General features: G+C 38.7%; 1 protein-coding gene across 1 annotated transcript; it reads left to right on the top strand.

The window, feature by feature from the left end:
• Nucleotides 1–27,364: 27,364 nt before the first annotated feature.
• On the top strand, nt 27,365–42,989 carry creld2 (cysteine-rich with EGF-like domains 2). The gene is made up of 11 exons (XM_042722372.1): nt 27,365–27,730; nt 28,176–28,258; nt 28,452–28,562; nt 29,016–29,107; nt 29,762–29,938; nt 31,103–31,201; nt 38,624–38,707; nt 39,270–39,365; nt 40,225–40,308; nt 40,523–40,618; nt 42,623–42,989. The coding sequence occupies exons 1-11, from the start codon at nt 27,602–27,604 to the stop codon at nt 42,700–42,702; spliced, it is 1,131 nt and encodes a 376-aa protein (XP_042578306.1). The 5' UTR covers nt 27,365–27,601; the 3' UTR covers nt 42,703–42,989.
• Nucleotides 42,990–72,089: the final 29,100 nt, after the last annotated feature.

Raw genomic sequence — 72,089 nt, 5'->3', positions numbered from 1 at the left:
GACAGGTTCACCATTTACATAAAAATAAAGCTCAAATAGTTACAGTTATATAACTACATTCAGCCTATAGGCTACATGTTAGAGTAGCATGATCGTTAACAGTCTATGAGTGTCTTTTTTCCGATTAACGATATACTCACAACCTCCAAAAAAGGCCACCAGTCTTTCCACCATTGTCACGCCAAAAATCTGTCCTGAACTGCAGATCAGGAAGGTACTTGGTCTGCGACAGACTTAACAAAATCTTCAGCTTCCGACAACGATCCAAAGATTTTCTTTTTATTGCCTTGGGTGACAATAAGCCGCGCAGGGAAAAGCATTCCGAAACGGATACCGGCCTCCTTTAACTTCTTTTTCACTCCGTCAAACGCCCTACGCTGTGATAGCACCTCTGCCGTGAAATCTGGGAAGATGGAGACGTGCGCTTCCTCGTATTTTAAAGGCGAATGAAGCCGCGAGAGCTTTAGTATCATCTCTTTGACCGGATAATGATGTATCCTCGCGATCATGATCCGCAGATGCCCTCCTTTTAATGACAAAGGGCCGATACAATGTGCGCGATCAACTTTAATCCCTCCAGGAAAGTTCTTGGTTCCCAGAAGGTTCTGGATGAGTTTTTTTTCACAAAACTCAGTTGGGTGGCCAGCTTCCACGTTCTCAGGTAGGCCGACAATTTTTGATATTCTGTCGTCTAGAACGTCCCTCGAGATCATCCAGTTTAGCACGCAGGGCCTTATTAGTTGCTAGAATTTCCTGAAGAGAGCCTTCGAGATCAGAAATGCGGCTTTCGTGGTCAGCACTTACACCCCTCGAGGTCAGTAATACGAGAAGTGATTTCAGAAAGTGCTGATTGCAGCTGGGTTAGAGTCGCTTCCAGGGAGTTAAATCTGTCATCATACTGTTATTCATAGTTTGTTTGCCGACAGAATGGCAGTTGAATCTGGAGCCGTGCGGACATCATCGTCAGCCTCGCAATCATTAGACGACGATTTCTCGGTCATTTGTTCACCTGCGCTGGTTGGTGAATCACCTTTTTTGGACTTAGCCTTCTTAATTTCACTGGTAGGTATTGGCGAGCAAACTTTCGCAATGGAAATAGTAAGAAATATATAAATTTAAAGAGGCTTTGAAGGAGCTCTCTAAACTTACGTCCACACTATATGGTGCTCTCTAGCGCCCCCCAAGGACGCTATTTATTTTATAGTATTCGTACTCTATTAAACATAATTTATTCGGCCCAAACAACAGATTTACCTGAGCTTGTAATATCATTAGATGCTGAGAACGCTTTTGACAGGGTAGAGTGGGGATATTTATTCGCCGTAGTAAAAAAAATTGGCCTTGGAGATAAATTTATAAATTGGGTGAGATTATTATATACATCACCACAAGCTTGTGTTCAAAACAATGACATCCGCTCTGAATATTTTCCATTAGAACGAGGGACGCGTCAGGTTGTCCCCTGTCACCATCTTTGTTTGCCTTGGCTATTGAACCGCTCTCCATTATGTTACGATCCTCTACCTGTTTTAAAGGTGTTTTTCGCAATGACATTGAACATCGTTTATCTTTATATGCAGACGATTTATTGTTATATTTCTACCAGAAAGACTCAGGAGGTAGAGATAAGACTGAAGTATTTATTTACAAAAACACAAAAAATAGAATTATTTTGGCGTAGGCCCCATCCGTAGCGTGGATCTGAAGTTTGTAGATACCAGCAAATCCTGCCGAAGACGAAGGCAGGGTGGAGCCTACCCCCCGCATGGACAGGGCCAACCTGGTGGTGGTGGGGAGGATGGAGGGAAATGACAGCAGCGGTATCTGCAAACACAATAGGATGTGAGTAGTGCGCTTTTATATCCATTGTGTTGAGAGCCGATTGGCTAGACCTTAATTGTAATGTGACGTGACATTTAGTCTTCCTAGTAGAACTTACGCTTACGCTTCCATGTATCCGACCCAGTATCCTGTCTTCCTACCATTTTGTCCACTCTTAAAGCGTTTAGTTCTTTCTCTGGATATAAAATAAATTTACAAAAGAGCGAATGTTACCCTATTAATACAGTGGGTTTATTACTTCAACAAACTGACTTGCCCTTTAATATCATTCACTCTGGCTTCAAATATCTCTGTATTAATCTGACTCTGACATTTTCCGGTCTTCTGTCTGCTAACTTTTCCCCGCTTTTGGCCAAAATTAAATCTTATCTCCAGAGATGGAATAATCTACCTCTTTCACTTATTGGGAAGATCAATGTTATTAAAATGAATGTTTTACCTAAATTTCTTTTTTTGTTTCAATCAATTCCTTTATTTTTACCTAAATATTTCTTTGACTCCTTAGACAAAATGATAAGTTCCTTTATATGGTGCACGAAGCCGGTTCGGCACTTTGTTTCAAAAAGTTTTTCTAATTTTCCCTTCTTACCTCCTCAACAACCATGGGATAGATTGCTTGACTTTAAGCCACAACAAAGAGGGATTGTCTCAGAAATTTACAATTGTATTCTGGATCGTTGTAACTACTCAAACTCAAAAACAAAGACAGCTTGGGAGGAGGAACTGGGACAACAATTCAGTGAGGACTGGTGGCAAGAGGTCATTGATAGACTGAGTACTGTATCATCTTGTGCACGTCTTGTACTGATTCATTTCAAGGTTTTACACAGGGTCCATTTCTCCAAAGCAAGATTATCTACAATTTTCCCTGGAGTAGAAGATAAATGTGAACGATGTCTTAAACCATGTTGTCATTTGAGCCACATGTTTTTTCTTTGTCCACGGTTACACGATTTTTGGTCTGGGTTTCTTCAACATAATTTCAATTATAATAGGAATACACCTTCAACCTTGCCCCTTAATTGCTATTTTTGGGACCCCAGACAAATCAGATCAATTTAATTGGGCACAGAAAGAAATTCTCAAATTCACATCTTTATTGGCCAGACGTTGAATTCTCTTACAGTGGAAATCTCCAAATCCTCCATCAGTTTCACAGTGGCTTACTGATGCTATGCAGTTCTTAAAACTTGAGAAAATCAAGTACGCAATGAAAGGAAACACTGACAAGTTTTTTTAAATCTGGCAGCCTTTTCTATCATATTTTGCAGACTTGCAAGTCTTACCAGACTAAATCCTTTATATTTGTATATGATTTTAAGTAAGCCGGGGTGAGGTAGGGTGGGGTGGTTTGGTTATGTCTTTTTCTTTTCTTGTTTTCTGTTATTTTGTTTAAAATCTAAATTGTAAAAGTTGTCAATTCTATGTAACTCGATTCAGTTTTCAATAAAAAAAATATGTTGCAAAAAAAAGAAACTGGTATGGCTTGCAACATTTTAGCAGAAAATAACACTCCATCAATATGTGTTTTCATGGTGGTCAGGGGGACAAATAGGCTATTTGTGGTCACATAGGTGATCAAGGGGACAGACAGTCTGCTTGTGGTCACAGTCTTTCAGATTACTGGTGGACAGATAGGCTGTTCGTGGTCACATAGGTGATCAAGGGGTCAGACAGTGTGCTTGTGGTCACATACTTTAGATTACCTGTGGACAGACAGTCTGCTTGTGGTCACATAGGCTGTGGGTGGGATAGATAGGAACGTGACCGCCGCTCAAGCCCCTCTCACATAGGCCTCTATGTAAGACAGAGAGATGCATGGAGAACCAAAAAAAATATTTTTCGGCATCCCCCGACCTAGCCCCCTCGGTATGTCGTAGAGGACCTAGTGACGCAACTCCCTGTGAGATCTGAGGGCCCTCGGGCCCCCGGGGCCCGAACGGGAGCCGCCGACACGTGCAACTTATCCCATTGATTTTCACAGGTGCTTGGTGAACAGCCCGCAGAACGGCCCCAAAAGTTTAGAACGACACCGATTCGAATTATGTGGACCCTCGGGGGCCCCTTAGACGGCGTGCAACGTTTGGGGTCCGTAGGGCCACGTTAACCCTCTGGAGTCTAACGGTATTTTTGGGGCCTGGAGAAGTTTTGTTATGCCCTGACATTTGTGCTTTTTTCTGTTTCTTATAAATATCTAAATGGCCAAAGTCTAATCTCAGTGTAATCAGCACAAACTAGGCTATAATAATATGTGAGCAGCATGTATGTACAGCTTGTGTTTTTGACAAAAAAAAATGTTATGCATGGTTAGTGAAAAACTAAATTTGTTAATCACTTAATAAGGCAATAAAACACATAGAGAAAATGCTGGTTCCCGGGACTTTTGAGAACTGGAGCTTGTAGCCTAGAATTTTTTTTTTCTAAATTATGTGAAAATCATCTTGTTTACTCACTTACAGAAAACAATATAATGATTTAAAGTTTCTAAGACACTTTTTGTTGGTTTGGTAAAAGTCATATGCGAGTAGGCGTCAACTATCATGAATTCACACCTGAGAAGACAAATTCCCTGCATAATGAGCTGCATAATGAGCCATTCAGTCAGCTGTGTCACTGAGAGGGATGAGTTACAAGAAAGAAGTGTGAGGACAAAATAAATGTATATAATTTTATGTTTGTGTTTATTTAGAATATATTTATTATCCCACAACATAAGGTATATTTACTTGTGAGTGCAGTTAACCAGTTTATTAGGAACAATCAAAGCTGACTGAACAGTCAAACTGAATTTTTTGCCCGATTACTCCAGTCACACAACACCGTCAGAAAATCCTTTTAACAATCTTATTTTCTACAAAAAAAAAAAAAAAACCTTTATTGTTATTGCTTCTATCATTATTTATTATATTATTATTATTAATGTTGAAAAGAGCTGAGAATATTTTTTTTCAGGTTTTTTCCAGGGGGGATAATTGAAAGAAATCAGCATGTTTGTTACATTTGTTACAGTTCACATTTTAGGATGTTACATTTGGTATTATTTACATCAAGCTTTTGAATGGTATAGTAGTGTATATTGTGGTATTGAAACTTCATAATATTTGCTACTTGATTATACATTTAGTCAGGAATTATAGTTTGGGAAAAAGGTCTAACTAGTAAAATGTTTACACGTTATGTAAAAAATAGTACAAGTATATAAATAAATAAAAAGAGACTTACTCATGTTTATGATCTCTGCTGAATAAAGTGCTTCATTCTTTTTTCTGAGGAAACCCAAATCTCAAATCCTCAACCGCATCACATCTTTTTTGGGGTGAATTATGTCTTATTCCTCTCATCGCGAAGCAAACAGTAAAATAAAAAAAAACTTGAAGAACTAATCTCTCTGCGTTGTCTTCTGTTGTTGTGGGCGTATTCAAAAGCCGCGCACTTCAGTGAAACATTTGAATCTCAATAGCGCGCTCGTCGGCGCGGGGGCCGTGGTTGCATTAGAAGATAATGAAGGGAGACGTGAAAAACGGACATCTTTTTGTTTTCATATGGATTACTTTATCACAGAATATTTGTTTTCAGCAGCACTTGTTTAGTTTAAAAGTAGACATGTCAGGCTTTCTATAGATATCTCTCTCATGTCTCTGTGTTGAGTATTCACTGAGTTACAGTTCATTTTAATGACGCGTTTTCTGTTGTTTTGTTTTTATTATGTCTGTATACAAAAAAAAGTAGACCCTTTACAGATTCGATTGATGTATTGCTCTTATCTGTACGATACGCAGGCGTTCCGTGGACAATGCATTTTTACGCAAACTAAGCCATTTCGTGAGCTCTAACGTACATCAAATCGATGGGTGGTGCTCCCCGAGCACTGTACTGTAGGTATTACTCAATAAAAGCATCGTACTTATGAAATATGACCCTTTACTGTATCGTACACGGAACGCCTGCATAGGTCCCGTCAAATAGGTTGCACGTGGGCGCTTCCTGTGATTCTGCCGAGTCATGCAGGAAGTGCCCACGTGCAACTTTTTTGACGGGACCTACGCAGGTGTTCTGTGGACAATGATTTTTATGCAGACTAAGCCATTTTGTGAGCTCCAACGTACATGAAATCACTGGGTGGAGTACCCTGTGTACTGTACTGTAGGCTTTACTCAATAAAATCATCGTATTTATGAAATATGACCAGTTACTGTATCGTCCACGGAAAGCCTGCATAGGTCCCGTCAAATAAGTTACAGATGGTCAAGTGACACGTGCAACTTATGTGATGGGCCCTATGCAGGCGTTCCGTGGACAATGCATTTTTATGCAGACTAAGTCATTTCATGAGCTCTAATGTACATCAAACTGCTGGGTGGTGTTCCCTGTATACTGTACTGTTGGCATTACTCAATAAAATCATTGCAGTTATGAAATATGACCTGTTACTGTATCGTCCACGAAAAGCCTGCATAGGTCCCATCAAATAAGTTACAGGAGGTCAAGTGACACGTGCAACTTATGTGACGGGACCAATACAGGTAAGTAAGTTACAGGTGGTCAAGTGACATGTGCAACTTACGTGACAAGAACCAGTACAGGTAAGTAAGTTACAGGTGGTCAAGTGACACGTGCAACTTATGTGACGGGACCAATACAGGTAAGTAAGTTACAAGTGGTCAAGTGACACGTACAACTTATGTGATGGGACCAATACAGTTAAGTAAATTACAGGTGGTCAAGTGACATGTGCAACTTATTTGATGGGACCTACGCAGGCGTTCCGTGTACAATGATTTTATGCAGATTAAGCCATTTTGTGAGCGCCAATGTACATCAAACTACTGGGTGGTGTTCCCTGTGTGCTGTACTGTTGGTATTACTCAATAAAATCATTGCAGTTATGAAATATGACCCCTTTGAGATTTTTTTGGTAAAATTTTCAAGTTTCTCCAATCTTCTTGAAATTCACCACAGGGGTATGGCGTGTCCAGACTACCACATCAACTCATGTTTCAGACTTACACATCTTTTGAAACCTAAGATCTGGACGTCCCACATACAATCTATCCCATTGTAAAAAAAAAAAAAACAGCCTAAACTCCCATCAAATAAGTTACAGATGGTCAAGTGACACGTGCAACTTATGTGACGGGACCAATGCAGGTAAGTAAGTTGCTAGGGCAGTTTCAAGGGTACCCAGGGTGGTTACTAGGGTAATTGGAGTGTTGCTAGGGTACTTGGTGTGGTTGCTAGGTTACATGGTATGGTTGCTAGGGCCGTAGCTATGGTACTTATGCTGGTTGCTATGGTGTTGCTATGAGGTTGCTTGGGTCCTCGGGTGTTTGCTCTGGTACATGGGATGGTTGCCCGGGCCGTTGCTAGGGTCCCCAGGATGGTTGCTAGGGTACTTTGAGTGGTTGCTATGGTACATGGGATGGTTTCTAGGGCCGTTGCTAGGGTACCTAGGGTGGTTGCTAGGGTAATCGGGGGTGTTTGCTAGAGTGTTGCTATGTGGTTTCTAGGGTACTCATGGTGGTTGCTATGCGGTTGCTAAGGTCCTCGAATGGTTGCTAGGGAGGTTGCTAGGATCCCCATGATGGTTGCTAGGGCCGTTGCTAGGGAAATCGGGGTGGTTGCTAGGGTGGTGCTATGTGGTTGCTATGGTACTCGTGGTGGTTGCTAGGGTGGTTGCTAAGGTACCAGGATGGTTGCTAGGGCAGTTGATATGGTACCCAGGGTGGTTACTAGGGTAATCGGAGTGTTGCTAGGGTACTTGGTGTGGTTGCTGGGTTACATGGTATGGTTGCTAGGGCCATTGCTATGGTACTACTATTGGTACTCCAATCTTCTTGAAATTCACCACAGGAGTATGACGTATCCAGACTAGCACAGGAATGCAGGTTTCAGCTTGATATCTCTTCTGAAAGCTGAGATCTGGACGTCCCACGTACAATCTATCCCATTGTAAAAAAAAAAAACAGCCTAAACTCCCATCAAATAAATTACAGATGGTCAAGTGACACGTGCAACTTATGTGACGCGACCAAGAAAATGAAGAAAATGTGAGTGTTGCTCGCAGTGTCAAAACTCGGCCCTCGGTTGCTAAGGTGCTTCTAGGTGGTTGGTCGGGCCGTTGCTAGGGTCCCCAGGATGGTTGCTAGGATATTTTGGGTGGTTGCTAGGGCCGTTGCCAGGGTACCTAGGGTGGTTACTAGGGTAATCAGGGTGTTTGCTAGAGTGTTGCTATGTGGTTGCTAGGGTACTCATGGTGGTTGCTATGCGGTTGCTTGTGTCCTCGGATGGTTGCTAGGATCCCCAGGATGGTTGCTAGGGCCGTTGCTAGGGTCTCCAGGATGGTTGCTAGGGTACCCAGGGTGGTTACTAGGGTAATCGGAGTGTTGCTAGGGTACTTGGTGTGGTTGCTGAGATACATGGTATGGTTGCTAGGGCCGTTGCTATGGTACTTCTGGTGGTTGCTATCGTGTTGCTATGAGGTTGCTTGGGTCCTAGGGTGGTTGCTAGGATCCCCAGGATGGTTGCTAGGGCCATTGCTAGGGTCTCCAGGATGGTTGCTAGGGTACTTTGAGTGGTTGCTATGGTACATGGGATGGTTGCTAGGGTCGTTGCTAGGGTACCTAGGGTGGTTGCTAGGGTAATCGGGGTGTTAGCTAGGGTGTTGCTATGTGGTTGCTATGGTACTCGTGGTGGTTGGTAGGGTGGTTGCTAGGGTACCAGGATGGTTGCTAGGGCAGTTGCTAGGGTACCCAGGGTGGTTACTAGGGTAATTGGAGTGTTGCTAGGGTACTTGGTGTGGTTGCTAGGTTACATGGTATAGTTGCTAGGGCTGTTGCTATGGTACTTATGCTGGTTGCTATGGTGTTGCTATGAGGTTGCTTGGGTCCTCGTGTGTTTGCTATGGTACATGGGATGGTTGCACGGGCCGTTGTTAGGGTCCCCAGGATGGTTGCTAGGCTACTTTGAGTGGTTGCTATGGTACATGGGATGGTTGCTAGGGCCGTTGCTAGGGTACCTAGGGTGGTTGCTAGGGTAATCGGGGGTGTTTGCTAGAGTGTTGCTATGTGGTTGCTAGGGTACTCATGGTGGTTGCTATGCGGTTGCTTGTGTCCTCGGATGGTTGCTAGGATCCCCAGGATGGTTGCTAGGGCCGTTGCTAGGGTCTCCAGGATTGTTGCTAGGGAACCCCGGGTGGTTACTAGGGTAATCTGAGTGTTGCTAGGGTTCTTGGTGTGTTTGCTGGGATACATGGTATGGTTGCTAGGGCCGTTGCTATGGTACTTCTGGTGGTTGCTATCGTGTTGCTATGAGGTTGCTTGGGTCCTCGGGTGGTTGCTAGGATCCCCAGGATGGTTGCTAGGGCCTTTGCTAAGGTCCCCAGGATGGTTACTAGGGTACTTGGGGTGGTTGCTATGGTACATGGGATGGTTGCTAAGGGCAGTTGCTAGGGTAATCAGGATTTTGCTAGGGTGTTGCTATGTGGTTGCTAGGGTACTCATGGTGGTTGCTATGCGGTTTCTAGGATCCCCAGGATGGTTGCTAGGATCCCCAGGATGGTTGCTAGGGCCATTGCTAGGGTCTCCAGGATGGTTGCTAGGGTACTTTGTGTGGTTGCTATGTTACATGGGATGGTTGCTAGGGCCGTTGCTATGGTATTTAGGGTGGATGCTAGGGTGTTGTTATGAGGTTGCTAGGGCATGTTGGGTAGTTGCTATGGTGGATGCTAGGGTACCTGTGGTGTTTGCTATGCAGCTACTAGTTGTCACAGATAATTACTGTATGGTTTTATAGAGTTCTTAGCCTGTTTTAGCACTTAGCGAATCACTACAACTTATACCCCACTGCTGGGTATGTTCTCGCACAGCTTAATAGCCTCTTCAAATGTGGTGATTCACATGTTTCTGTGTAACTCTCTCTCGGAGTTACAACACGTCAAAGTTGGCCGCTATGCATTGTCTGTTGGATTTTTCGGCCGATATTTCGCCCGATGAATGAACTTCGTACACCCGATCGCTTATAAAAGTGATAGAACACCATTCCTCAATAGATCTCCGTGAAGTTGGCACCCCATAAAAAGGAATAATCACCAAAACTATGCCATTCGTTTGTGCTACGTTTGTGCTGATTTGTGGCTCAAAAATGAACGTTTGTGCTGGTTTGGTGTTTGAGATATTAAACATTCTTTTTTTGACCGTGTGACGTCACTCTCCACCCCATGTTGCCTAAATCGCTCCAAACCATCGCAGTTTGTTTGTGCTCGATTTGTGCCCTTTTGTGCCGTTAAATCGAACACTGTATCTATTTTCCTTCCATAGATATAACCAAAATATTTTCAGAGGCCGTGACGTCACTCTCCACCCCAGTTCGTCTAAATCACACAAAACTGGTGTCATTCGTTTGTGCTCGATTTGTGCCGGTTTGTGCTGTTGAAATGAACATCAAAAATATTTCTCCTTCTTAGAAATAACAAAAACAATTCTGGGCAGTGACATCACTCTCCACCCCATGGCGTCCAAATCTCTCCAAACCGGTGCCATTCGTTTGTGCTCGATTTGTGCTGGTTTGTGCCGTTAAAAGAAACCCTGTAAATATGACCCCTTCTTTTAAGAAAGGCTTTGCCATGGATTATTGAGACTATTTACTAACAGTGACGTCACTCTCCACCCCATGCAATCTAAATGCTTCCAAACCGGTGCCATTCGTTTGTGCTCGATTTGTGCTGGTTTGTGCCATTCAAATTTGCATTGTATTTATTTCCCGTCCTCAAAAATAACAAATACAAAACGGGCCAGTGACGTCCCTCCAAACCGGTGCAGTTCGTTTGTGACCTCCGTGAAGTTGGCCCCCCACCCAACGCAAAACGTCAGCAAAATAGTCTCAGTCGTTTGTGCTGGTTTGTGTTGTAAAAATTTTCGTTTGTGCCGCTTTGGTTTTTTAGATTAAAATAATATTTATAGGTCAATCTGAGGTCACTCAGCCCCCCACATACTCCAAATTCACCCAAAACAGGTTCAATCGTTTGTGCTTCGTTTGTGCTGGTTTGTGCCGGTAAAAGTTCCGTTTGTGCTGCCTTGGTTTTTAAAATATTAGACATTGAATTATGGTGCGATGACGTCACTCAGCCCCCCATATACTCCAAATTCACCCAAAACAGGTTCAGTCGTTTGTGCTTCGTTTGTGCTGATTTGTGCCTGTAATATTTTCGTTTGTGCTGTTTCAGTTTTTTAGATATTAAAATAATATTTACAGGTCATTCTGAGGTCACTCAGCCCCCCCACATACTCCAAATTCACCCCAAATAGACTCGTTTGTTTGTGCTTCGTTTGTGCTGGTTTGTGCCGGTAAAAGTTTTGTTTGTGCTGCTTCGGTTTTTAAAATATTACACATTGAATTATAGGCGATGATGTCACTCAGCCCCCCATATACTCCAAATTCACCCAAAACAGGTTCAATCGTTTGTGCTTCGTTTGTGCTGGTTTGTGCCAGTAATATTCTCGTTTGTGCTGCTTCAGTTTTTTAGATATTAATAATAATTATATAATAAAAAAAAATATTCATAGGTCATTCTGAGGTCACGCTCCAAATTTACCCCAAATAATCTTGTTTGTTTGTGCATTGTTTGTGCTGGAAATATTTTCGTTTTTGCTACTGTGTTTTTTTAAAGATTGTTTTTCCCTAGTCAACTAGTCCCATGTTTATATTAAATTGATTAATAATAACCTATTAAACCATCCTTTTAATATAAAGGCATTTATAGCCTATTCCACGCTCAAGCGCGCATAAAGCACTGGAAAGTATTGATTTAATGCATAGGGGGAAAAGAAGACATTGTAATTATTTATTACTTATTTATTACTTCTAATATTATTATTAATATTAGAAGTATATCTCTGTGCTAGATTATTGATGGGGAGCTGGGCAATTACTAGTGAATATGACCAAAATAGGGTGTTATTATTATTTTTATATGAATAATAAAAGCGCTATATAGGTGCATTTCATGTGTTTATGAGGAGTGTGGTAGTATTATCGCGGCTACTGTATGAAATGGAGGCGCCCGCATAATCCCTCGCATTTTTATTTTCTTTTCTTTTTTCTGTGGAAATAATTTTTTTTGGATGTGCTTTCTGTCGTCTAATGCAGTCTCCCTGAATGGAGCACGTCACAACAATGAACCGGCTCACAGACAAGAAATAAATCTAAATCTTAAATGTTAGTTGGGGACACTTCATTTACAGCGATATCGTTGACTTGATTGCAAATTATTGCACAGATACCATTTAAACTGAACTGAGCTGCATGATGACATCACTGAATTCAATGATGAACTGCCTTTAACTGTCATTTTGCATTATTGACACTTTTCCTAATTAATGTTGTTCAGTTGCTTTGACGCAATCTTTTTTGTTTAAAGCGCTATATAAATAAAGAAATGGAATAGGCTATAAATGCCGATATATTAAAGGATGGTTTAATAGATTCTTATATTAATCAATTTAATATAAACATGGGACTAGTTGACTAGGGAAAAAAATCTTTTAAAAAACATTAGCAAACCCGAAAATATTTCTAGCACAAACGAAGCACAAACAAACAAGTTTATTTGGGGTAAATTTGGAGCATGTGGGGGGCTGAGTGACCTCAGAATGATCACTAAATATTATTTTAATATCTAAAAGACCGACAGAGCACAAAAATAAATAAATAAATAAATAAAAATACAGCACAGACAAAGAAGATTATTTGGGGTAAATTTGGAGCGTGACCTCAGAATGATCACTAAAAATATAAAAAAAAAACCGAAGCATCACAAACGAACATTTTGACGGCACAAATTAAACATAAAGAAGATTATTTTGGGTGGATTTCGAGCATGTGGGGGGATGAGTGACGTCATCGTCTATAATTCATTATCTAATATTTTAAAAACCAAAGCAGCACAAATGAAACTTTTACCGGCACAAACCAGCACAAACGAAGCAGAAACAAACAAGTCTAGTTGGGGTTAATTTGGAGTATGTGGGGGGGCTGAGTGACCTCAGAATGACCTATAAATATTATTTTAATATCTAAAAAACTGAAACAGCACAAACGAAAATATTACCGGCACAAACCAGCACAAACGAAGCACAAACGATTGAACCTGTTTTGGGTGAATTTGGAGTATGTGGGGGGCTGAGTGACCTCAGATTGACCTATAAATATTATTTTAATCTAAAAAACCAAAGCGGCACAAACGAAAATTTTTACAGCACAAGCAGCACAAACGACTGAGACGATTTTGCTGACGTTTTGCGTTGAGTGGGGGGCCAACTTCACGGAAGTCAAATACCTCACAAACGAACGGCACCGGTTTGGAGGGACGTCACTGGCCCGTTTTGTATTTGTTATTTATGAGCATGGGAAATAGATACAACGTAAATTTGAATGGCACAAATCAAGCACAAACGAATGGCACCGGTTTGGAAGCATTTAGATTGCATGGGGTGGAGAGTGACGTCACTGTTAGTAAATTTATTTATTTTTTTTATATAAAAGAAGCGGTCATAGTTACAGGGTTTCTTTTAACGGCACAAACCAGCACAAATCGAGCACAAACGAATGGCACCGGTTTGGAGAGATTTGGACGCCATGGGGTGGAGAGTGACGTCACTGCCCAGAATTGTTTTTGTTATTTCTAAGAAGGAGAAATATATTTGATTAAATCGAGTACAAACGAATGACACCAGTTTTGTGTGATTTAGACGAACTGGGGTGGAGAGTGACGTCACGGCCTCCGAAAATATTTTGGTTATATCTATGGAAGGAAAATAGATACAGTGTTTGATTTAACGGCACAAACCGAGCACAAACGAACTGCGATGGTTTGGAGCGATTTAGGCAACATGGGGTGGAGAGTGACGTCACACGGTCAAAAAAAGAATGTTTCATATCTCAAACACCAAACCAGCACAAACGTTCATTTTTGTGGCACAAATCAGCACAAACGTAGCACAAACGAATGCCATAGTTTTGATGATCATTCCTTTTTATGGGGTGCCAACTTCACGGAGATGCTTGTAACACTCCAAAGAGAAAGGAAAAATTTAAATCACATAATATGACCCCTTTAAAAGTGTCCCGCACTGTATAACTGATATAGGCTTATGTTTTATTTGTTTTATTTTATTTTATTTTTTATTCAAAACATTTCCTAATGTGTTAACTAAGTCAGGAAATATCTCAATTCTCAAATGTCAAAAGTCTGCTTTATTGTAAATTCTTCCACATGTACAGCACATACATACAGAGAACTGAAATTGCGTTACTCTCAGACCCTTGGTGCATACAGATAACACTAACAGTAGAACGTAAAAATACAGATAAATACAGATTAAATGTATATAAAATACAACAATACAAATATACAAATAAGGACACTTAAAAAAGATAAATAACGCAGCACAAGACACATGACAGATATAGTGCAAACCAATGAAATAAACAAATATATAATGCAGATAGTGCAGATATAATGACTGTAGTGCAAAAGAGCTTATTCAGTCTGATTAAAGTGACAAAAAGCTCAGAGTGCAGTTCTTTATTTAAACTGTTAGAAGAGGTAGTTGAATGAGGTCAGTCCAATGCTGAATTAGGTAGTGAGCAGACCAATGCTGCACAAAGTGACTGGTGCAGGTCACAGTGTGTTAGTGGGAGGAGGGAGTGGAAGGACCTGGGGATGTTGGAGCTGGGGGGGGGGCATCTGAAGGTCAGAGTTCAGTGGTGCATGGGGCAAAAGAGGGGAGGGCGGGCAAGGTTGGGAGGGAGTTCAGCTTCCTGACAGCCTGATAAACGAACCTGTCCTTTAGTCTGCTGGTCCTGGCCTGGAGACTCAGCAGTCTCCTCCCTGATGGCAGCAGCCTGTAGAAACTGTGTGTCGGGTGGGTGGGATCACCTGCAATGCAGAGGGCTTTGCGAGTGAGATGGGTTCCATAAATGTCCTGGAGGGAGGGGAGAGAGACACCAACGATCTTCTCAGCTGCTCTCACTATGCGTTGAAGGTGCCTCTGTAGAAGATGCACATGACGGGGGCCAGGAATCTGGCTCTTCTCAGTTTGTGGAGGAAGTAGAGAAGCTGCTATGCTTTCTTGGCCAGTGCTGTGGTGTTGTAAGTCCAAGAGAGGTCCTCTGTGATGTGCACACCCAGGAACTTGGTGCTGCTCACTCTCCACAGTCACACCATTGATGGTCAGAGGAGCATGCTGAGTGCGCACTCTCCTGAAGTTAACAACAATCTCCTTTGTCTCCACATTCAGTGAGAGATTGTTGTCACTGCACCGACCGGCCAGGCGGCTCACCTCGCTCCTGTAGTTTGTCTCATGTCTGTTGCTAATGAGATCCACCACAGTCGTGTCATCCACAAACTTAATGAAGAAGTTGGAGTTGTATGATGGTGTACAGTAGTGGGTCAGCAGAGTGAAGAGGAGGGGGCTCAGCACACATCCTTGGGGGGCCCCAGTGTTCAGTGTAATGGTGCTGGATGTGTTACTGCTGACACATACTGCCTGAGTCATTGAAGCAGGATGGAGACGGGTTCTTCGGGACTGGAATGATGGTAGTAGCTTTGAAGCATGTGGGGACAATAGCCTGACTTAGCTGTAAAGACATAAGTGAGTTCCACTGCACAGTCTCTCAGTGTACACCCAGGAATGTTGTCAGGACCTGGAGCTTTACGTGCATTGATCCTGCTGAGTGATCTCTTCATGCTGTCCAGGGACAGCATCATCACCTGGTCAATGGGAGGAGGTGGAGTCTTCTGTGCAGTGGTGCTGTTTTGTGCCTCAAAGTGAGCGAAGAAGGCATTCACCTCATTCTGCAGAGAGCTAGTGCTGTCACAGGTCTGCAGTGGGGGCTTCTAGTCCGTAATGGTCTGTATCCCATGCCACAGGCTCCAAGTAACGATAGGCTATCCTCCTGGAGTACTGTCTCTTAGTCTTTCTAATTTTAATCTAATTTTATCATTTAAACATGTGACTTTTCATGAAAATTCTATAATCCAAGAAGGCCGCCACCATATGACGTCATAATATGCAAATTAGATGGGAAAATGTAATCCCTACATAAACTTTGGGTCATCCTTAATATTTCTATAATTTACAGAAAGTTTCTATCTTTTATCACTTTTAAGATATAGCCATTTGAAATTAAGATATCAAAATCGAACGTTTTAGGAAAAAACCTCTGGTGCCTAAAGGGTTAAATCTGCATGGTTGAAATCCCCAGCTAAAATGACTGAAGCTCACTGACGTGCTGGTACAGTTCTGGTACAGTAAAGTTTAGTGCCTCTCTCTTGTTGCTGTCATTGGAGCTGGTAGGGATGTATACAGCAACGAGCAGTATATTAAATGTGTAAGTAAATGTGTTTTGCACCTTTATAGATTGTTATTTATTTGATCAATACATGATGATGGGCAATGTAGACTTATAGCATAATCTATTTATTTCTATGCATAATTTTTTTTAAAATAAAATAAATCTTTTTACTTCAGTACCAGATATGGGTGCCATGGCATAAAATATTTTTAATATGACTGACTTTGTATTTAATGTGAATTAAATAACAATATTGTACAGTAAGTTACTAATTATAACACTTTCATTTTACAGAGAGCAAAGAACATTTACATTATCAAAGAACATTTTCATTCAGTCTAGCCAGAGTTCAGTCACTCTCAAAAACTCCCATTAAAATCACTGAAGCTGTTTACACCGTGAAATGAATATCTTAACTTACATCATATGCACAACTGCATTTTTCATTATTCAGTGGAAATCAGTTCAGTGTTGAAAAGTGTTAGCTTTGCTCATGTTTTACAGGGACATCATTAAAGTTAAAGCTGATGTCATCTGATGATTCCCTAGCAGTTAAAAAAGTGAAAAGCTGTCAAAAATCTGAATCAAACTTGGAAAATAAATAAATAAAACAAAATAAATAAATAAATAGCGCACAGTAAATGTATTGTTTTCTGGTATGGCAGCATCACTTGTGCTCATCATTGGCCTACTTCCAGATCAATACAACATTTCTCATCTGGAGGCAAGTACAAGCTCAAACTGGTGTGCACCGTTTTGCTATGGTTTCCGGTTTGAATGACATGTTTCCTGGAAATGGCAACTGGGTTTGAGATATGTTTTCTCTTGTTTTCACGTTTATTTACATTAAAGGCAAAATAACTAAAATAATAAGAGAACAATTATACATCTGGAACTTCTTTAAGTCTGTCTAAATATGATTTAGTAATTGCAATGTCTTCTGGTCCATATCCTTTCCATGGGAAGGTGTGCTAGAAACTGATTAATGTAACATAAAGATACTATACATATTTATATATTTTGCTATTGTGTTGTGGAGTGACACTTTCATAAACTTTTCTATACTCCTCTGATTATATAATGGTAAATATTACAAAAACATAACACAACAACAGTGATCAGCAATAATGATAAGCCTAATACTCTCAATAAAAATAGTACGGTCATATAGATCATAACATAGTTTCTAAGGTAAGAAGTGGATTATTCTTCATCTGAAATGTTTGCGAGTCAAATGTTGGATGACAATAATTAGGAACCACAGTTTGCACAAAACTCTTCACTTCATTGGGATGTTCTCTTTTATTCTGGACGGCAAGGGCAGTGACTGTAACATCGAGCTGATTTTGCGGTATTAAACACGTATTTATACCGATCATATCAGACTCAGAACATTTTTCTAAAAGAACACAAAGAATGGCCTTTTCAGCTGTCATAGTTGCAACTCTTCCGTCATCAGAACAGGGAGTTCGACGTACCACCGTTTCCGTTTTGCACTGTTTTGAGAGTGGGTTCTAGTACATTCAGTTAAGAGCATAAATATGCCATTTGACAAATGCAAAGAGCGATCAGACACTATCGACATCATGGATGTCCATGATTATGCTTCTCCTGCTGTAAACGAGCTAGATCTCTGTGCGACTTCACTCCCTGTCACTCCTAGCAAGCCACCTGCTCATAAAAAAGGTAAATCAAACGAGCCAAATGAGCAGGCCGACTCTGCCATTATTTCTACACTCTCCTCGTTGATCAATACTCGGTTTGACACACTCGAAGGAATGATTAGCGCCAATGCTCTAAAGATAGAAGGGCTGAAGAAAACGGTAGACTTTGTGTGTGCCAAAGTACAAGATCTAAAAACTAATGTGAAAGATGTAGATTCCAGGCTTAAAGATCAAGGACGTCTCACGAGCACCTGGGAAACACGCATTTCTGATCTGGAGAAATACTCTCGCAGGTGGAATTTGAGATTGTTTGGAGTGCCTGAGACTCTAAAACAATATAACATACACCAAGACTTATCCGCATCAAAACAAATACCAAGGCCAAGAGCAAGTACCCTGATGTTGTTGACACTGTGCATCGGTTAGGGAGGAGAGGTGACAACACAAAACCTTGTGCCGTTATCATGCAGTTCTCCTGACGGGTTACCCGCGATGCCTTATGGAAAGCTGCCAAGAATTCCCAGTTTCTCAAAGACAACAACCCCTGCTTCACAGAGGATCTGACTTGGCTGGCTTGGGAGAGATGGAAGAGCTTGTGGCCGAGAGTGAGAGAGGCGAGGGCTGCTGGAAAAAATTACGTCGGACCGCGTGTGTTTATTGAAGGTGTGGAGATTACTTTGTGAGTTCCATCATGAGGATCGTGTACTCTTTTGTAAGATGATGACTATTAACTGTCACTATGGTGTTTGAGCTTTTGTCGTATTACAGTTGGACCTTTAAATTGGTCAGTTAAGCTCTGTTCATCTCAGCTTTATTCTCATCTATCAGTCAGTTTTGACTTTTTGCCTTTGTTTTGAATCATGTTAACAGCTGTTCATTGCTGTTCGTTTTTTTCAATGTCAATATCATTAATTTCTTTGAATGCCAGGGGTCTAAAAAACAATGTGAAGCGCAAAGCCCTCTTTTTGTTTGTTAAAACCATGGATCAGACTTTTGCTTTTTTCAAGAAACCCATTCCACACAGGACGATGTTAAATTTTGGAGGTCCCAGTGGTGCAGTGATATATGGATGTCGCACGGCACAGAGCGATCAGCAGGTGTCACCATTTTAAAAAATAACTTTGCTGGTGAGATTCGTTGACAGTGATCCAAAGGGACATTTTCTCTTATTGGTGCTTTCACTTGGTCAGACCATCTCAGTGTTATTAAATGTTTATGGGTACAATTCTTCTATAGAAAATACCACTTTAATGGACAATATCAGTGAAAATATACAGTACTGGTTAAATAAATACCCCAATGCTGTTCTTATTTTAGGTGGGGATTTCAATATGGTTTTAAACAGTGATTTAGATAGGTTTCACCCTAGAGCTGCTTCTATAAATCCAATTATGAATAATTTCATGTTGCGTTTTTGTGTTGTTGATATATGGAGAGAAATGTATCCACAGCAGAGACTCCTATGCATGGAGCAGCAAGAACCGTTCTAAGCAGTCCAAAATAGATTACTGGCTCATTTCTCAAAGCCTAACAAATAGTTGTAAATCAGTCAGCATTCATGCTACACCTCTTACAGATCACAGTGCAGTCTCTCTTAGGCTTTGTCTTTCTGCATCCCTTGATTTCAGCTCATCTCCTTCTTATTTGAAATTGAACAATTCTCTTCTCCATTTTGAAGATGTTAAGAAGAATATTACATCATTGACTGAGCAGTACTGGAGAAGAGCTTTAGTGTTAGATTCATACTGTTGCCAGTGGGAGCTGTTGAAGTTTGAAAATAGTAAATACTTTAGAAAATTCGGTAGTAATTTAGCTAAACTTAAGAGAGCAGAAGAAAATAAGGTGGTGTCTAAAATTGCAATACTTTCTTCTAAACCCCAGAGTTGTTTTCTGAATCTGATAAGCTTGAGTATGCTGATCTGCAGTCTAAATTAGATGAGATGTACACTTATAGAGCACAGGGTGCTTATATTAGATCTAGACAAAAATAGCTGGAGGAGGGAGTATGTCACACAGTATATTTTTAAAGATTAGAAAAGAATTGCTTAAGAACTAATTGAAACTCACAATATCGAGGGGACAGTCACTTAAAATCCTCAGGCAATTGCACATTTCTGTGCTAAATTTTACAGTAATCTGTATATAAAAAAAAACATTTTCGGAAGAGGCAGCCCATACTTTTCTGGAGTCTGTTAAAGATTGTAAGATCATCTCAAGCGATGACAGACATCTCTGTGATAGTGAAATTACTTTATCAGAAGTTAGTAACTCAATTCTATAACTTAAAAACAATAAATCTCCCCGAACGGATGTGCTTACCGCAGAGTTTTATAAACAGTTCTCTAAAGAATTGTCTCCTTATTTACTTAAGGTTTTTGAAGAAAGCATACAGAATGAGGCTCTCCCCCCGACTCTCACTCAAGGCTTAATTACTTTAATTCCGAAGCCTAAAAAAGATTTACTCTTAATTGACAATTAGCATCCCATTTCTCAGCTAGACAGTGCTTATAAAATTTTAGCTATTATGTTTGCTAAAAGACTAAAATCTGTACTGGGTTCTGATATAGATGAGACACAATCTGTTTTTTTGAACAAAAGACACATTGTTAAGAATATAAGGTTGATTCTTGATTTATTAGATTATTCAGACTTGATTCAGGAGGACAGCTTCATTCTTTTCTTAGATTTCTGTAAGGCTTTTGATTCTTTAGAGCACCTATTTATTATTAATTCATTAGATAAATTTGGTTTTGGGGACATGTCTTGCAGAGTAATTAAAACCCTTTACAATAATGGAAGTGCTTCGATTAAATTAAAGAATGGCACTTCACCAAGGTTTAGTTTATCCAGAGGAGTGAGACAAGGTTGTCCCCTTTCTCCCTATTTATTTCTTCTTTGTGTGCAGCTACTGTCAACTTTTGTATGTGAAAGTGCTATTCTGGGGATTCGTTTAGCTGATTGAGAAATATTTATTAGTCAAAGATGACACCACCTTATTTTTGAGAGATGCTTCCCAAATCCCTATAGAAATAAATTATATAAAACTGTTCTCTGAAGCTTCGGGTCTTAATCTAAACATAAGTAAATGTAAATTATTGTCTATTAAAGATTGTACAGCACTCACTATTTATAATATTCCAGTTAAACCCGAGATTACATATTTAGGCATTATGATAACTAAAAATCAAGATAAAAGATGTACCTTGAATTTTGATCCGGTTATAATAAAAGCCCAAAGAAGATTCAACGCATGGTTGCAGAGAGACTTGAGCTTGAGAGGCAGAATACTGCTTGCTAAAGCGGAGGACATCTCCAGGTTTACATAACCTGCACTCTCTCTATATGTGGACAACAAAATTTGTAAATCAGTTGATAAAATCCTGTTTAATTATGTTTGAAAAAACAAAATCCATAATGTTAAGAAGTCTGTATTAATGAACACGTATGAGTATGGTGGGTTGAATTTCTTTGATTTCTCTTCTTTGAACAACACTTTCAAAATTAATTGGATTAGACAGCTTTTGTGTAATCCAAACTCAATCTGGAATTTTATCCCCAATTACTATTTTTCCAAATTAGGTGGTCTCCCTTTCCTGTTGATCTGTAATTATAATATTGCTAGAATCCCTTACAATTTATCTAAATTTCACAAACAGGCACTACTTGCATGGTCATTAATCTTTAAGCACAATTTCTCCCCTCACCGGTGCTTCATTTGGAACAATCAAGACACTGCATATAAGAGAAAATCTTTGTTTTTTAGTAATTGCTTTGAGAAAAACATTCTGATTGTTTCCCAGTTATTTAACTCAGAAGGTCTTCTTTTAAGTTACGAATAATTTTTATGTAAATTTAGTTTTCCAGTAACTCCCAAAGAATTCTCCATTGTCATGGACGCTATTCCTAAAGGAGCTGTTATGCTTTTAAGGGACTCTGTTAGATCATCCAGAACTTTATCTATTTCTTTAGACCCATTGGAGATCCCAGTATGGGAAAACTATACTTTTTGTCACATCCTTCATCACGTAACTATAAGATTAGATCGCTTTTTCAAAAGGAGCTTGTAACAACTCCATATGTGATATTTTATTGGAAGAATGTGGTTGATCATATTGATTGGAAAAAAGTATGGACTCTGTCTTCGAAATACATAACTATCAAGGTTAGAGAAATCTCATTCAAATTGTTACACAGATTTTACCCAGCTAAAGTGTTTTTGAAAAGGTTTAAATCAGACATAGATACAAGATGTTCTTTTTGTGGTGACCCTAATGAAACTGATATGCATATCTTTTGGGATTGTCCTCACACACAGCTATTTTGGATTCTCTAATGTTATCAATTGCAGTGTGCTCCAGGGTTTCTCTCTGCTTTTTAAGGATGTACTGTTTGGCTTCTTTAATATACAAAAAGATAAAATTAATGAATATTTTTTTATTAACCTATTATTACTTCTTGCAAAATTTCATATTCACCACAGTAAATTCACTCGTCAAAATCCTTTATATATTTTTTTTGAAAAAGAGGTTCAACAGTATGTCCAAACTATTTCATCTTCCAAGAATCTCAAAGCTTGTAAAACAATTCATTTATTTAATATTTTTAATTTATTTTGTTAAAGCTTTTGTTTTGTATTATTTACCGTTGCATATGTCTAAGTCAAGTCAAGTCTGCTTTATTGTCAATTCTTCCACATGTACAGTACATACATACAGAGAATTGAAATTGCATTACTCTCAGACCCATGGTGCATACAGATAACACTAACAGTAGAGCCTAAAATACAGATAGATACAGATAAAATCTAAAATCTAAAATACACTATACATATAAGGGCATGTAAAAAAAAAAATAATAAAAAAAAAAATAAAGTTAAATAAAGCAGCACAAGGCACATGGCAGATAAGAGTGCAAACCAGTGAGGTGAACAAACAGTGCAGATAAAGATTGTAGTGCAGAAAAAAAAACCTTATTCAGTTTGATTAAAGTGACAAAGGGCTAAGAGAGCAGTTCTTTTATTTAACTCAAAGTGACTGGTGCATGTTATCGTATGTTAGTGGGAGGGGGGAGTGGAAGGACCTGGAGATGTGGAACCTGGGGGGTGCCTGGGGTAGAAGAGGGAAGGGGGGGGGGGCAAGTTCGGGAGAGAGTTCAGCTTCCTGACAGCCTGAAGATTGAAGCTGTCCTTCAGTCTGCTGGTCCTGGCCTGGAGAACTCCCGCAGTCTCCTCCCTGATGGCAGCAGACTGAAGAAGCTGTGTGACGGGTGTGTTGGATCACCTGCAATGCAGAGGGCTTTGCGAGTGAGACGGGTTCCGTAAATGTCCTGGAGGGAGGGGAGAGAGACACCAACAATCTTCTCAGCTGCTCTCACTATGCGTTGAAGAGTCTTCCGGCAGGACGCGTTGCAAGCGCCATACCACACAGTGATGCAGCTGGTCAGGATGCTCTCGATGGTGCCTCTGTAGAAGGTGCACATGATGGGGGCCGGGGCTCTAGCTCTTCTCAGTTTGTGGAGGAAGTAGAGATGCTGCTGTGCTTTCTTGGCCAGTGCTGCGGTGTTGTCTGTCCAGGAGAGGTCCTCTGTGATATGCACACCCAGGAACTTGGTGATGCTCACTCTCTCCACAGTCACACCATTGACAGTCAGAGGAGCATGCAGAGTGTGCACTCTCCTTAATTCAACAACAATCTCCTTTGTCTTCTCCACATTCAGAGAGAGATTGTTGCCACTGCACCACCCAGCCAGGTGGCTCACCTCGCTCCTGTAGTTTGTCTCATCTCTGTTGTTAATGAGACCCACCACAGTTGTGTCATCAGTCATGGGTCAGCAGAGTGAAGAGGAGGGGACTCAGCACACATCCTTGGGGGGCCCCAGTGTTCAGTGTGATGGTGCTAGATGTGTTGCTGCCGACCCGTACTGCCTGAGGTCTTCCAGTCAGAAAGTTCAACAGCCAGTTGCACAGCAAAGTGTTGAGTCAAAGCTGGACCAGTTTGTAAATGAGCTGTTGAGGTATGATTGTGTTGAATGCTGAACTGAAGTCTATGAACAGCATTCTGACATATGAGTCCTTTTTGTCTATGTGTGTGAGTGCTGAGTGGAGGGCAGTTGCTATGGCGTCATCGGTCGAGCGGTTGGACTGATATGCAAACTGGAAGGGGTCCAAGGGGGGGGGAGGCAGACATGATATGGTGCATGACTAGCCGTTCAAAGCACTTCATGAGGATGGGAGTTAGTGCAACATATGTCTATAAATGGTGCTTTGCATGTAATGTAACCTCTTTGCATGTAATGTTGATATTATCTGTATTTGTATCTTTGGTACCTTGGCATAAAAAAACAAAATAAAAAAAACAATCGGCAGCTGTCAGCAGGAAGTGGCTGCCACTAAAACCGGATGCCAGATGTCACTAAAAAAATGGAAATCGGAGGAGGCTGCCAGCGGCAGCAAGACAAATAAATAATTATATAAATTTATAATTCTTAATAATAATTAAAAAAATAATAAAAAACATCATTATATAATATTATATTAAAAAAAAATATCAAAAAATATAAACAAAGAAAAAAAATTTGACAATTTGGACAAAAATTAACCAGCCAAATGAATTATTATGTATGAATAAAATCAATAACATCAATATCAAATTATGAAATACAAGAAAACAAAACAAAACAAAAAAAAAACACACATATATATATATATATATATATATATATATATATATATATATATATATACATACATACCTGTATATACATTTATGAGAGAGGCACTTACTAGGTGTATGTTGTATATTTATTATATAGGCTATAGCCACACACCTGCCTAAATGACCAAAAAGAGAGAGGTATCATCAATGACCTTTATTTAAAATCAGATTTTGCGCTTATTATTATTATTATTTTTTTTACATTTGTAGTATTTCAAGAAACAACTTTATATATATACATATAGTATAAAGTAGTTGTCAAATTTGTAACAGGCTTGGTATGTTGTCAAAGTCAGTGCTAGACAATGTAAACAGTATAAAATACATTCAGTAAGCAAGCAGACGGAAATATCAATCAGAATCACTAACAACAATCCTGAGGTATTTAAAAGACTCTCAGATCGGAACTGATGAGTTATACCGAGTTACTCGTCCAGCATCTTGCACCAATCACTGCAAAACCCTGGATGGGTGTGCATCTCTCCTCGTTTTCGTCTTCCAACTTAGTCAAGTCTCCTTTATTTATATAGTGCTTTTAATAATACAAATTGTCAAAGCAACTTTACAATATTAAATAGGAAAATAGTGTGTCAATAATGCAGAAGGACTAGAGTAAACACTCATTCTTTAGATAAAGGCAGTTTATCATTGAATTCATTGATGTCATCATCCAGCTCAGTTTAGTTTAAATAGTATCTGTGCAATCAAGTCAGCAATATTGCTGTAAATGAAGTGTCCCCAACTAAGCAAGCCAGAGTTTGTCAGGCAAGGAATCAAAACTCCATCGGTGACAGAATGGAGAAAAAACCTTTGGAGAAACCAGGCTCAGTCGGGGAGCCAGTTCTCCTCTGACCAGACGAAACCAGCAGTTCAATTCCAGGCTGCAGCAAAGTCAGATTGTGCAGAAGAATCATCTGTTTCCTGTGGTCTTGTCCTGGTGGTCGTCTGAGACAGGGGTAAACATTCAGGGCTGTAGAGGTCCTTTCTAGGTGCTGATCCACCAGCTGGGCTGGATACGTACTGGATCCGGGTGACTGCAGTGACCCTCTGATCTGGATACAGACTGGATCTGGTGGCTACAGTGAGCTTGGAATAAGAGAGAAACAGATTAATACAATTTAAAATTTTTAAATCTATACGATGTTTAATAGGGAGCCAGTGGAACTTCATTTACAGCGATATTGTTGACTTGATTGCAAATTATTGCACAGATACCATTTAAACTGAACTGAGCTGCATGATGACATCACTGAATTCAATGATGAACTGCCTTTAACTGTCATTTTGTATTATTGACACACTGTTTTCCTAATTAATGTTGTTCAGTCTTTTTTGTTTAAAGTGCTATATAAATAAAGATGACTTGACTTGACTTGTTGACAGAACCGGGCTAATATGGTCATACTTCCTGGTTCTAGTAAGAACTCTAGCTGCTGCATTTTATCATTCATTAGAAAATGGTGACATTAATACCTAAATTGCTTTATTAACAGTAGACATGCATGCACAGCCGTATTAATGATTATTCCCATTGCATTTTGTTATCATGTACCTAGCAGTGAACAAAAAGGCAGAGAGAAAAAATAAATAAGAGTAGTTCTTGAAAGAAGAATCAATAAGTTAATAGTAGGGCTGTCAAATGATTAATCACGATTAATCACATCCAAAATAAAAGTTTTGTTTACATAATATATGTATGTGTACAGGGTATATTTATTATGTATATATAAATAAACACACATAAATTATATATTTAGAAAATATTTACATGTATATAAATGTATATATTTATATTCTTATATTTTATATTATATATAAATATATTTAATATATAAACATAACATATTCTTCTTAAATATATACATGCATGTGTGTGTATTTATTATATATACATAATAAATATACCCTGTACACATACATATATTATGTAAACAAAACTTTTATTTTGGATGTGATTAATCGTGATTAATCATTTGACAGCCCTAGTTAATAGATATCAGACAATCTCCTGAAAGACTAAACTCACAAAAATATATAGTGTTGCACGTGTATCTTCTATAATTCCAGTCAAACAACATTCGTTTTATATTATTCAATAAACTCTGTTATATTTAATGGTACGTTAAACGTAATATTAGTTACGGCAAAGTTACACTGTCGTTCACTGAGATAGCAATTAAAATCAAACTTACAACGCAAAAATTATTCATTACTCCGATCACCAATTTCCGAACTTACCGCTCGCTCAATCGTTTGGCTGCTGTTGTAGCTATATGTGATTGTTTGCGTCCACGTTGGTCGATACTGATTGGCTGCCACCGAGTGGCAGGTCCCGCCTATACCTTCCGGCTGTCAATGTCAGCCACTTCCTGCTGCCAGCTGCCGATTTTTTTGTATTTTTTATCTGAAACCCCTGCTGACCGTTTTTGCCGGGGCTGAACGCAGCCCTAATCTTCACTATATTTGTATTCATGACTGTTTTTTCTGTTTGTAGCTTCCACACGGTTTAATACATAGTGCTATTTCATATCATATAAATTAAAGAAAATAATTAAAATAATTTACAGCGTAAAAACACGCATGTTGATTATTAATCACTCAGGTTTTAATTTTCTGGTGCATATGAAAAGAAAGATCGTCTGGCATATATTAATAATTCAGCCTATTTTGGACACACAAATAATCTCGGATAGTTCGGACAGCATGCGAATTGTGACGTAGGCTTGAAAAAATATCTTTTTTGACTGTCCCGCGCGTGGAGGCATTTCATTGGCTCACACGTTGATGGCCAGGAGAACTCTCCAATTACATAAAGACACAATGTTACCGATGGGCTGACGCGGAAATCCGAATGTCTAGCTGGTGAGAAGGCTGCATGGAAATTTCGGAAACTGACAATCTACATATCTTTATAATAAACGTGTCATAATTTCAGACACTAGATGTTGATTCAGGGCATCTTAACTAGGTGGAGCAACTTAGAAAAACAGTGTTTTCTTACTGGACAACCTTTGAGCTAGACAAGAAAGCATGATACGCTCAAATAGTATTTTTCTCTTGAGTTCTATTATTTTGTTTCTACCACTTGGATCTGTGTATACAAAGGACTTTAACGCATTATGTTCAACATGCAGACAATTAGTCGACAAATTTGACAAGGTATGTCTGTATGTTTCTAATTATCTATCGATCTATCTTAAAGAAAAGAGCATCTTTAAAGCAATTCATTTTAACATATGAATAAAGTTTGTAGTTATTAAATGGTAAAACAATACGTTTTCCGTTCAAAACTGGGCAAAAAGTGTCTGAACGTTGTCCTACCTTAGTACAACATGTCCATATGTGAAATATATAAACTACAGGGAAACTAATTTCATACATTAACTACATATCATATTAAAACCAGTTATTTCTGCACAAATGGTTCAGAAAAGTGTTAGTCCTTAGAAAGTCTCTAGCATCACTTTTTTTTACAAATGATGTGTTGATATCATATTGCAAAGTAATGACATTTAGACATGTTTAAATGTGATGTACTGTTAATGCCTGAATACTTATTGGGGTCACTTTAGATATGTTGAGTGTAAACATTCATTTTTGCCAGGGTCTGGAAAAAACAGCGAAGCAAAATTTTGGTGGTGGAAACACAGAATGGGAAGAGCGAAAACTCTCCAAATATGAACTGAGGTGAGAAGTAAGAAAATTGTATAATTTGACACAAAACATCTTAAAGCAATATTTACTTGCATGCACTAATTAAATAATAAATTGCACTCTTGTAGTTCATTATCTTGACCCAGACTATCAGGTTAGACTGGTTACAATGTACAAATGAGTGTTTTGTTTTTTTTTTGTTTTTTTTTTTGTTTGTTTTTTTTAGTGAGATTAGGTTGACGGAGATACTGGAGGGCTTGTGTGACAGCAGCAGTTTTGAGTGCAACCACATGTTGGAAGAAAATGAGGAACACTTTGAGACGTGGTGGTTCAAGAGGTTAGGAACTCAAATGGAGAATTTGTACCATAATACCTGAAGAGTTCATTCTCAAGGCTGAGGTATACTTCATTTTTCCGTGTGCCGTCATGTCTTGTGCACTGTTGAATAGGCAAGCCTTTCTCAGCATACGTCATTTGACCATGCATTAGCTTTTTTTTTTACTGCATTTGTTGTGTCCAGTATAAGTATACCACTCTGAAAGACAAAGAAGCAGCATACATATATTAGGGTAGGGTAACCAGCTGTCCTGTATTTTATGTGACAGTCCCCAAATTTGGGAGAGTCTGTGTGGACTCTGTTAATGACACAATTTACATCTTGCGCACTGTGCAACACAATACGGCACGCAGACAATGTATGTATACTTTGGGCATCAGTCGCATTGTTGAAAGTATCTTTTTAATCGGATTAATAAAAAGAAATCTAACTTTTTTTGCATTTTTGTTGCAGGAAAACAAAACACCCTGATCTGTTCAAGTGGTTTTGTATAGAGACCATCAAAGTGTGCTGCCCAAAAGGCTTATTTGGTCTTGACTGCAACAGTAAGTGTACTAAGTGTTGAATTAATAAATTTTTAATAAGTATACAAATGCTTAGCCAAAGCATTGCAAATCCACAGTCCTTTGTAGTTATTTAACATGTTTTTGCATTACTATGACAGTAACAAACTACAGTGTTGAAGAGAGACAAAACAATTACTTTTAAATCTCCGTTCCATTAAACTTGTTTCACGTAGCTAGCTATAAGTTACAGAGTCCTTAAGGGGACATGCTGATAGAAATCACTGAGATGGAGGAAACTTTTGCGGACAAAATTTATTAGGGTAATGCAATAATTTTACTAGCAAAAAACATTTTTTTTTTTTTTTTTTTTTTTTTAACAAATGCAAAGTTTTTTGGGGGGAACGCAAGCATTATGTGAGGGAATGCAAATGGATTGAAAAATAATTTTTCTTCTTTTGTTACATCACCATGTCCCCTTATAATATGTTGACTAATTTCAAATTGACTACCACAGATTTTTGAAACCGATGTGTTAATAAAACTTACAACTGAAAATCAGCTTAAAAAATTGGTTGATGGAACACCATAATTATTAGAACACATGGAATTAAGTTTGTATAGCTAGAAGCATTTCCATTTATGTTGCAGACTTTAAAAAATATGTAAAAGTTTCTTTTGTTTTGGATTATTTTGCTTGCATTGGAGGAGCTGACAAACCATGCCATGGTAATGGCAAATGTGATGGAGATGGAACAAGGTCCGGAAATGGGAAGTGCAGTTGTGATAAGGGATATGAAGGGGAGTTTTGTCTGGACTGCAGTGATGGTTATTTTAGTGCACTGAGGAATGATACATTCTCCTTGTGCAAAGGTAAACATCAAATAAGCTTGATGAGCATCATATGTTTCATAGTTATAACTAGGGGTGTGCAGTGGAGCCAATATCTGTATTTGTAACTGTCTCAAAATTATCTGTATCTGTATTCTTATAAAACCAGAAATATGTGGGAGTTAACTGGAAGTTCATAAAATTACATTAGAAGTCTGTTTTAAATGTAATTTTGTCTCTTTTTATCGTTTTCATCTGACAGACATGCCTTGTATAAAACAATTTTAAAAAATAAAAAGATAAAAATAATAATAATAAAAAAAAAAAAAAAAAAAAAAATTAATAATAATATAATTATTAATAATAATAATAATAATAAATAATAATATTATTATTGTTATTGTTGTTATTGTTATTATTGTTATTATTTTACTTATTTATTTTTCCAGAAGAACTTTGTGTACTTTGTGTACATCCACAACCTCAAATAAGAGGACTTTTTATGAAATGGTAAATTAGAGAACAATATTCAGTGGCTGAAAACTATAAATAACTTTTACTATGCATAATACAAATCTGAACAAATAAAGAATACATAAATTATGGACCAGCTCTAAGAGAAATTGAGACAGAACTTACATCACATCGAGTTCATATTACTTAAGCTCTGATTTCTGAAAGACATAAAGACAGCAACACTGCTATTTGATTTGCAATTGTGCTGTGTTCATTTTATTCAAAGAGTTTATACTCATTAACTTTACACACTCGTTCCGTAGTGATTTTAGAAGTTTATGTATAATATTGTAGTATCCCTGGCTCACCTGTTATCTAGCAAGCACAACTCGTGACTGTGTATCACAAATATATATTTTTTAATTATTTGGTAGAATTCATAATTCATTTTTTATGCTATTGTCTGTGCCTTTCCAAATTAAGTATTCAGCTTTGAGTACACCCCCTAGTTATATTTGTAAAATATAATGAGTTTTCCATACATGGTGGGGTCTAAAAGTCTAAGACCACCTTGAAAATATAGATTTCAAAATCTGAAATTTGGAAAAAGGTTTTAGAATTTTCAAAAATCTAAAAAACAAAAACCCACCTTATTTAAAATACAAGATTTTGAGATTGTATATGATTTTTGACATTTTATTTACCTCTTCCTTTTTTCCGGTTTTTTTTTTTTTTTTTTTTTTTTTTTAGAGTGTCATGAGTCTTGTGATGGCTGCACTGGAGGAACCAATCAGGATTGTAAAGAATGTAGGAATGGCTGGGAGAAAGACCCAGAAGGAGCATGCATTGGTAAGAAGAAAAAAAAAAAGATAATTATTTCAATGCCTGAAAAACACATGGAAAATAATAAAACTTTAAAATTCCTTTAATATAGTTAAGTAATTTACATAGTAAATGCATTTTAGTAGTTCTGTTCTTAAATATTTAATGGTCTAGATATGGATGTATATGTAAGGGACAGTTTGCAGTCATCCTTTCATTATTCTGACCAGTTTGTTTATGTTTGATACTCCTATACTATATTTATCTAATAGGTATTGTGTTTTTCTTATTGGAGACATTTTTACAACAATTCATACACAATTATGTTATAACAAAATCTGTTAATTCAAAGTATTGTTTTCTGACGTACCAATGGAAAATCACCTCTGAACTCTCTGGGTGAAGGAATAGGAAAAGAAAAAGAAGTAAATTATTTGCCATTGTTCCAGCTGCAGGTTTCAGCCTGGAGCCAACTTTCACAGAATGTTTTTGCCCCATTAATCTCAGAACATCTCCTAGTGGTGAGCCATCTCCTTGCCACCTCTGCAACTCCCATCTTACAGTAGGTAGACATCCAAAACGTTACTTCTACCGCCGCTCGTACCGCCGCCGCGGCGTCTGCAAAGTGCATTTGCAGCTTTTGACCGCTGAGTGGCGCTTTAATCACAAGTTTTCAAACAAGCGCATCAAAGCACATTTTCGCAAATAGACGTCAGTTTTGCCTCGCTGATGTGTTACATATGACGGCTGCAGTCAGGGAAAATGAAAGAAAAACACTATAGTTAAAATATTTAATATTCACAGATGAAAGTTTGGTAATTATGAAGTTATGTGCATTTCTTAGAAACGAATTCAAGCAGGATAAATGTCAAGCCTGTGCCTGAGCCTGTGCTTATATTTTCTCTAAGCTACACAGTATTACACCATATTTTAGATTTGACACATTTAATAGGTGTGCAGTATTATTTATATAATATGAATTGTGTGTTATATTATTCAAAATAAATTGTGGTTTACTTTGCATCAGAGAATTAGAAAGTGTGGTAGCCTATTTTAGTGAGCAGGCTACATGGATTTATATGCAAAATGTCAATATTCTCATATATTAGGCCTATATTTTAATTTATATTTTAAAATTCCTTTAATAAAACAACATGCATTTTTGTTATTCGTTACCTGTCCTTTATTTTGACAGACAACTTCTTGGGAAAATATATTTGTCTGTAAGAAATTGTTGCTTGTTTTATAAATTATTTTCTTTTAGTAAAACGTGAGGCACTGTATAATTTCGTTCCCATTATTTAGGCCTAATTAAAACAAGAAAACTAATAAATTAAACCTGCATGATTTAGCTAAATCATTGAAATTCTAAAGAATGGACGGATTAATAAAACGTCCTCACGATTAAACTCAAGTTCTCTCATTATAATCACCAAACTGCAAATGATGTAAAAAAAGAGCTTCATTAATAGACAACTTCAGTGATTTCAAAGGGAGCCGCCGTTACTTGCTTACATAGAATTTAAGTTAAAAAAAAAAAAAAAAAAATTGCAGCCGCATTTAAATGCAGGTGTGTAAAATGTCTGCGTGCAAGATTTGCGCGGCGCGAGTGATGCTGAGTGCATGCGCAGCATTTAATCTTTTTTTTTTTTTTTATCTTCTCACTACAAATCTTGTTTGGTTTTATTTTGGATAATTGCATGTAAAAAATAATTTACGTTGTAATGCATATGCAAAATGTGAATAATTATTCATATTTAAGTGTTTGTGCGAAAATTATTAATGCGCATGCAGGACAGGGAGGCGCCCTCTAGATCACTTGAATTTTTTCCTGATAATGAATTAACTTAAAATTGTGGTGTCTCACATACATGAGAAATACATCTACAGAAAGCTTAAAAATGTCTTTTAAACAAATCAATTCAGAACGAAAGCATTGTGTAATCTGTGAAGGTTGTATGTCTCTTTAAAGGCGCGTTCATGTGGAGAGAGGCAGCACTGTGAATTTCATCTTGCAGCCGACAAGAAAACATTTGTTTATTAATAAATATTTAAATTGTCTCCTTTTTTACAATTATTGGGCTACTTCTGCCTGTGCTTTGGGGCAAACTTAATGCATGTGCTTGAGCGCGAAATATATTAAGGCTCATTATGGATTATAGATGTAAATGTCATATAATCCTGCGATTAGTTGAATAATGACAAATGAACGACTAGTAACTAGAAAAATCTTACATGGGAGGCAGACCTATTAAATAGCCTCTAGACATCTCTGTTAAAGTTTTTAAAGCATTTTATACGCGTTTGCATAAATTCTTCTTTCAGAACGGTCTGTAATGGAGAGATGCCTTAACAGTGATTTTTCCTCTGAAACACAAAAAAACGAAAATTGAAATAAAATTAATTTTTTTTTTTTTTTTTTGAGAATGGCCAACCCTTCTCTGCAGATATTGTTGCTTCTGGTTTGTGCATTGTAAATAGGCTACAAAAAAAAATAAAAAATAAATAAATAATAATAATAATGTCTCCAAAAACTCCAAAATGTTTTTTTGTCATGTCTGTAACGCATGTGTATTCCCAAATCTAAAGAAGCCTATAAAACATCATAGACGGATCATACTGATGTCTGGACTGGTCTGGATGTCGTTTGCGAATTTATTTATTTATTTTATATTGAGTTAAGGCAACTTCCTCTGAAGTTATAATAACTAATAAAAACTATATTGCGCTATACATTAGTCAACATTTGAAGTGGATCAAAACCTTTCTTCAAAGTTGCCCTAAAACCAAAATGACGAGTCCTATCTAAACCTGTTCTGCAAGTTTGATACCCTCATAAGACACTGTCCATATGAAAGACCAAGAAATTCACACCTTTATCTCGACCCCCACAAGCTATACATAACTACCCCAACCCCCTCCAGCTGAACTGAATTCGGTCTGTTTTTTGGCTGTGAGGAACGGTGTGTTGTCATGTTACTGGGTTGAAACATGCCTGCACTCACAGCAGCCTTACTCTTTTTATTCATTATTTTCCCGCAGCCCATACTATTGTTTTCACAAGACCATAATAATAACAAATTATCAATTGATAATTAATCATTATTTTACGAAAATCATTGTTATTTGTGAACGTAGCGTTTGCGGAAGGCTTTAAGACCAAGCGGAGTCTTCCATCAGCTACTCCCGCTTCACAGCACGCGTGACTCGCGCTAACTGCACCCAGCTTCAAAGTCCGCAAGTTTTGATTTAACTAAATCAGTTTGAGCGAATACAACTTACTGATCATGAGCCCAACATTTAGCAAGACAGAAAAACATTCAGTCTACCTGAAGGAAGATGTATTTCATTGTAAGTTAATGCTGTTAATTAAATAGAGAGTTAAATAGAGAGAGAGAGAGAGAGAGAGAGAGAGAGAGAGAGAGATAAATAAAAAAAAAAACCGTGTTGGCTATTCCTAAACTTGGAGCTCATTATTGAAGTACAAATCCAAACACCAGAAGCAAACTCTGTGTTCTTTCATTGAAAAGTATGCATTTTGTCTATTCACAGGCTATATGGTTGAAATAAACTTTAAGTGCCATTGTTTAAAAAAATGCTTTATTGGCTAACGTTTCATAGCCCTTCAGTTGTTATGCTTTAAAATCCCATAACATTTGTAATTACACAGTATTTTCACCTCCTAAATCACTAACCTTTAAAGTCACAATTCTATAATGGTCAAATTTACTCAGGCCGATGGCACTTTTAATTACATTATGTTTTTTTTTTTTTTTTTTTAGAATAATTGTAGCTTACATAAATAGGTGAAGCAAAACAAATATGAATAATATTTGGATCGTCCCTTATTTTTTCCCTTATTTTCTTAAAGAATAAACACTTATTTTCTACAAGAATAAACATAACATATTATTAATTCATATAAATAATTTAAGCAATTAAAACCTGATAACATATTATTAATTCATAGAAATAATTTAAGCATTTAAAACCTTTTTGTTTAAAAAACCTTGAACTTCAATACTATTAAACTGACTTTAAAATCTCAAGGAGTTTATAAGTTAAAAAGGGTCAAATGTCACAGTGTATGTTAAATAGCCTAAATGAACTTGTGTTAACAATATAATTAGAACTAACAATATAATTCAATTTTTTTTTTTTAAATGAACAATTCCTGTATAAAATGGGACAGCAACCTTTATATCAAACATTTTTAAATCGTCCACAGCTGAGCAACGCGCGAGGCAGGTTAAGCGTGAATGTGCTGCACAAAGTCATTTTCAGATGCAATGAAAAAAAAAAAAAAAAAAAAAAACAATACCTGGATAGCCTAGATTAGGCCCAGACTCTGTTCCTAAGTATATAATAATTATAATTTAACCGATTAATCACCTATTTTCGTTTGCTGCATGTTATTTTATTTAGTTATTTATTTATTTTTTAAACAGGCTAAAAAATAAATTAAGTTTGTGAGAGGAAAAAATATATAAGTATAAGTATATATATAAGAATATATAAGTCATGTATAAGTTGCATTTTATTACATTCAGAAATAATAACGGCTGGCCTAATAATGTTATAATGTGCCAACAGGATATTTTTAGTTCTCTTCACTTTACAACAAATCCTTTAAATTTAACAAATTTATCAGAACAGAACAAGAATTACAAATATATAATTCTAATGGATAAATAAAATAGCAGTATATAATAATATAGGCTTAGCTATAAACAAACAAAAAAAAAAATAAATGAATAATAATATAAAGTGAACCATAAGGTAAGGTTGGGCTCTCATTCGGGAGAAATCCAAACGTTTCCCATATTCGTGATTTTGCCTATTTCAAGCTTAACTATTATTCATTAGGAAAAATAGGCTTTGTAGTTCACGCGTGTTTCAGTATCGACGGAAAAAAAATAAAAAATCATAATTAACAAAAATATGCCAACGTGGACCGCTGCTCGCGCCGAATGGCACGGTGAACGGCTACTGTTTCCAATGAATGAGCACGAGGCACCAGCGCGATCAAACAGCTGAAACAGAAAATACAAAATTTTTGGTCACACAGTAAAGGCATAATTCAAAAAATGCAAAGTGTTAGCAGTTTGAAAAATCAAGAATAATAACAGAATTAATCATAATTATTGCTAAATGCTGGACCGTTCTCATTTCTATCTGCAAATGGAACCTGAAGGATTTTTTTTTTAAACCAAGAATGAACCAAAATGAAAACATTTTTAGCTTTTTATCCGTATATATAGGCCTTATATTTAATGACTGTTTAATAACAATAGCAAGCATAAGATCCTTTGTGTAAAGGTCTTCTTTTAATTTTTGATGAGTAGACTGTAGCCTAAGACTATCCTACATTTTGAAATTGACTCACTGTACATGTACATTTTTTAATGGTTTTTTTTAAAGCTGGTACAATGTTATATCATAATGTTATTGTTGTTTTACCTCCACCTTTTATCTCATTTTACAATTACATTCAGTTCGCAATCCGTCCCTTTGCTCCACCTGGTGGTAGTTTCGCGAAGGATTTTAACACTTGACTGACTTGAAGTTAACGCCGCGGCCCTGCGGCGGCGGTACGCGCGGCGGTATTACTCATTTTGGTTGTCTACCATCTGTACCTTCCCATCCAGATATTCCTTTACTTAACTGGCTCAGTGGTACAGCATTGCATTAGCAGCACAAAAAGTCGTGGGTTCAATTCCCAGGGACCACACACATACTGGTAAAAAAAAAAAAAAAAAAAAAAAAATGCCTTTTGATAAGAGCATCTGCTAAATGCATAAATTTAAATGTCAAACTCAGTTCCTGGAGGGCCAATGTCCTACAGAGTTTAGCTCCAGGAGCTGAGTTTGATACCATTGTTGAATCAATTTTTCTTATCGATGACAGAAACTTACTTTCTCTGCTTCTTTCTTTTGTTTCCCTTAAAACATATTTAAGGCTGATCCAGCTATCTCAATGTCTTTGAGTAGATTCTGCGATGATGTTCCTATCAATTACACCCAACCTCTACAAGGAGGACTCCATGCATGGTAGTCCTCCATCCACTTTCCCTGCACTTGACAGCAAGATCAGTGTATTATAACTTGTTCATCTCATGGCTGTTTTCATATACTTCAAGGATCTCTAGCACTTTATGCAGAACCTGATCATGTCTCCATTTATACTATTCCTGCGTCAAGGTGGCCTTGCAGCCAGCCAACATGTGCTGTGAGTTTGACCTTGGAGGTGCCGTGCCGTACCACCAGAATTGGTGGTTACTCGGATTACTTGGACTTAGTAGGTTGTCGCAGATGGATCCAACATCCTTGCTGTTGCTGGCTTACTGCTCTAATCAGATCTCCTTCTTCTGTCCTACTTCTATCACCACCATTGCTTTCTAGAGCCTAATAGAGGCTGCTGACCACCATTTATGGGCTATTTCTAGTCCAAGAAATGCAGTTCCTCCCTGGGTTCTTCTAAAAATCTGTTGGTGTTTCAATCACAAAGCTTTGGCCTTTGTTGGCTTTGCACCTGCATTAACCTGACACATCTTTTGCAGCCACATCAGGCGATGATACAGTCTAAATTAGTAACACCATACTTTGAATGTTCCTGAAAGATGACAAAAAAAAAAAAAATCCAAGGGTGTATTCCAGAAAGCAAGGTTTGCCTACCATCACGTATATCTAAAACTTGCAGCTGATTAACCCAAAACATGCTTGCTCAAGATATACCAGTTCCAAAACTGCAACTGCAAGTAAGTTAAGTCAACCCAGAGTATGTTCATGTTGAAGACCTTTTCAACCGTTTCAGATCAATGTCATTATAGAAACAGACTCTAATAAGAAGCACAGTACATTCTTAGTGCAAATCTTTTATCTTTTAATCAGTTTTTATTAATATGAACGAGAATTTTTTTTATGTTAGTTAAATTATGAATTAAAAAGTAAGATTGATTGTACTAAAAACCCAATCTCAGTCTGTGCTTGCAAAGATAGAATGGCTGTATAAGTGTATTTTTTATGTTTAGCCATATTGTATGTTGAGATTTATTTTTCTATAATAAAAATACATATGATGCATTATGTAGAAAATGCCCCATTGTAAAAAAAAATTAAAAAAAACTTAATACAATCCATTATAAAGCACTATTATAAAATATAGCAATGTCTATTTTACTGTTATTTACTTTTTATTCTTAACTCACACAAAGTAGACCTGCATTTAAAGGTTTTTTTTCCTTTTTTTTTTTTTTGCAACAGGACATGTGTTTGTGTGTGTGAATGTTTTTACGATATATATGATTTATGTGTTGTGAGTTTTAGTGACAATTCAAGTACTTTGTACATTAACTTACTAACTTTATACATTTTTGCTTAGTTTGATATGCATTTCTAAGGCCCATACATTTGTCTTTACCTACATTGGTCCTGTGTTTTCCCATTACAGACATCAATGAATGCACCAAAGATCCAGCTACATGCAAAGATAACCAATACTGCCTAAACACAGATGGCTCTTTCTCCTGTAAAGGTCTGTTTAAATACAGTGTTAACAAAGATTAATTTTATTTTGGCAACCCATATGATATGACCAAAATCTTATTTCATGATATGAGAGATTTTATTTCACAACAACAATACAATTTGAAATAGCTATTTTATTTATTTAATTATTTATTTATTTATTTTGTTATTAAAAATATCACTTACTGCTCTTGACTGAATCAGTTTTGAATCTTTAGAAAGAATCAGTTCATATTTTGTTAATTCAGTAAAGACTATGCAGTATTTTGGTTAAACATATGCTGTCTGAGAGGGGCACTTTCGGGTGTATGATGGTGCGTGAGTACTGCATTGAGTTCTTTTCCACTCCCTATTGCATTTAAAAACTTTATTAAACATCTTGCACATCCCGAATTCGCAATTGCATGCCAATCTCTAACGATGGATACTTTATACCATCATCATGGTATATACTGTCATACAAAAATAAGTACTGAGTAATATTAATTTCCAACATTTGCTTACTGTATGGTTGGGGTTAGTAGCTGTCAATTATGCATAAATAAAATGTTATTTATTTTATATTCCAGAATGTGATATCAGATGCTCTGGTTGCAAAGGACCTGGTGCAAGTTACTGCCTCACATGTGCTGATGGCTTTAAGGATGAAGAAAGCACCTGCACAGGTATCACTTTTCTTTAGGAAAGAGCTTGAATGGCAATGACTAGAGTTTTCGCTCTTTCTTGTGCTTGTAGATATGTGAGCAACTGAGGCAGTGTATATACCAGGAACACTGGGAGTGTGTGGTTGAAGGAAGCCTTACGTGATGCTGTACTGCTGGTTTTAGAGCACATTCATAGTAAATGATCACTTTTGTTGTAAATAGAGCCTTAAACTGTTTTTACACAGCTGATCCAGAAATGAAAATTCAGGAACACTTCAGTTTAGGGAACACTGTTCACTATTAACGAGTTGCTTATTAGCATATGTTACCAGCGTACTGGCTGTTTATTAATATTATGAAGCTCATATAATTCTGCCTTATTCTGCATTAACGTATTCTAGATCCCTTAACCCTACCCCATACCTAAATATATCTACCTTACTAATATCAATAAACAGCAAATTAGGAGTTTATTGAGGGAAACTTGCAAAAAGAAAAGACAGCTTTTAAATGCAGATCCATTTTGTTGAGTTAAGAATAAAATAAATAACTAGAGCTTTATTTTGTAATAGTATACACACAAATTCTTGCTGTATATCTTAATCATAATGCACTGTTATAAAATATAGCAATGTTTATTTTACTGTTATTTTATTCCTAACTCGCACAAAGTGGATCTACATTTAAAATATTTTTTTTTTCTTGCAACAGGACGTGCGTGCGTGTGTATAAGATTTTTGCATTTTTGACCTTAAATGACAATTCAAGTACTTTATGCATTAACTAAGTAGCTTTATACATTTTTGGCTATTTTGATATGTATTTCTAAGGCCCATACATTTGTCTTTACCTGCATTGGTCCTGTGTTTTTCCATTACAGACATCAACGAATGCACAGAAGATCCAGCTCTGTGCAAAGATAACCAATACTGCCTAAATACAGATGGTTCTTTCTACTGTAAAGGTCTGTTTAAATACAGTGTTACAGTGTTTTATTTTGGTAACCCTTTATTTAAGGTGTCGTTGTAACAGTGTAATTATACAAGTAAGTAATGAGTAATATTAATTTCCAACATGTGCTTAGTGTAGGCTTAGGGTTAGTAACTGTAAATGATGCATAATTACATGTCAAACAAGGACACTGTAAAATAAAATGTTACCGTTATTTTATATCCCAGAATGTGATACCAGATGCTCTGGTTGCAAAGGACCTGGTGCCAGTAACTGCCTCACCTGTGCTGATGGCTATAAGGATGAAGAAGGCACTTGCACAGGTATCACTTTTCATCGGGGAATAGCTTGAATGGCAGTGACTGGATTTTTCAATCTTTCGTATGCTCGTGGATATGTGAGCAACTGTAGGCAGTGTATACACCAGTAACACCAAGAGTGTGTTCATGCTGAAGGTATTTTTATGTGATGGTGTACTACTGGTTTTAGAGCACATTCATAGTAAATGAAAATACACTGTGTTTACAAAGCTCATCCAGAAATGAAAATTCAGTAACACTTTAGAATAAGGAACACTATTCACTAGTAACTAGTTGCTTTTTAGCAACTGGTTACTAGCATTCTGGCTGTTTATTAGTACTTATAAACAGGGGAGCTCCCCTGCTTATAAAGCACATATTATTCTGCCTTGTTCTGCATGACCATACTGCGTGTAAAAAGTATGACATTATGCTTTGGAATGTAATGAAGTAAAAGTTTTCCAAAGAAAGCCACTCTGATAAAGTACAGATGCTTTTTAAATTTACTTGAGTAAAGTAAAAATACTTCACTACTGTACACCTCTGTTTACTATCAATAAGCAGCAAATTAGGAGTTTATTGAGGGGAAACTATAGTAAATATCCATCCATCCGTGCCGATTATCCGGAAACAGGTTGCTGTGGCAGCATGCTGAGTAAGGATGCATTAGGGCTGGGCGATATATCGCATGTGATTGTCACGCGCATTTCGTCAGTAAAGCCGGTTCCCGGATTACTGCTAAATCGCCATCACTTGCTTTCAAATGGAGCTGCATTTAATAGACAGAGCTGTAGATCACTGACAAGCTACGCAATATCGCGTTCATTATCGCAGATGAATCGCCTTCGATAATGAACGCGATTTTTCAAGCTTGTCAGTGATCTACGGCTCTGTCTATTAAATGCCGCTCCATTTGAAAGCAGGTGATGGTTGGATTGGCAGGTGATGGGCTCATTTTAACTTGGAGAAGCAGCAGCTCTACTTCTGCATCTCTCCCAGATGTCCAAGCTTTACACCCTTTCTCTCGGGGTCATCCCAGACACCCTATGGAGAAAACTAATTTCAGCTGCTGGTACCCATAATCTTGTTCTTTCTGTCTTTACCCAGAGCTCATGATCGTAGGTGAGGTTTGCAGCGTTGATTGACTGGTAAATTTAAGAGCTTCACCTTCAGGCTTAGCTCTCTCTTCACCATAAGCGGCCGCATTACTGCTGCCACTCCATAAATCCTCCTATCAATGTCATGCTCCAACCTACCTTCACTCGTCAACAAAACCCCAGTATACTTGAACTCCTTTACTTGGGCAAGCAAATCACTCCCTACCAATCCACCCTTTTCCTGTACAGAACCATGGCCTCAGATTTAGAGGTGCTCATTAGCCGCGTTTCCACTGTTCCACTAGTTCACACTCAATAGCACACTGCCCAAGTAAATGCTGAAGGCTCAATCAAGCCATCAGTATGACATCATCCACAAAAATCCACATTGTTATTCCTCCAGATGAGGTTTAACAATCAGCCAGTATCTCTTTTTGTCAGCACTCTGACATAGACTTTCCCTGGCAGACTGAGAAGTGGGATCCCTCTATAATTGGAGCTAGAGGTCGACCGATGGTGGATTTTAATTAGGTTTGACCACATTGGCCGATAACAAATTTATCAACTGGTAATTGATTTCCAAGACAGTGGCATCGAGTCAGGGATTGGTCAATGTTCCCACCCCTGCTTGCTCACCCTGAGTGACATCAGAGAAAGAGAGAGTCCAACCCCTGTCCAGGAGTTTGGTTCCAGAACTGTGCATAGAAGTTAGGCCAATTATATCTAGCTGGTAATGCCTAACTATTCCTTGAACATTGAGCTGTACCACAATTGAGGTTTTCAGAGGACAATCAGCATTTATACTAGTTATATCAACAGGTTACATTAAGAGTACAGATTTCCACCCTATAAATAAATTCTTAATTCCTTGTTTTACACAGAAATTTATACTTTTGTAATTGTCTTTGTGTGTGTGTGTGTCTTTCATCAGAAGAGAATAAGGAAGTGCCTGCCTTTGATTCTGAAGATTCCCAAACTGGTGACTCACCTGAAAAACATGAGGACCTCTGAAGTCATATGGCTTGAATGCAGAAAACAGCCTCCAGGACAAAATTTGCCTAGGGACCACTAGTGTCTGCAGTGTCTAAATACTGTTTGCTGCTCTTCTGGAATAATCAAGAGTGGAAAGCACTTACAGTAAATACTTGAGAAACAGCACTTTTTAATTTGTGGAACATGTTTTTGCAGTAGACACAGTCAGCACCACTTTCTCAGTGAGCAAGATTTACTTAGGATACATTCTCAGCTCTTTTTTTTTTTTTTTACTTATATGCCCCCCCCCCCCCCCCCCCCCCGCCCGCCACCCCCCCCCCAACCACCTCACAATTTTTGTTTGTCTTGAAAGGTAAATAAAATCAAAATTTTAAAAATTATCATTTTTGTTTCACTTTTTTTTTATTGGGTTCTACCACCACTCCTATCTAGCATTCTTTTTAAGTAAATACTTTTGAGACCCATTGGCAATTAACATCCGCTTTTCATTTATCAAGTTAATTTTGGCTATCATCCACCTCATTCCCTAACACCCCAGCATGTGCAAATACCCACCAAAAATGTATCAGTACTTCAACTACATACATCTTTCGTATTCCTTTTTGTTTTGTTTTTCTTTTTTTTATATTTATTTTATTTATTAAGCTTGTGTCAACCACTGGATCTGTGGCTTTCCAAGGTGGGTTACCATTTAAGGTACCACAGGACAAAATTACATATTCTTAATTTTTAAATGTTTGGCCCACTACACAAAACTATGGCCCACCTTTTATTTATACTCCCAATAATCCTACAGAAATCTGCAGGAGTTCATCAGTTTCCCACTGTATTGTGAGTCAGGGTCTTTACCAGTACCAGCGTGCATATTGTAGATATTTTATGGATTTATTTTTAAAGTTAAAATTGTATGAAAAGTCATTTTTCTTCATTAATTTACAGAGTCTGCCTTATTATTCACATAGCTGTTATGACGAAATGAAACTTTAGTGGACTATGTAAATATTCAATCACCTGCAGGTAACATTTATCTAATAATAACAGTTGTCTGAGGGTACTATGCATCTATTGTAACATTATCCAAGTACAAAACAAGATGTTAAAGATAAATACATACAACGTACAATTTTCATTGTATTTATTATTAAGCATGAAAAACAAAGTTAATATTTATTGTATTAATATACAATAAGCAAATTAGTGCTGGGTTGCATCAGGAAGAGCATCTGCTGAAAATGAATGTGGATTATTCTGCTGTAGCGACCTCTAATGGGAGTAGTTAAAGGAGAGTGTCAAAACCACAGAGATAAACAAAACCACAAATATGTGACAAAGCTGTTTCTTTGACAACTTTTCTCCAACATGGTCTATCCTCTTTTCTACACACCATGTAATTTTTGTGGCATAAATTATGGGAGTACCTTCCGTTAAACTATGATTATCAGCAACTGCAATAAAATTGTTTAAAAGCCACAATGAAACAAAGTAGTGCAGATCTTTTCTTAAGTATTGCGATTCGAGAGCAAAATTTTGAGGTGAAAATGAAAGGACTATTTAAAGTTAATAAAATTCACAATTCATCTCAGAACGTGTATTTTTTGTTTGTAATTTCACAGCTGTAATACCATAACATGTTACTGAAGTTGGAACGCGCTGCTTTTCTATCGCGAATGTGCCGAATCTGCTGATGTAATTACAACCGCTAGGTGATAGAGAAGGAGAGGGGGAGGCCGGGAGAGAGTTGAACCAGAGCCCGTCTACGGATAGCCTTCCCACTCCCTATTAAGTCCTATTGTACCGAATTTTGGTTGCAGTTCCACCAGAGTTCCACTGGGGCTGATCGCCATGAGTGCAAAATGAATGGGAGTCTATGCGGCTAGACGGCTAAATTTGTCCCTTTCACCCAATTGCCGTTGAGAAATCTCAGATCTGATTGTAGGTTTTGCAAGTTCAACATGGGATATAGGTCGAAAGTTGAATGAACGAGTACTTATGTCCTTTCGATTTCTTACAGGTTGAGTTGTTGTTGCCCTTAACACGCTAGCATTCTGCTAATGAACGTATAACGTATGACGTCCTTGACATTTTAAAAGACTTTTTAAAGCAAATAAGTGACTCTAAAAAATCTAACACCCAGCAATGTGTAATTTCTTTGCATCTCCTTTCGAATACAACATTCAAATTACTAGATAAAAAATTATATCCTGAGAAAAGTGGATTTTGAGGGGGGGTATAATACCGCCACTGACCGCCATTCATTCTGCACTCGTCCTGTGAGCGCCCTCATATGGAATCAGAGTGGAACTGCAACCAGTTCAGAAGCCGGAAGTGTAGTGAGAGTGAAACTTCTCGCCATGGTTGAACTCTAGTGCCTCAGTTGGTAAAAAAAAATTAGCCAATCAGCATCGAGTGTTCTCTTTCAGCGCTGAGGAGTGTTGAGGAAAGAAACCTCGTAAAGGAGGCTAGCATGCCTTCTGGTATCAACCAATCATAGAGATGTAAATTACGTGCTATTAGTTTGAACGTCTCGCGCTGCGCTGATAATGATCCATGTACTTGTGACGAGTAGCGATATTGAATATTTGATCGCCAAAAGATTTACCAAGCTGTCATTCAAACAGTATATATACAAATTAAAAAAAGAGAAAACACTCCGAAGCTGGATATAGGCTACAGCAGTCGCGGCTTAATTAAATAGCACAACAGGCAGCTCTCTTTTAACGGAGACTTTTAAGGGATGAATGTTTGCTTCAAATGATAGGCCAGGTAAGTGAAATTATATAATCTTGTTGTATGTGTGTCGTTTTCTTTACGTTTTCTGACTAAAAGCAACCAAATGCCATTTTTAAGTGGTTAAGCAAATAATGATAATAATAACAATAATCGGCAGGGATCCCAGACCAATTAGCGTGCCTCCTCTATTTTAAAACCCACGAGCCGCCACTGGTCGAGTGTAATAGATTGTTAAAAAAAAATGGCCGTGGAATTGGTTCTATGCTTCGGTTGTTGACTGGATTTTGAGATGTAGTCATTGTACTGGAAAGTGGAGGCAAATTAGGCTTGAAGTCCTGCATACGTCACTCTGTTGTTTCCAGTTTGAACATTATAAGGTAAATTAATTAAAATACAAATGAAACGTACAGTTGAATTCTTCTTGATAAGATGCTAAATAATTCTATGTGGAAAAAAATAAGGTAATTTTTCATTTCATGCCAGTTAGATGGAAAACTGGGATACTTATCAAATTAGGAGAACAGACCACACAAGTGCAGTGTCTGTTGTTGTTGTTGTTGTTTTTTACTGTTATAGCAAAACTGAAATAATAATAATTGGGAGGAAGAGAACACAGTGGACTAAAAAGAGCTTTTGCCACAGATATTCTTGTGATGATATACGTTCATACATATATGTGTGTGTGTGTGTATAGAACATGAGCAGACAAAAAGGCAAACTCAGTCCATAATTACAGGCATCCTTTTACCATAAATCGGCCTGACAGTTAATGTGCTCATACACATATTTAATATTTCATGTAATTTTATTCACGCTAGGCTCAGTTCTTCCTACACCATATTCCAAAGGTTGCAAACATTCTGGCCAGTCGACACCTGCATTCATTTATTAATTCGTTCATTCATTCATTCATTCTATAATATATTATATGGAGTAACGCATGTTTTGTTATATTTTGTGCAACCACGTATATAATGTTATCCTACAAAAGTAAAAACAAGCAAACCAAAACATGCCAATGAGGCGTTGTTTGTGGCGTCATAGAGGGCTGATCATGAACGTGTAACTGATGCAAGCCAAACTATTCATCTAACCCAGTGGTTCCCAACCTTTTTCAACTCGCGGCCCACACAACCAAACACGCATGTTTGCGCGGCCCACTGCAAAAAAATTAACTGACCCCACTATTGTTGGGTTAATAACTTAGTACTCAGAAGCTAGATTGTTAAATGTATTTATTGAATGAACTAAGGCTGTGCGATATGGAAAAAAAAAAAAAAAAAGATCAATTTTGCGATTTCGGTTCTAATCACAATTTTGACACACACAGATATGCTTTACAGTCATAAATGCATTCAGGATGAATCTGAAACATATTTCCAAAAGAAAACCAATTAGAGCTTTATCAAAAAGTTGTAGCGTCTCTAGAACAGACAAAAGTCAAAATAATCACTATAGTTAACGTGTAACAAAATTTCTAGACATATGGCAAAAAAATATATAAATAAATAAATCCTGTGTCCAGGGACTTTTTTTATTTTTTTGCCATACATTGTTCATAGAGCTCATTAATTGTAGCGGTACCTCAGGTGTTGAAATAGATTTGTTATACATTATACAGGTTCACACGTACTCCATTTGCAGTGCGTATACAGTATAGGTCCTTCTCAAAAAATTAGCATATTGTGATAAAAGTTCATTATTTTCCATAATGTAATGATAAAAATTAAACTTTCATATTTTAGATTCATTGCACACCAACTGAAATATTTAAGGTCTTTTTATTGTTTTAATACTGATGATTTTGGCATACAGCTCATGAAAACCCAAAATTCCTATCTCAAAAAATTAGCATATTTCATCCGACCAATAAAAGAAAAGTGTTTTTAATACAAAAAAAGTCAACCTTCAAATAATTATGTTCAGTTATGCACTCAATACTTGGTCGGGAATCCTTTTGCAGAAATGACTGCTTCAGTGCGGCGTGGCATGGAGGCAATCAGCCTGTGGCACTGCTGAGGTGTTATGGAGGCCCAGGATGCTTCGATAGCGGCCTTAAGCTCATCCAGAGTGTTGGGTCTTGCGTCTCTCAACTTTCTCTTCACAATATCCCACAGATTCTCTATGGGGTTCAGGTCAGGAGAGTTGGCAGGCCAATTGAGCACAGTAATACCATGGTCAGTAAACCATTTACCAGTGGTTTTGGCACTGTGAGCAGGTGCCAGGTCGTGCTGAAAAACGAAATTTTCATCTCCATAAAGCTTTTCAGCAGATGGAAGCATGAAGTGCTCCAAAATCTCCTGATAGCTAGCTGCATTGACCCTGCCCTTGATAAAACACAGTGGACCAACACCAGCAGCTGACATGGCACCCCAGACCATCACTGACTGTGGGTACTTGACACTGGACTTCAGGCATTTTGGCATTTCCTTCTCCCCAGTCTTCCTCCAGACTCTGGCACCTTGATTTCCGAATGACATGCAAAATTTGCTTTCATCCGAAAAAGTACGTTGGACCACTGAGCAACAATCCAGTGCTGCTTCTCTGTAGCCCAGGTCAGGCGCTTCTGCCGCTGTTTCTGGTTCAAAAGCACACGCCTGTGCACGGTGGCTCTGGATGTTTCTACTCCAGACTCAGTCCCCTGCTTCCGCAGGTCCCCCAAGGTCTGGAATCGGTCCTTCTCCACAATCTTCCTCAGGGTCCGGTCACCTCTTCTCGTTGTGCAGCATTTTTTGCCACACTTTTTCCTTCCCACAGACTTCCCACTGAGGTGCCTTGATACAGCACTCTGGGAACAGCCTATTCGTTCAGAAATTTCTTTCTGTGTCTTACCCTCTCGCTTGAGGGTGTCAATGATGGCCTTCTGGGTTAACCTCTTAACCATGATTGCGGTTTTGAGTAATGAACCAGGCTGGGAGTTTTTAAAAAGCCTCAGGAATCTTTTGCAGGTGTTTAGAGTTAATTAGTTGATTCAGATGATTAGGTTAATAGCTCGTTTAGAGAACCTTTTCATGATATGCTAATTTTTTGAGATAGGAATTTTGGGTTTTTCATGAGCTGTATTCCAAAATCATCAGTGTTAAAACAATAAAAGACCTGAAATATTTCAGTTGGTGTGCAATGAATCTAAAATATATGAAAGTTAAATTTTTATCATTACATTATGGAAAAGAATGAACTTTTATCACAATATGCTAATTTTTTGAGAAGGACCTGTATGTGTGTGCGGTGCAGAAGCAACAGCGAGAGCACATTAATGTAACGCGAAAGCACATTAAATTAATGCGCGAGCGCGAATCTGTCAGCACGCACGCAGATTTCTTTTGCTCCTTCACATAACCAGACGCGCTTGCTCAGATACACGCTGCTCTCGCCCGGAGAAAGTGCGCGCACTTAAAACGTGTCTCCTCTGCTCAAACTGCGTCCTGTGCACTCACAACTCTCTCTATGCTCATGTGCTAGATATTCATTCTTTTTGCACGTTTTTATTTCTAGCCTTTTACCGCGTGCAGTGTGAACGCTCTGATCCGTTAACATGGGCTCGGAAAAAGGCGCATCACAGACAGTGTGTGTTACGTAGGCATATTCCCAGTCTGTTCTGTTCTGGCGCTAGGCGCGTTGTATTCTGATTAGATCGGATGGCATACTGCGGGAGGTCAGGGCCGCGGAAAATCTCGCTATAAAGTGATTTAGAAATAGCGCACGCTCAAATCGGGATTTTATAACGATTTCTATCACACAGCCCTAGAATGAACTGGCAATGAACAGAAAATAACTCGGGCTTATTATATATATGAAATGATGTTATTATGTTATGACTTAGACATTTTTACATATATTAACAATATTATTATTTATTTTAATAGTAATTGGCGGCCCACCTGCAAGACCATCGCGATCCACTAGGGGGCCGCGGCCCACAGGTTGAAAACCACTGATCTAACCTTTATTGGATGACTATATTTGTAGAGAGTTAACAATATACCAGTTTATGAGAACACGCTTTTGTAAATTGCTAAACCTGATTTGAGGGATAATTGTATTCATCGTCAATTCCTGCGCAAGAACGCAAGCTGTCATCGTATAAGCCTCTCAGAAAACAGATCCATGAGATCACATGAGCTTTAATCGTTGGACTATTTCCGTGTTGGTTCAGACTCTCAATTGAGGAGCTGTGAGGCGAGTACGATTAATTTTTTTAATGTGTCACTGCGACACTGTCGCAACGCTGTGGATCGAGCTTGGGGTTACATAGGGCAGAAGGAGACTCACGGACACGCGGCTCTCTGCAGACATGTTCACTCGCGTCAAATCCGTCGTGGCCAGCTTCATGGGTGGAATCATGGCCGGATCGTCTAATAATAATAATAATGAACGCTCTGGTGGCTCGGACCTGCTGCTTAAATACCCCTACATGAGACCAGTGGCGTAGGCAGAAATTGTATTTTGGGCGGGCCATTAAAAAAAAGTAAGTGGGCCTATGGTTTTTCCTAGAAAAAATATGACTTAAATAATAAAACCTTAGAGAGTGGAAAAAAGAATAGAAAAACTGCAAACCTTTATTTTGCAATATTCGGCAAAGGCAATAACAAAACACTGTCTAATCATCATGTTCAACCAACAGAGCTCAATAAAGGCTGGACAAACCACCAGCATAGACAATAACCTGTCTATTTCATTCAAGTTAGTCAGCAGTGCAGACAGTTCACCCGAAAAATATAGGCTAAAAGTAGAAGAAATTCAAATAATGAAAACTCTCAGCAGAGCATGGTTTGAAATAAATAACAACACACTCCCTAATTTCTGTTAAATCAACCATATACAATGCAATCAGCCTGGTGGAAATTAAGCTTTTGTGCCAAAAAAATAGCAACTCATTTAAACAATGTAGCCTATAAGGACATACAGCTATAAACAACACACCACTAAGTTAAATCATTTCACGGGCAAAAAATAAGGAATTTAGTTAAACAACAGGGCCTACCTTTGTTGTTTTCATTCTACAAAACAAGACACGAGCGCCTGGGTTTAGTGTTGAAAACAGAAATGATCTCATCACTCAAGGTGGGACTGATCATTTGGATCTCTTGGAATAAAAGTAACAAGTCATTGAGGCGGGTAGTACTCATGGATGCTCTGAGGTCTGTTTTTATCCTACCTGCAGTGGAGAACAGTCTCTCAACACTACAAGAAGTCATGGGAAGGGTGATGATGACTTGAAGAAGTTTGTTGAGGTTTGGAAATATGTCAGGAGCACAAATGTCCAATACTTCCATGAGGGACGGAAATTCCAGGCTATTGGCTACTTTCCGACGCAGTTGCTCAATGAATACTGTTAGTTCAGCATCCTCAACCCCTCTCTCGCAAATGGGCTGTCAGCTGCACTGGGAAAATGTCTGCACATTTTACAGAAAGTCGCGTCCTTAGTTACACTGTACTCCAACCAAGAAAACTGTCCATACCACTTTGATGAGAAGCTCCTTGATTTTCCATTTTTGAAAGTGCAGGGAAATACCTTCAGATTGGGTTGTGAAGGTGGTTCATCTATTGCAGTTAGATCGGCGGGTAAACCCGCGTCAGGCTGACCGGGAGAGAGCACTGACACTGCCGCCAGGGAGCAAGCGGCGGCCGCCACCAGCGCCTGACTAGCCTTCTTGTGGGTTAATGAGTCTGAAGAACTGGGCTGGGTGGACTCGGCAGATGAAGGAAGTGGCGTGTCTTCTTCCTCAACTTTTTTTTTTTTTATTTAAATAAAACATTAAAGAAACTTGTTTAGCCATTATTATGGCGATGTTAATACATTGGCTAAAGGCCGCCAGAGCCCGCCGCTCAGAGAGTCTTCCTGTCGCCCTAGCAACCATAGCAACCAATTAGGCCTAGGTTCAGGAGGGACGCTTTCTACAACTTGCTTCAATTCCATTTTATTCGGAAAACAAATTAAACACACACACACCAGTCAACAATAAATCAGGTTTATATTAATATATTTTCTTAAATACATTTGAATAATAAAAATAAACTAAAAATGTATTTTAATCAAACTTGCCTGGGTGGCCCAGTGAGTAATGTGGGCGGGCCAGTGCCGCCCTGGCCCATTACTGGCTACGCGCCTGCATGAGACCCAAGTTTCTGGGACTGTCGGCAGATGAGATCGAATGCTCGGCGGATCGCGAGACCTATCCTTATCCTAAAAGACACTCGCAGGTTGCTGTGGGCGACGGGATACGCCGAGTAAGAGCAGCACGTTCATGCCTTGCAAAATAACAGTTAAAAAAAATAACCTCTTATGCACCAGTGTGACATGGTTAACACTCGATGATTTAAGCAAAATAATCATCATCATCATCATCAAAGTAATACACGCGCTACCTCAGGCATATTCATTCATGTTTGCTCGTCCGTGCATTTTTTTATGGTACACTAGAGATATTTCACCCAGAACTGAAAATCCTGTCATCATTTACTGACCATCAAGTTGTTGTAAATGTTCCATGTCATTTTTTGTGTGTGTGTGTGTGTGTGTATACACACACACACACACACACACACACACACACACACACACACACACACACACACACATATATATATATATATATATATATATATATATATATATATATATATATATATATATATATATATATTTTGATAGTACACACACACACACACACACACACATACATAACTAAAAAAAGATAATCCCCACAGATCATTTTGATAGTTTGTTAAAGTTGCCACTTTTAGGGTAAGGTGTTTTTTTTCCTTTTTCTGAAGAAAGGTATAGCAATGAAGGGCAAAATATGTAATGTCATGTATGTATATTTACTAAGTAATCCACTATTTTGTAAAGAAAAATTTAGTAAAATTTACAATTTTTACCTGAGATTTGGAGCCAAATTAGAGGGGAGTCAAAATGACTTTAGAAAGATGACAGCATCATTATTTGATTTTAACAGATTGGTAGGTCAAAATCTGTTGACTTTCAAAATCTTTGTTGCATTATATGCTAATAGTGACAGTTAAAAAAACTTTAAAAATTTTTTCTTTCTTTTTCTTTTTTTTTCTTTTTATCTTAAAGCTCTTTTAAATTTTGGGTTTTAACAAACTTTTCTTTTGATAACTTCATTTTTATTTGCTCTATCTGGTCACATTCCAGTTATATCCATTAATCTTAATATGGCTCCAGGAGTAATTTGTTAAATTGTGCACATGTTCAGTGGTCAAAAACCAAATGTTTCACTTTGCATTCAGCTGATACTTTTTTTTTTTTCTTTTAAAGAGAAATGTCTGAAGAACAAATAATTTTGAAACTAAAAATGTATCTTGTTTCCCTCTATCAAAACAATTGCATAGAACAGACCTGTCTGCATGTCATAAATTTATTTTATTTTTATTTATTTTTTCCAAAGAATGGAACATTTTGCCTGTAACTCAAGAAATAATAAAGATATATCAATATAATTTTAAATTCTGGTTCTTAATAAACTTTTCTATACGGTTCAGTCCCAGAGATATTGGGAGCCCAACGCAAATCAATGTCCAATTTGTTGAATTTTACCTTTTAAATGGATGAAAACCAAATGTGGTCACTTTGCATACAGCTGATACTTATTGAACAATGTCTGAAGAACAAATAATATTGAAAGCATCATGTTTCCCTTTATCAAGAGAGTTGCATATAATATGTCTCTTGGAGTGCTTAAAAATTTCCTTTTTTGGAGGTTTGCAAGTCTGTATCTCAAGATGTATTCAAGATATCTTGATATCCTTTTAAATTGTGGTTCTAATTACACTTTTCTTTTGAAATCTTAATTTTTAAGGCCCTATATTGTTTAAAGATATCAGGATCTCAATGTGGCTCCATGTCCAAATGGTTGAATCCTACCCATTTTCAATGTGAACCAATGTGAATTTGTGTTTATCTAGTTATGACTGTTGCCACAGCAAGTAAGCAAATAATAACAGTAACCCAGGGTTTAGGAATATATCAGTGATTCTGCCAAATACGCCCCTTAGAAGTGGTTAATACTTGATGTATGACTATGCTTTACATGTTATAACAATAATGAAAAAAGAAAAGAAAGAAAAGAAAAGAAAAGAAAAAGAAAATCTAATACTTAATCCAGGTGAGGTGAATTTTGGTTTAGGAGAGCAACCACACTTCCCTATGAGGCGTGGGATTTGTTTCAAACATGTAGATTCAGTACTGCACATTAGAACTCTTGTTTGGTTCAGGAGCTGTTAAAATGAACAAAATCCTTTTTTTCTGACACTGATAAAATTTCAAATATAGAATCTTGTCAATAGGCTACATAGAGCATGTTAATGTGCCTAAACGTGACCATTTTAGTGTATTTTTAGCACAAAGACATGTATTTTCTATTGACAGAGGGAAACAAGTTACAACTATAGTTTCAACATTAATTTTTCTTCATGCATTTCTCCTTAAATACAGTAAGTATCAGCTGTATACATAGAGACCATCATTTGGGTTTTGACCACTGAAAAGAGAGACATCTTTAATATTTCTTCAGTTACAGGCATGTAAACTTTGAAAAAATTATATATATGGCACTGAGACAGGTATGAGCTATGCCAGGGGTCTCCAACATTTTTTACACCATAGACTGGTTACGTTTTGAAAATATTCTCACGTTATTTTTATTTAGTTTCTTTAGTACGTATGCTGTCCAGTGATGCCAGGAAGAGCGTGTTGTGTGGTTGGCTGTTTTAACAAAAGCACAAAACTACAGGCCTGGAATAAAACATTAACTGCCCATGTTTATGGCCATACGGATTACACAGAGTTCCTGGTCGAGCGGAGGACCAAGATGTATTTATTGTTTGAATTTTGTAATAAAATTGACAGAATCTGAGAGCTGAGATTTTTTTTTTTCTATAATAAGTAACCTGCTCTGTCTAGTCTGTCGGTCTCCGTGTCCTCTTTGCTTCGTGATTTTTCTGTGCGTGAGAAAATGGATGTGTGGCGTGAGAGCGTGTAAAAAGCGTCAATTCCCACACTCAAATTCAATTGCATTAGTATTATTAATATTAAAAAAAAAAAAAAAATCCGTGGGTCTTAACGCAATTACAATCGGCAAGTCGGTCGGACTAAAAGGGAAAAAAAATTAATTGGGTCGGTCCTAAATTGACAGGGTCGGTCGGGTTATGGCAAACAAGAATATTTTTAAGGATGGCCTAATAGTTATTTGAAACTTCTGAAGCTTGTGAACATATTAACACAGCTAGTAATGAGAGCGTTCGGTTTTATTGTTGTCATCAATTAATACACTTCTTAATTACATTACATTACATATTTTTACATTATGTTGTCAATAAATTACCTTTTATCAGTAAGTTTTGGCCACTGCTTGACATCATCTACCCAATGTTCCCTCTCACCAGACATTTTCTTTAATGAGCAGGATCCGCTTTCATTGAAATGTCATTAGAGGGCACCGGCAAGTGTCACACCGTCACACTTCGCAGGCACGCAGTAATGGCGGCAGGCAAGATGGCGGCGCCCATAGAGTTTGCGGCAGATTTATGTATAGACGGATCAGAACAATCGTTAATTTACTAATTGAACATTTCATTTAAATGAAATTGTCAAAATGCTACCCCATAGCAATCGAATTCAACAAACGAAAATACAGAATAATTAGAACAATCATTAACGCACAATAAATAACTGAGTGTCGTTGGTGCGTCCTGGTAGCAACACTTCCACAGCCCAGTACTGGGTTATTGCATGCAGCTGATCACAGCGTGAGCATTAAAAGGCAGCAGGTGCAATGCTTTTTGCTTCGGAGCTGAGCGACAACATCGTTCTGCTTCATACAGTGTTGAAGATGACCATCTCGGAGCTGCGGACCAGGCTTGGCTACCTCCAGGGGGGGCAGAGTTCCATTGCCTCTGCCACGGTCTAAGGCTTGTCTTGGCAGCTGCCAGGCGAGAACTACTTCCGGCAGTAGCACGGGCGGTTTGAGGGTCACAGTGGTGGCAAACCCCTAAGGGAACCAACCCTCGGGGGCCCACCACTCCTCTAGCACCTCCGATCCAGTTGGACAGCCAATGGAACACGCTGGGCCCTCTTCAAAGAGCGTACTAGCGGTATTCTACGGGGCTCCTCCCGATGACCGGATGTTGATCACTGCATCAGAGGGAGAGCTCACTGAGTAAGATTTGGCTGTGCTGCCGCCCTCCGGGACGATGGCAATGCCTGCATCGGATCCAAATATGACAGTTATGCTTTCCCGGGCCGCTGAGAAGGTAGGGCTCGAGTGGAAACCTCCACTGTGTCCCGAGCCTTCCAGGCTGAAGCAGACGGAGGCGATCCGACACATCCTGCCCCGACGGGCAGCTGCTGCCTCCACCCGTGCCCCGGCATGTGTAAAGACACAAAACGATCCGTCTGTGCAAGAAACTGAACAGTATTTATGTCTCTTTTTTTTTTTTTTACCTCTGATTCACGAAATGTCAGAAATGTTAGAACTCTTGTGAACGAGCTTCACAGCAGCCTACATCATCTTCTTGTTGCTTTATGGTGGATCGCAGACTTATAAGTGCATTACCACCACTTATCTCTCAGATGGACCATTAACACTCTATCTACAATCTCAATCAGGAGTGTCAATGGTCCCCTTGGGAGATAGGTGGTGGTAATGCACTTATATGTCTGCAATCCGCCATTAAGCAACAAGAAGACAATGATGCAGATCTAAAAGTTGATATTGCGTGAATCAGAGCTAAAAAAAAAAAAAAAAAAACGATATAAATACCTATCAGTTTCTTGCACAGACAGATTGTTTTGTCTTTACACATCAATGTATCATCCCGAGCCACAGGGTTTAATTTGAATTTTTCTGTGCATGTTTTTTTTCTCTCCTAGATTCTGTGACCATTGCCAAGCATTGTACAGCTGAGAGACTGCACCGCCTGAAGCTAAAAATCTTTGTGTTCTACTAAAGAAACAAAGTCTTCTACATCTTGGATGCCCTGGGGGTAAGCAGATCATCAAAATTTTCATTTTTGGGTGAACTATCCCTTTAAGGGGGACCAGAAGGTTAAATCCTCCCCAGCCCCTGTCTCTAGTGCTTACAGCAGGGCCTATTTGAGCCTTTGCACTCAGTGGAGCTGAAGTTTCTTTCATTGTAAACTCTTCTCCTGCTTGCACTGGCCTCCATCAAGAGGGCAGGGGACCTGCAAGCATTTTTGGTTGACGATTCGTGCCTAGAGTTTGGGCCGGCTGACTCCCAAGTAATCCTGAGACCCTGGCCCGGCTATGTGCCCAAGGTTCCCACTGCTCCCTTCAGGAGGAGGCAGACCCAGCCCTAGCTTTGCTCTGTTACTGTCTAGGCCCTGAGATGCTACGTAGACCAGACACAAAGCTTTAGGACTTCAGACCAGCTCTTTGTCTGTTACGGAGGCCGGCAGAAGGGGAAGGCTGTCTCGAAGCAGAGGTTAGCCCACTGGATTGTGGATGCCATCACCCTGGCTTATCAGGCCAGGTGTTCACACCGCAAACAGGTAAGTCCCTTTCACATTGCGATTCCGGAAAATACACGGGTAATGTGTCCCGGCAATTGTTCCCGGAATGCTAGATTTTGCACTTTCACACTGCCAGTGATTACCCGGAATATGTGCGTGCGTTCACACACAACCCGTAAAGGTCCCGTGAAGACATGTGATATCAGGTAGTGACGTGTAATGTACGAGTCGAAAGCGCTAGACACGTTAACTTTCACTTAAACTGGCAAACGATCTCAGCTTCAGCGCGGATAAGTGAGGAACTAATTGATCTCCTCCATCCCCTCGGCAGCCAGACGTGGCGGAATGTCTGGCGCCAGGCCTTTCTCCCGATGAACCCTTGAAAACCGGTAAAAGGCTGGGTTCCATATGTGAGACCTAAGTGGATCCCATATGTGTAAAGTCCACAGTATATCCTCAGAACTCATGTTTCCCCGGCAGACTTCTGCCTTTTCCAAGAGGGTTTCAATCACCTCTAAATGTCTACATGCACCTAAACGGAAGTTCATATGCATATTTGCTCCTGAGACCTCCTTCAGGAAGGATGGGGCTTTTGCAGTGTCCCTGTTCCAAGTGGAACAGGTATGTTTTCCCAGTGTTATCAAATCTCACTGAGTGGGTAGTGCTATGACAACGGTGAGTGATCTTCTTGTTGCGAGTCCCGGTCTACACCAATAAGGGGTGCAGGTGGCTCGCACAGGGCACTTGAAGAGGTAGCACCCATGCTGCTCTGGTAGAGGATCCCAATTCATTGGTCACCAACGTGATATCGAGAGTGACCGACTGAAAGGTAAGGAGGGAACTGAGACGTCACATTCCATCGCCACGGCTGCTGTACCACCACTGAGCGGCCGGGTCACTGGCTCGGTTCCTCAGCGAAAATCTGGCATGCATTGCATTTGCTGCCTTTTTATGCTCACACTGGATGCAATAATTGCATGCCAATGTACATTGGCTCGTTTAGTTTACACATGTCTCCGTTCCCTCCTTCAGGGAACAAGGGTTACATACATAACCGAGACATTCATCAGTAATGTGAGAACCAGACCTATTATAAATCTAAATATACTCAAATTAATTGGAATTAATTGTGCCAGGCTGAACCAAGCTCAAGTGGAAACATAACTGAGCCATTCATTGCTGTTCTTAGAATACTTTAGTCAAAAGGGGTGCTACATAGCCCCCTCCACACACATTCGTTAAGTTTTGTCAGCTGATATATGTGCTGAATTTCATAAAATTTTAAGCACATTAGCGTGAGTAAATCAAGCTAGTGACTAAACGGTCAACTTTACATTGTTCCTCATGAAAATCAGAAAGTGAGCAAAGAATATTCCCTTTAAAATCGGTAGGGCTGTCAGTCTCTTCAGTTCAGTTCAAGCTCAATGAACTCCTCTTACAATCAGTGACACTATCTATACAACACAATGAATTTCATATTTACATTGTGTTTGTTAGCTGAAATCATTTGTGGGAGTGTTTGGTTACAGTGTTGCAACAATTTATGCAGTGGGAGTAGATTTAAAAGTCTAATTATGCCCTTTTTATACAAGATGTGAAATAAGTCTCTGATGTCCTCAGGGTGTGTATGTTAAGTTTTAGCTCAAAATACCCCACACAGATAATTTTTATAGCTTGTTAAAGTTGCCACTTTTAGGGTATGAGCCAAAATGTGCTGTTTTTGTGTCCCTTTAAATGCAAATGGTCAACTTCACATTGCCTTTATATGCAATTTTTAACTACCACATTCCTATTTACAATCATTCTGGTAGCATCTGTGAAAACAGGCAGAGACAATGGTAGCTTTAGCAACATTAGCCTTACAGAGTGCCAAGAAGCTCTTTTGAAAGGCATTAGAAAACAAAATAAGACACGCTTACTTTTTCTGGAGCCGGCATTCACAAACAAAGTGTTGGTATTGATCCCTCTTTCAGAATCAACGTTTTCTAAAATCCATTATTGAAATGACCTGTATGGGTGGTTTCCCTACAGTGGTTCAGGCTGTAGGATTCCCGAAAGACTACAGAAACATTATCAGCACGATGGTATAAAACTGTACATTTCTAGTCTGTTACCACCCACTGCCACTTATACCAATGACGGAAATAAGCGCAGTTACAATAGCTAAATATGTGGGAGAGCGTTGCCATTAAGTGACTATATTGTATTGCAGTAGGTAGCACTTCAAAGTTAATATTGAATCAAGATTAGTTAGCACATAATTAATAATTGAAATGGTTTAATAACAATATTTTGTTATGGTTACACTTGAATTGGTTACAAAATAGATGAAGGGTAGTAAAAACATATAGTTAATTGTACGTAACATGTATGTAAAATATTACCTGAGAGAGAAAGAGAGAGTGGAAGATGTAGAGAGGGAGAAAAAGAGGGAGAGACGGCAGAGGGCAGAGCCCTGAGAAGAGAGCTCCAGCAAAGGAAAGAGTCAGCAAAGAAAAGCCAGCCGAGAGAAAGAGACAGAGCAACATTTACAGTCTTCTTTTATCCCTTCCTTGACCATGTGACTGAAACCCAAATGTGAGACATTCAAACTGACCAATCAGCAGACTACAGCTTCACCCACTGTGCAAAAGGTGTGACAATTAGCAGACCCCCGATGTATAAACATGTTGGCCTACAGGCCTTGATCGATGTCAGCAATTCTGTGTCTTCAGGAATGCCAAATGGCCCTTTTGTTACTCAAGATAGTTTGGGACAGGAAAACAAAAGTCTTTGATCATTTTTGACCCTACAGTTCCCCCCTTGGCACCGTTGGCCACACCTAAAGAGGCAAAAGGTGACACAGTCCATAGAAATATGATTTCTGTTGCGTGCAGATGTCATCTTCAGACTTCTGGTCCAGACGTGTTGCAGTTGCAGCTGGTCAGTCTTTGTTCTCCTTTCAGCCCTGAGATCTTCCTCAGATGGTGTTGCACCCTTCATAGATATGCAAATCGTCCATCGAATACTTCACAACTCCACAAGAGCAGGCACTGAAGTGGGGTAGAACCCCAGTGTTCCTCTTTCTGAAGCAGGACTCGGGATGTGAACTTATGCAGCAGGGATCATGTGATTTAAAAAGGACATATGGCACAACAAACAGCAAAAATAACATGGCATTAGCATTGGTCAGACATTTGATGTGGTCAGATTGAATTTGTCTCTGGCAAAAGGCCCTTAAATTGATGTACTTAAAAAGATGGTCAAGGTGAGAACAAAAGATGATCTGAAAAGCTCTTAAACTGTTTTTGGAAACATAAAAATAATTGCATTATAATAAAATTAACAATTATTGTTAACACCCCCTTCATCAGTAAGAGTATCAGCAAATATTCAGTGTGACCAAATACAGAAATTAAAATGTTCAAAAACAATCATTGATGCAACTGAAATGAACAACATACAAAGAAACAGAAATCAAATTAATTACATGACATATCAATGAAAATGTTTGTACTTAGGGAAGAATGAGAAATACTAATTTACATCTCAAACTTGAGGAACAAACTAAGTGATTAGGTAAACCCAAAGAAAACAAAACAAATGATAATGGGATGAAATCTACAATTATAATACAGTCTGAATGTATAGACTTAAAAAAAAAAATTTTCCATACATTTTTGAGGCAGTATCACACAGATTTGATCCTGTGTGTGAAGATCAAATGGTGTTATCTGTGTGTCTGTATTTAGCTGTGGCTATGTGTAAGTGTAATCATGCTCCAAACAAAGACAAGGAAGTTTTACAATTGTGATGCAAATTTAGTCCTGTAGTAACAGGGAGCCAGCCTGAGAATGTGAGTATGAGGTGTGATCTGGCTCAAAATGCTTCCATACCAATGGTTTTTGTTAAGGGGCATGATGAAATGCAAAGTTCAGAGGTATTGGATCCTGTTGTGAGGAAAGCATTTTCATTGTTAAAACAATTGTGAATCACACTGTGGCCCCATGGCAATTCTAGGCTCCTGTACATGGCTTAACTGCAGCTATATGGTAAATAGCAGAGTGTACCACTCAGGAGACAAACAAACTCAGCATAGACACACATTCAACTTGAAATTGCTATACAATTCCAGTATTACAGTTATTCTAATTTCAAACAAGACACATGGTCTAGATGCATAGCATCTACAACCTTAAACCTAAGTGTTTCACACACTTACAGTAAAGCAGTCATGTATTTTAAAAGAATAAACTCAACTAGTCTTTGTACACATGTAGTTATACAAACAACTATAATGTGCTTTATGCACACAATGTGTTTAGCGCAATTACAAATTTGAAAATACAAACAGGATAATTGACATTTGGATGTTTGCATATTAAACTATCTGCTATTAAGCTGCTAACCCACTAGCAAGTGAAGTCAGTAGCTGGAGGCCTTGCATGAACAATGCAGTCAACTCACTAAGAGTTTTACCTGCAAATGAGCATTGATTTCTGCCTTTAGAAAGTGGTTTCCTATCTTTCTGAAAATAAGGTGGAGGTCTACCCCTACCCAGTGAACAGCATTTTTCCTCTGTATGGCCTATTTTGTGACAAGAATTACAAAACCTGCTATCTTTGCCACAGGGTTGTTTGCTGTGTTCCCCATGAAGTTTGAGGATTTTCTTGACTCTCTAATGCTTTCTTTCCACCATGCGTTCTGGTCCACGACTCTGCGCTATTACGGTGCTGCATCACCTTAAGAACTGAAATCGGCACACTTTTTTGAGCAGTGGCACATGCTTCCTCTGAACTAAAAGTTCTAGAATCATCACAGGAAGTCACCTCTTCCAAGAAGTGAACATGCTTTTTAGCCCCATCGCTGTTAAGTGTTTTGGGAGACATGAACTCTTGTGCATTTAGCTTAGCCTTGAGATCTGCAATGGTGCCCTTGTGATTTTTACATTTTTCACTTAGAGCTAACTGTTCAGCTAGTAATTTATCTAGCTGTGATTGAAGATTCTGAATCATTGCCTCTGACTTTTGTATTTCTGCATTTTTAGAATGCAGTTCTTTACAATTAGCATCTATACTTGAAGATAGATGGTTTCATCAAATCACGTAGCCGAGTACAGCTTATGAAGTTTAAAGCCTCAATTATTTCACCATGTTTTGATTTCTTTTGATGTTTACCAATTATGTCCCACCATTTGAACATTTCATCATCTGAACATCTAGTATCAATATATTCTTTCTTGAGTTTGCACAAGGTAGGCTCAAGTTTTTTGCTCCATAAAGCAAACAATGCGTCAATTTCTTTATAAGTTTTCCCTTCCATCCCTGAGGAGATAATCTGAATGGTGTTGGATTGTACAGTAATGGGACTACTGAAGCTACTTTCAGCCTTCTAATTACTATATCATGCAAAATGGAGAATGAAAACATACTTACCAAGTCCGCAATCAGAAGGCCAGCTTTAATCCATTCATAAGATCAACTATGAAAAAATCCTCATTCTGATGACCAACCAAAGTAAATCTCAGAAAACTCACTGCAAGGGATACCGGGTTTCGGCACCATCTGTAAGGGTGGTTTCCCTACAGTGGTTCAGGCTGTAGGATTGCCGAAGGACTACAGAAACATTATCAGCACGATGGTATAAAACTGTACATTTCTAGTCTGTTACCACCCACTGCCACTTATACCAACGACGGAAATAAGCGCAGTTACAATAGCTAAATATGTGGGAGAGCGTTGCCATTAAGTGACTATATTGTATTGCAATAGGTAGCACTTCAAAGTTAATATTGAATCAAGATTATTTAGCACATAATTAATAATTGAAATGGTTTAATAACAATATTTTGTTATGGTTACACTTGAATTGGTTACAAAATAGATGAAGGGTAGTAAAAACATATAGTTAAAATGTACCTAACATGTATGTAAAATATTACCTGAGAGAGAAAGAGAGAGGGGAAGATGAAGAGAGGGAGAAAAAAAGAGGGAGAGAGGGCAGAGGGCAGAGCCCTGAGAATAAAGCTCCAGCAAAGGAAAGAGTCAGCAAAGAAAAGCCAGCCGAGAGAAAGAGACAGAGCAACATTTACAGTCTTCTTTTATGCCTTCCTTGACCATGTGACTGAAACCCAAATGTGAGACATTCAAACTGATCAATCAGCAGACTACAGCTTCACCCACTGTGCAAAAGGTGTGACAATTAGCAGACCCCCGATGTATAAACATGTTGGCCTACAGGCCTTGATCGATATCAGCAATTCTGTGTCTTCAGGAATGCCAAATGGCCCTTTTGTTACTCAAGATAGTTTGGGACAGGAAAACAGAAGTCTTTGATAATTTTTGACCCTACAGACCCATTATTTGTGAGGCAGTCTGGTGTAAAATGATTGGTACAATTACATTTCCACAGTGTCCTTAGCAGCTCAGATGTAGGGAGTCTATGGAGATTCCTATGTTTATTTGTGCATCCTCAAACACAACACTTATAATGCCTCTTTGGCGCTGACAAGCAGCTACAGCAAGAAACCAGTAACGGCAGACTGCTGCTTCTCACTCAGGGCTGTGTTCATGCTAATAGTACAGAAAGCATCACAAATTGCCGGGACATTTCACTACAATGACATGTATGTAGGGAGAATCTGGAATCTCTTGTTCTGAGAGACTGTTTATGATTCATTGGGATTATTAAAAAAAAGTGGGCGGAATTTTACCACTTTATACTGGTTGTTTTCACAAACTGTGGCCACACAACTGTTCAAACACCTTATTAAAGTGATTTTTGCATAATAGGTCCCCTTTATGTATAATGTTATAATCAACACATTTCATGATTTATGGATCATACAAAATACTTTTGATTTAAGTGGGCCAACAACGTATTTGGATAACGTATTTTTTTTTTAAAGATGTATAAAAGTAATTGCATTAAAAAAGTACCTAACACCCTTTGCAATTTTTTTTTTTAGGTTTTAAGTTAAACACCAACATATATATATATAGTTTAAAAAACAAAAACAATTAGAATTTTTAAATGATAGTGGTTACTTTGCACATGTGTGAATTTGAGGGGAACCCACAGGTATTCTGTTAATACAAGTGCCTTCAAAAAAATTGAATATTGTGGAAAAAGTAAAAACATTCATGTAGCCTATTCTAGATTCATTACATGCAAAGTAAAACATTTCAACATTTTTTTTTGTTTTCATTTTGATCATTAGAGCTCACAGCTCATGAAAGTCAAAAATCCAGTATCTCAAAATATTAGAATATTTCCTAAGATCAATTTAAAAAAAAAGAATTTGCAAAACAGAAAAGCTCAAGTTCTTTAAAGTGTGTTCCTTTATGCATTTAATACTTGATCAGGGCTCCTTAAGAACAAATTACAGCATCAGTGAGGTGTGGCATGGAAGCAATCAGCCTGTGGCCCTGCTGAGGCACTATTGAAGCCCAGGTTCCTTTAATAGTGGCCTTCAGCTCATCTGTATTGTTGGATCGACTGTTTATCATCTTTCTCTGGAAAATATCCCATAGATTCCATATGGGGTTCAGGTCAGGCATGTTGTCTGGCCAGTTAAGCACAATAATATCATGGTCAGCAAATCACTTGGAAGTGGTTTTGGCACTGTGGGCAGGTGCTAAAGTCCTGCTGGAAAAGGGAATCATCATCTCCATAAAGCTTGTCAGCAGATGGAAGCATAAAGTGCTCCAAAACCTCCTGGTAGACAGCTGCATTGACTTTAGACTTGATAAAACACAATGGACCAACAGATGTCACAGCACCCCAAATCATGGTCATTTTTCTCCTTAGCTCAGTTAGGTAAGATGCTTATGACGTTGTTTCTGTTTCAGAAGTTGCTTGGTAGCCCTTTTCCTGAAGATGTTTGAGCATGGTGATGCTTGATACACTGACTTCAGCTTCAGTCCACTCCTTGTAAAGCTCTCCCAAGTGTTTGAATCAGCTTTGCTTGACAGTATTCTCAAGCTTGTGGTCATCCCTGTTTTTTTTGTGCACCTTTTCCTACCCATTTTCTTCCTTCCAGTCAACATTTAATATGCTTTGATACAGCACTCTGTGAACAGCTACCCCTTTCAATAATGACCTTCTGTGACTTACCCTCTTTGTGGAGGGTGTCAGTGATCATCTTCTGGACCATTGCCAAGTCAGCAGTCTTCCCCATTATTGTGGTTTCAAAGAACAAGAGATAACTGGAATTTATACTGTAGGGATGGTCATTTAATGAAACTAAAATGGAAATAATTTAATATTTTGAGATATTGGATTTTTGACTTTCATGAGCTGTAAACTCTAATCATCAAAATTAAAACAAAACAAAAAAAACTTTTGAAATGTTTTACTTTACATGTAATGAATCTAGAATATATGAAAGTTTCACTTGAAATAAGTTACAAAAAAAGAAAAAACTTTTTCACAATATTCTATTTTTTTAGATGCACCTGTAGGAAAGTTAACATAAATAGAGCTGCCCAGACATCCTTTTACCTAGCAACTACCAGTAGCTCCCAAGCCAGCTGGAAGACATGATCCATCCAGGACATCCTAGATTTGTTCCGGTTCTCTTCCCAATAGGACATGCCTGGAGAGAACCAGGAAACCACGGCTTCTGATATGGAGGTGTTGACCTTCATCCCCATGGCTTCTTGCTCAGTTACAGACTGACCCAATAAGTGCTGTAAGTTACAGCATGGTGTGGTCATCAGGACAACATCCTTGGAAGGGGTGCTCCATGTTTTCATAAGGTCTTCTGTTGGAATGACAAAAAAAAAAAAAAACAATAAACAAAAAAACAACAATGTGAGTGTGGAGGCACTAGTGTGTAGGCAGGCGTTTAGATGCATTTTCATATTGTACATGTCTCAGTGTGAGTTACCCCTTCCTTGGATCACCAGCTTAACATGGTGGAGGCATTTTAAGGTATTTGTACATTAAACAAATGTAAATCTTAAAAAAAAAAAAAAAAAAAAAAAAAAAAAAAAAAAAACCGGCTTCAACACTTACCCTTAGCTGTTACTAGTCACTACTGAAAGAGTATTAGTATCTAATAAACAAGAACTGGTATCTAATGAAAAAGTGCTAGTACCTACTGGAATAGGGGTTATGCACAGCAGATTTCCCCATTGTGTTTAACAGTTCTCAGCGCTTCTGGATCAACCATTTTGTATGTGCTTTGTTAAATATGAAGCTCCTTTACTTCAAGATGCCTTCGAAGTAGATAAATACAGTTAGATGTAACAGTAGATACAAAATTATTATAACCAATGTCCATCACATATAAGGATTGATAACTGAAAGTTTTTTTTTTCTATTTTTATTATTTTCACTGACTTTAAGATATAAAAATTGAATGAAATGTTAACAATAAAAAAGCTAGCTAGTTTAACGGATTACCTTAAAAGTCTATAGATATCACTATTAATTAATATAGCTGTTAACATGTTCTCCAACCAGCGGAAGTGATGAGACCTGTTTTCCAGGTTTGGACATATGTTCGACATATACCTATAAATACTAATAGCTAAAAAATAAGTACTAGTAGCATGAAAATACATACTTGTATTAAATTAAAAAGATTAAATGTTCAAATGAATTGCCATACTATGCAACTGCTTATGTTGCTCATTAGGTGCTTCTCAAGAGTATCGCACACCAGACACTTCATTCTGTACTGGTGTTCTAAAGTTCAAGTCAGCAGTCCAAAACTGAATCTAATCACATTTCACTAAAGGAATGAAAATAGTGATGTCAAAGACTACAAGACCACAGCCAGAGACTCCAACCACCAGTGGGAGCCCTCTCTCAAATATTGACATCACTCTATTTATAAACCGATACTTCCTGTTTATAGTTTTAAAATGGCTATGACCACTGCAAAATATTGCTTTTTAACCTGTACAAAGTAATGTATTTGTTTGTTTTACATTTACTGGTGTTTTGTAATTTTATTGTAATTATTTTATTACCCTTAAAATATTAAAATAAAAATGCTTTAGTGTCATGCTGTCTGTTTTGGTGCTTGTGTTTCAGGGTGATAAATGCAGGTAAGAGTGCTCTGAATGAGGACCAGGCATGCTGTGAGGTTGTACTGGTTAAGAAGAAACCTATAGGATCCTTGACACCCGAAAAGCTGCCTACAAATAGAAGGAGGTCATCTCTTCCCAGTAGCAATTGCATGGGCATGTTGGAAAATAATGTAAGTCCTTGTTCACAGTACCAGGGAAAAAAGAGAATGTTAATATTTGTGATTAATATTTGGGTTGTTGATGTGACGTGGCATTTTCACTGACCCACAAGATAAAAATGAATATAATTAATATTGTCCTTATTTAAAATGCTGTAAATTGTTAAATATTTCTTTGTCTTACATAGAACTGTTGTTAAAAAACCTGCAGTGTTATTCAACTTTTTACATTTTTGAGCCAAATCTCAAAATTGTCTTATGGTGTGACTGTCTCAAGCATGGTTCAATAAATAACACTTTTATAAATGAAAAAGAAAAGCATAAAAATATTAATAAATACCTCTGGCATAATTGTACAAGTAGGGCTGCACGATATTGGGAAAAAATGACATTGCAATATTTTATTCTTCTGCGATATATATTGCAATACAAACAAAAATGGGGTAAGCACACTTACACTGTTTATCTTAGTTTATAAAAACACAGCTGTTCATTGTTTGGTAATGTTACTTCACAGTGCATTAACTATGTTAACAAATACTGTACAACTTTTGATTTCTGTCACGGAGACGAACCCCGTGATTCCCTCTGTCGGCCAGCAGAGGGTACTCTCACCTGAATACTGACACACACGCATCCATCCATTCATTTACACTGACTACACTACATTTCCCACAAACCCCGTCCTTGGACTCTGATCACCGTCACAGGTGCAATTCATCCGGACTTGTGTATATAAGCTGGACTATCACAAGAGACCAACGTGAAGTCTTGATTTGCTGTGTCTGTCATTTCTGAGCGTTACTAACCGTGTTTGTTTTCCTGTTGCCGATCCTGTTTGATATCCTTTACGTACCTTTGCTGCCTGCCTACCGACCCTTGCTTGTTTACTGGATTTAGATTTTCTGTTCTCCCTACGTTGCTGATATTGCTGGTACTGACAATTGCCTGTACGACTACGAGTTGCTGCAATAAAGCCTGCAGATGGATCCCATGTCGAGTTCTGGTTCATTACAGAAGACTTCGCCCACATGAGATCCAGCGGCTTATGAAGGTCTTCATACCACCATGGCGGCCCAAGCCAGTCAGATCGCTGCTAACCAGTTTCAGCTGAATCGACTGACGTCTATCACCGAGGAGCTCGTCAAAGCCGCTCAGAGTCTTCATACAGCTCCCGCGGCCGCACCAACGCCGGAAGCGTCCGCCATTACCCACGCTGCAGATATGCCGTCACATGTTAATCCCCACCTCGCTTTCCCGGAGAAATTCAACGGTGACACTAGCAGATGTAAGGGGTTTCTGTTCCGTGTCACTCTCTCCAGCACGAGAGTCCATTCTCGACCTTCCAGAGGAATATGCTGATCTTATAGAGGCTTTCAGTAAGGAGCAAGCCAACACCCTACCTCCTCACCGTAAATATGACTGTGCAATCGATCTTCTTCCAGGGCATTTTCCCCTAAAGGGTCGCATCTTCCCATTGTCTCAACCTGAGTCCGAAGCCATGAAGGATTACATTAATGAGGAACTCCAGAAAGGTTTCATTAGACCGTCCACATCCCCTGCTTCATCCGGGTTCTTTTTCGTGAAAAAAAAGGATGGTGGTCTTCGCCCTTGCATTGATTATCCTGGACTTAACAAGATGACTGTAAAATTCAGATACCCACTTCCGTTGGTTCCTACAGCCCTGAAACAGCTTCGCACTGCTCAGTACTACACCAAGCTGGATCTGAGGTGCGCATACAATCTCATTTGCATTAGAGAGGGAGATGAATGGAAGACAGCCTTCTCCACAACCGCTGGACACTACGAATATCTTGTGATGCCGTTCGGACTGGTCAATAGTCCATCTGTGTTTCAGTCATTTATCAACGAAGTCTTCAGAGACATGCTGAACAAATTTGTGATCGTGTATATTGACGACATCCTAATCTACTCCAACACACTTCCAGAACATGTACAACACGTCCGAACAGTTCTTCAATGCCTCATCAAGTACCAGTTGTACGCCAAAGCTGAGAAATGTGAATTCCACACGACTTCCACCACATTCTTAGGGTACATAATCAGTCCCGGAGGGGTGGCCATGGACGAAAGGAAGGTCAACGCCGTTCTTAACTGTCCTGAACCCACAACCCTCAAGGAATTACAGCGATTTCTAGGATTCGCTAACTTTTACAGAAGATTCATCAGAAACTTCAGTACGGTTGTCGCCCCACTTACTTCAATGGTCAAGAGAGGAACTCACCGACTACAATGGTCCGAACCCACTCACAAGGCATTTCAAACCCTGAAGCAACGATTCAGCAACGCGCCCATCCTCTGCCACCCTGACCCCTCAGCAACGCGCCCATCCTCTGCCACCCTGACCCCTCATTACCTTTCGTTGTTGAGGTGGATGCATCAAACACAGGTATCGGAGCTATCCTGTCCCAACGTCCAGACCCCGCTGCTAAGCTTCATCCCTGTGCCTTTTACTCAAGGAAACTCAACTCAGCGGAACGCAACTACAGTGTCGGGGACCGGGAACTTCTTGCCATGAAGGCAGCCTTCGAGGAGTGGAGGCACTGGCTAGAGGGATCCATTCACCCGTTTACCGTACTGACAGATCATAAGAACCTGGAATACTTATGCACCGCCAAACACCTTAACCCTCGTCAAGCTAGATGGTCCTTGTTCTTCACCCGATTTGACTTCTCTGTAACTTATCGACCCGGCTCCAAGGCGGATGCTCTCTCACTTCAGTTCGAGGAGGAGGACATTCCAATAGATCCGGAACCCATTCTACCTTTTCATGTGGTAGTTGCCCCCATTCAATGGGACATCATGACTCTGCTGCAACAATACAGGGAGCAAAACGAAACCCCAGTGGCCTGTCCAGTCGACAGAATCTTTGTTCCTGAACATCTTCGTGGTCAAGTCATCAGTCAGGTTCACTGCCATCCATCATCCGGTCACCCAGGTATCACAGCCACCATTGATCAGCTGGAGAACCGCTTCTGGTGGGAATCACTACACAAGGACACAGCCAACTATGTACAACAGTGCAACAACTCTACCATAAACAAATCCTCCAAACAATCTCCCGCCGGCCTCCTTCAACCACTCCCCATTCCACAACGACCATGGTCTCACATTGCCATAGACTTCATTACGGATCTTCCCAATTCACAGGGCCACACTACCATACTTACCATCATTGATCGATTCTCCAAGGCTTGCAGACTCATTCCACTACCCAAACTACCCACAGCTCTCCAGACTGCGGAACATCTTTGCAATTGGGTCTTTCGGTTATATGGCTTACCCGAAGACATCGTGTCAGACCGAGGACCTTAATTCACCTCTCAACTATGGTCAGCTTTCTTCAAAGCCCTGAATGTCAATGTCAGCCTCACCTCTGGTTATCATCCCCAGGCCAACGGACAAGTAGAGAGGCTCAACCAAGAATTGAACCACTTTCTTAGAACCTACTGCAATCAGAATCAGGACGATTGGGCTCGATACTTACTATGGGCAGAATATGCGCAGAACTCCCTTCTCAAACCCTCAACTGGTCTGACTTCCTTTAAATGTGTACTGGGGTTCCAACCCGCCAATGTTCCCATGGTCAGGGGATCCAACGGACGTGCCGGCCGTGAACGATTGGATGACGCGCAGTGAGGAGGTTTGGAATCGGGGCTCATGTTCATCTTCAACACGCTGTTCGAAGGCAAAAGGAGCAAGCGGACCGCAGAAGGCGCCCAGGTCCCAACTACCAGCCCCTCGACCCCGTGGTAGACCCCGACGTCGTTTGCCTCCTCGCGCCAGGAGTCGCTCGCAGGGGGGGGCTCTGTCATGGAGACAAACCTCGTGATTCCCTCTGTCGGCCAGCAGAGGGTACTCTCACCTGAATACTGACACACACGCATCCATCCATTCATTTACACTGACTACACTACATTTCCCACAAACCCCGTCCTTGGACTCTGATCACCGTCACAGGTGCAATTCATCCGGACTTGTGTATATAAGCTGGACTATCACAAGAGATCAACACGAAGTCTTGATTTGCTGTGTCTGTCATTTCTGAGCGTTACTACCCGTGTTTGTTTTCCTGTTGCCGATCCTGTTTGATATCCTTTACCTACCTTTGCTGCCTGCCTACCGACCCTTGCTTGTTTACTGGATTTTGATTCTCTGTTCTCCCTATGTTGCTGATATTGCTGGTACTGACCATTGCCTGTACGACTACGAGTTGCTGCAATAAAGCCTGCAGATGGATCCCATGTCGAGTTCTGGTTCATTACAATTTCAACAATGAAGGCTATAGCCTAAATGTTGAAATTAACAATGTTGTAGAAATGCAGTTTAGTAATAGTAAATGTTAAATAATGTAGTTAAATAGTTTAATAAATAGAACATTAGTGTAAAGTGTTAAAGATTTATTTTTATACACCAATTCAGATGTCTCGTGAGTTCAGTGTTGGACCGGTCAGTTGTTTAAACCAGGGGTTTATCAAACTGTGGGACGCAGAATGGAGCAAGTTGGGTCCCACAGTCACACACTAACACAGTTCAGTCTATGGCTGCACGATATAGCCTACCAACATTAATTACAAATTGCGATATCCTTAGTGTGATTTTCGAATTGCAATTAAGACCGCGATTTAAAACATGCGTTGCGTGTTTTGAAGCACGGGCGTGCACGAGTTGTAATTACAGTAAGGGTCTCAGAGCAACGTCATTATTAAAAGGTTCAATCGGTCCGCATTATTAATGAGAAAAAACTCGCTCACTTCAATGCGCTGTATTCTGCATGAGATTGCATACACCAGAAAATTCAAATGTTACGCAAGTGGTTTCAGGTAGGCTATGTTCATTCATTTCTATCGTCTGTTTGAACTGCACTGTTTTCGTTCGGGAAACGGTCTGTAAAAAGCATTTCACATGTACGGGGTGAGCAGGGCATAAATGCAGGGTTAATTGTAACACTACAAGATTTAAACATTTCCACACAAAATTTACA

This window comes from Cyprinus carpio, chromosome B4 (genome assembly GCF_018340385.1).
Source record: "Cyprinus carpio isolate SPL01 chromosome B4, ASM1834038v1, whole genome shotgun sequence".
NCBI lineage: Eukaryota > Metazoa > Chordata > Actinopteri > Cypriniformes > Cyprinidae > Cyprinus > Cyprinus carpio.
The sequence above is the reverse complement of the archived record's forward strand: the minus strand, read 5'-3'. Positions and strand labels throughout refer to the sequence as shown.

Excerpts from the sequence above, each read along its gene's own strand:
- creld2 (XM_042722372.1), top strand. The coding sequence starts at position 27,602 with ATGATACGCTCAAATAGTATTTTTCTCTTGAGTTCTATTATTTTGTTT. Across the intron at positions 27,731-28,175 it reads TAGTCGACAAATTTGACAAG|GGTCTGGAAAAAACAGCGAA; the intron begins GTATGTCTGTAT and ends CATTTTTGCCAG. Across the intron at positions 29,108-29,761 it reads ATTTGGTCTTGACTGCAACA|CTTGCATTGGAGGAGCTGAC; the intron begins GTAAGTGTACTA and ends TGGATTATTTTG.